General features: G+C 35.5%; 3 protein-coding genes and 1 non-coding gene across 13 annotated transcripts in view; 2 read left to right on the plus strand and 2 right to left on the minus strand.

The window, feature by feature from the left end:
* Window positions 1–3,184: 3,184 nt before the first annotated feature.
* On the plus strand, window positions 3,185–20,489 carry LOC112789682 (chromatin-remodeling ATPase INO80). Of its 10 annotated transcripts, none has more exons than XR_003196345.3 (26): window positions 3,185–3,685; window positions 3,908–3,998; window positions 4,231–4,630; window positions 4,731–5,163; window positions 5,261–5,461; window positions 5,589–5,699; window positions 7,412–7,833; window positions 8,008–8,116; window positions 8,203–8,283; window positions 8,352–8,524; window positions 10,388–10,513; window positions 10,744–10,905; window positions 10,987–11,044; window positions 11,791–12,021; window positions 12,162–12,308; window positions 13,002–13,547; window positions 13,813–14,073; window positions 14,201–14,308; window positions 14,618–14,712; window positions 14,811–14,967; window positions 15,286–15,483; window positions 15,640–15,798; window positions 16,823–17,115; window positions 18,312–18,386; window positions 19,217–19,353; window positions 20,210–20,489. XR_003196345.3 is itself a non-coding variant. In XM_025831689.3 (23 exons), the coding sequence occupies exons 1-23, from the start codon at window positions 3,626–3,628 to the stop codon at window positions 17,024–17,026; spliced, it is 4,533 nt and encodes a 1,510-aa protein (XP_025687474.1). In that variant the 5' UTR covers window positions 3,185–3,625; the 3' UTR covers window positions 17,027–17,260. The 10 variants fall into 10 exon arrangements, 1 of the variants encoding a protein (XP_025687474.1); XR_003196346.3 differs by having other exon boundaries at window positions 19,217–19,262; XR_003196347.3 differs by lacking the exon at window positions 19,217–19,353 and having other exon boundaries at window positions 18,125–18,386.
* Window positions 20,490–34,934: 14,445 nt separating this feature from the next.
* On the minus strand, window positions 34,935–44,643 carry LOC112773444 (chaperone protein dnaJ 15-like). The gene is made up of 10 exons (XM_072231293.1): window positions 44,561–44,643; window positions 44,376–44,448; window positions 37,773–37,901; window positions 37,109–37,191; window positions 36,957–37,029; window positions 36,785–36,889; window positions 36,627–36,677; window positions 36,309–36,398; window positions 36,112–36,220; window positions 34,935–36,012 (listed from the first exon to the last, which is right to left on the minus strand). The coding sequence occupies exons 1-10, from the start codon at window positions 44,641–44,643 to the stop codon at window positions 35,759–35,761; spliced, it is 1,050 nt and encodes a 349-aa protein (XP_072087394.1). The 3' UTR covers window positions 34,935–35,758.
* Window positions 44,644–63,017: 18,374 nt separating this feature from the next.
* LOC112793445 (small nucleolar RNA R71) lies at window positions 63,018–63,125 on the minus strand. The gene has a single exon (XR_003198135.1). It is a non-coding gene; the product is annotated as a small nucleolar RNA R71 (small nucleolar RNA).
* Window positions 63,126–71,886: 8,761 nt separating this feature from the next.
* LOC112789683 (glycerol-3-phosphate dehydrogenase [NAD(+)] GPDHC1, cytosolic) overlaps window positions 71,887–72,089 on the plus strand; it is a 5,234-nt gene continuing 5,031 nt past the window's right edge. Inside the window, exon 1 of the mRNA XM_072232471.1 lies at window positions 71,887–72,089. This exon is cut by the window's right edge and continues 1,047 nt beyond it. The gene's annotated coding sequence lies outside the window, so the exon portion shown is untranslated.

Here is a 72,089-nt window from a genome sequence, read left to right on the forward strand (position 1 = left end):
TATTATATAATAACAAAAATATAGCTTGAAATTATATATTGATTAATTAATTGTTGAGTAACATAGAATTTACAATAAAAAAACTGGTGATACAATTTATTCACATGTATATAATGATATTTTTTATTACTTCAAATTTTAATTTCTAGAATGCCAGCCATTTGTCGGAATTGTTATTACTGTTTTCTATAATTTCACTTGTAATTCCACATGATCAAAAGTATTAAAACACAAAATACAGTACTTATAATTTTGCTTCCACGACATGTAGTATCACACTCTAAAATTTAAAAACAAAAATTTAAAAGTATATACGCCGTTTTCCATTGCTGGCGTATATGCTTGCTTGCTAGGAGAGAGAAGACCCAAAAAGATTAAAAGAGGACTTTGGGTGCGGGTTGAAATTAATTGTATGAAATCCGGATATATTTTCTATCTGCCTAACTTGAAATTGGGATTAGTCTCCGTAGGCCCATGTTTTGTTAAGATGCAATGGGGGCAAGCAAACCAACATGGTGTGAGCCCTACTTTTTTATTCCCTTTTTATCACAATTCACAAGTTCTATGCTTTGTTTGATTATTGTATAAATCATGGATCCATATTGGGCCGCCTAAGAAATTAATTTATTTTGCTTACATTTTAGAATGAGTTTAATTAATAATTTGTTATATAAAATTATTTTATATTTTTAATAAATCAAATCTAATGATATTAGTTTATAATACATAGAATAATTACGTTTAAAATGAAGAAAGTTTTGCCTTATATTACTTTTGCTTACGGAAATATAAAACTTAAAACTTAACAATCCACGAAATATAAAAGGCTAAGAAAATAAGGTCATTTATAAATTATCTTTAATTTATATATAATATAATTAAATTTAATAAATTTAATTAGAATAAACAACAAATTATTTATTTTATTTTAGACTTTATAAATAAATAAACTAATTAACTAATATAAAGAATAACAATTAATGCAGTAAAATTAATCAAGTATTATATACTATAATAAATTACATTGATGTTTAAATATCTAATCAAATCAATTAGCTGGTATAATTAAGTCGTATCAAAACACTTAAAAATACACCGTTCTTAATTAAATACTATCTATATTATGTAAATCACATTTAAATCCATTTTTCCGTGCGTATATAATTTAAAGTAATTTACAATTTATTTGATTGAATATTATAATATAAAATAATTTATAAATTAACATTAATTCATATATAATATATAATTAAATTTAATAAATTTAATTAGAATAAACAATAAATTATTTATTTTATTTTAGACTTCATAAAGAAAAAAACCAATTCACTAATATAACGAATTACAATTAATGTAGTGTAATTAATTAAGTAATATAAATTATAATAAATTATATTAATATTTAAATATTTAATCAAATCAATTAGGTGAAATAATTAAGTCATTGCAATAAATTGTATTGAATGAATTAAAGTAATTAATTTGGAAAACACTCTTCGGAGCATGCCACGTCAGCTCCATCATTAAATGCAGACATCTGATTTTTATATAATAGAATAGATTACTCTTTCACTTCGTAAGTCAAGCAATTGAAAATGGGATTTATTTTTTGATATATTTTCCGCAGCTATTATGTAAATAGAAAATAATTTTGTTTTATTTTTTAGGCCTCTTGTGCGAAAATGCAACATTTCATTCATTTTTTTAGCGACGATACATATTAAACAAGTTTAAAAACTCAATCCAACCAGCTTATTTTTTAGCGTGCGCGTGGTCATGAATCCACCAAATTCTCATAATTTCTTCATGAATCTTTCATTTTGCATGTTTTTCTTTTCATTTCTTCCACCCAATCCTTGCATTTATAATCGTGAAACCACCTAACAAACATATCAAGGTATCGAATGAAATTAAAGTGAATTAAAATGAGCAATTTAAAGGCCTAAAAAATATGTTTTCACTCTTAAGCACAAATTAAAAGAAATTCACAAAACCATGCTATTTCATTGAATAAATTGAGGTTTATCACTTATCCTTCTTCTTCTTCTTCTTCTTCTCATTCTTTTTCATTATTTTTTTCTTAAGTTATCATGGTCACCAACACCACCACCTTCTCTTCCTCCTCTTCCTCCTTCTTTTTTATTGGACTTTTTTCTCTTCCATAATCTTCATCATCATGATCATCATTGTTATAATAATCGTCGTCGTCTTCTTATACTATCGTCGCTATCATTATCGTCGTTATTGTTATCGTTATCATAGAATTTTTACTATATTGATGACGTTGCTTGATCCAAAAGTTTCTCAAGTTTCTTCTTGTTTTACTCTTTTAATAAGAATAAAAACAAAAAATCAAACAAAAAAGAAGAAACACATAATGCTGCAAAATTACTTAGAAGAGGACGAACCTACATTCATTCAACTAAAAGAAAGAAAGAAATAACGAAAAAAGAAGGAAAAAAATGTAGTATTAAAGAAAACATTTTGGTGTTTATGTGTATCGTTAAGAATTTTTGGTGCATTTGTTCTAATAAATTCTGCATAGTTCAAAATTTCTCATCCTCCTCCTTAATCATTATCATCACCATCTTCTTCTTTTTTTATTCATCTTTTCGTTTTTGTTTTACCTTCTTAAGTTTCTTCTTATTTTACTCTCTTAACAAAAATAAAAACAAAAAAAGAAGAAATACATAATGCTGCAAAATTAATTGGAAAAGGATGCACCTACATTCATTCAACTAAAAAAAAGAAAGAAATAAGAAAAAGAAGAAGAAGAAAAAATGCAGTATTAAAAAAATATATTTATGTATTTGTAACAATTTTTTGGTGTAAAACTAAGATATTTATGTGTATAGTTAAGAATTTTCGATGTATTTATACTGATAAAAAGAAGAACAGCAGCAACAATGATAGTAAAAAAAGAACAATAAAAAGGATAAAATACGCGAAAAAAATGCGAAGAAAAATGAAAAAATATAAAAAAGATGAGAAGAAAGAGGAGAAATACAGGATACAAATGTTAGAAAAAGAACAATATAATTTTATACATACGTTATATAAATAAATTTTGTTTGATTAAAATTAATTTGTATGAACTTATTTGTCAAAAAAATTTGTACGTGTAGGGGACTATTGGCAATCATGGACATTTAGACACTTCTATCTAAAGAAATTTATAAAAAACATTGCATATTTGCATTCTTTCCCACTTTCTCCCTAGCAGCTCATTTATGCGCCATCTCCAAATCTCAAAACGTACGGCAAATTCCTCTTAGTTGTGAATTTGTGATCCTATGTTTCAACTGAGAAACTAAAAAAAAAAAAAAGCGCGAACGGAATACTCGGGTAGCGCACGTTAACAAAAGAATGGCACCTACACAGCGCACTTTAGCACACTCCCGTGCTCCACACACCCTCTGTGTCCACCATCTTTCTCTTTCCCCTCGCAGTCCACCTTATCCTACGCACCCTTTCCCTTCCATTCCCTTCATCCCTTTCTCTTCACTCGTCTTAGGTCTAACGCTTCTTCTTCTCTCTCCAAAAACTCTTCTTCCCCCGTACTTTTTGAAAAAATTAGGGTTTCTGCACTTGTCGCTACGCTCGCATTGTGGTCGCTTTATATCACATGGATCACAGAAACAATCCCAAGGACTCGCTCTCCTATTCCAATCTCTTCAATCTCGAGGTTCTCCGCATTGGTTCTTCCCCGTTTTCCAGTTTTTGTGATTACTGTATTTCCCGCCATTGTTTTATGTATGAATAGGGATTCTGCACGTTGTCTTTTAGTTTTAACGTGTTCGTCAGTTCCTTTATTTTTGTTGTTCGTTGGTTATGTTTTGCTTTGGAAGCCTCCAAACGAAAAAAAATCGACGAATTTAATGTTATTCTGATCGCGTTGTTTTTGTAGCCTTTGATGAACTTTCAACTTCCACAACGAGATGATGATTTTGGTTATTACGGGAATAGTAGTCAGGATGATGAGAGCAGAGATAGCCGAGGTAGGCATTACGCTTTTTGTGTGTTTTTGTTATGGTTCATGTTTTATTATGGATTGATGAGTTATTGTCTATTTGGATTTTATGCTTGTGAAATTTATGGTTCTTTTGTAATTTTGTGAAGATTAAAGATAGTATGGTTACTAATTTGTTCTTGGGTCAAGAGGTTTAACTTGTATGATAGAATAAACAATGACAATAATGACGTGTATCTTTGGGTGGGTTCCATGATCAGGTGGTGGGGCAATGGCAAGTCACAGTAATGGGAATGTGAATGCGAACGGAAGGGAGGTAAATTTGTTGAAGAGAGGATGGTCTCAAAACAGTGACGAGGAAGAAAGGAGTCGGTTTTATGGAACATGTATCACAGAGGAGCGATATAGATCGATGCTTGGAGAGCATGTCCAGAAATACAAGAGGAGGTTTAAGGACACCTCATCTACTCATGCCCAAAATCAGGTTGCTGTTCCACCTGTCCAAAGTAGCAGTGGCTCAAAAGCTCGAAAGTCTGGGAATGATCACTATGGAGGACTGCATGCTGCAGAGATTGCATCTGAATGGCTATATGATTCCAATTCTCAGAAACCAGGAAACTACCATGATGCTAATTTCCTGCAGCGATATGCCTCTGATAGGTTTGCCTTACTATTTTATTGCTTTTATTCTGCCATGGCTTTTGGATGGTAAATCATTATTCTATTGAAAGTCAGCTCAGCTTTTGTTGACTTGTTGCAGGACTATGTATGAACCTGCTTCTTTGGACATTACTGATGGTATCTCTTATAAGATTCCTCCAAAATATGATAAGCTAGCTTCAATGCTGAACCTGCCAAACTTCTCAGATATCCATGTAGATGAATTTTACTTAAAGGGTACCTTGGATTTGGGGTCCTTGGCTGCAATGGTGGCTACTGATAAAAGGTTCATGACTACAAACCGAGGAGGCATGGGGGAGCCTATGTCCCAATATGACTCACTTCAGGCACGCTTGAAGGCCATGTCCGCTTCTAATTCACCTCATAAGTTCAGTCTGAAAGTGTCCAATGTCGGTTTAAATTCCTTCATCCCAGAGGGGGCAGCTGGAAACATAAAGCGATCTATTTTGTCTGAGGGTGGTGTATTGCAGGTTTATTATGTTAAGGTTTTGGAAAAAGGTGATACTTATGAGGTATGTATCAGTTGGGCCTATAATTTTTTCCTCTCCTTATTTTTCTGTATTTTCTTCCTCTTTCCTTTACTTTAGTTCTGACATTTAACTGCTTTAGATAATTGAGCGAAGCCTACCTAAGAAGCAAAAGGTGAAAAAAGATCCTGCTTTGATTGAGAAGGAGGAAAGGGACAGAATTGGTAAGATTTGGGTAAACATTGTCAGAAGAGACGTTCCAAAACATCATAGGAATTTCACAATTTTTCATCGAAAGCAACTAATGGATGCCAAGAGGTTCTCAGAGAATTGTCAAAGAGAGGCATGTACTTTACACATTTGTGCTCTCTTTGTATTGTTCTACATTGATATTTGTTGTCTGTAGTTCTAATACGAAGCTTGTGATTTCATTTTTCTGCAAAATGACTGAAATTGATTTTTTTTTTCAGGTTAGAATGAAAGTTAGTAGATCACTTAGATGGACTCGGGGTGCCAGCATTCGCACCCGCAAACTAGCTAGAGACATGTTGTTTTTCTGGAAACGAGCTGATAAGGAGATGGTAATTTTTATTTTGTATTTGAAATTTTAAATTCGCTGACTTGATTCTGTATGCATTTATTCTTGATTTTTATAGTATTCAAGTGGTGTCAAATAGGTTCATCCATTGTGGGTAATGGATTGGGCAACTGTGAGCTCATTTCTTGGGTCTTGTACAATGAGGGTCAGCAATTTTGATGGCCTTGCCTGGTCCCATATGTGAGTTGCTGATGTGTGAGAGAATCACGAGCCTTGCACCAAATAGATGCCAAATGTTTAATCCTATTTCATAAAATTTGCTTGTTTGAAAATATGTTACCTCCCCAAGTCAACAAACTTAGTCAAGAGAAACTGACCTGAGGTTTTTTACCTCACCCCCAACACTCACCTAAGATGATTATTCCATACATTGCAAAAACAGATGTGGAGTTAGTTCTTAATTTTTGATACACAACTGTGGCCGTTGAACTTGTATTATGTCTTTGGTATTAATTTTGTTGAGCACAACCTTCCATATAAAGGATTTGACTTTAGAGGGAGCTATGACTTCCAAATGGGTTTATCTAAGTGGAAAGAGGTTGTATTTGAGGAATGAGTTGGGAACTGGAAATAGGATTTAAAAATAAATATACCATTTGAATCAAGAGAACCTTTTGCTGGGTAGGAAGACAAAGAAGCATTATCAAGGAGAGTTTCTAATTACCCTTGAATCAAGGTGGTAGGGATCGTATATGATGGAAGTTGTGAATTCAATAGTGATTGGGTTCTCGTTTTTCTCATTTTAGAGGATTGTTTTCTGTAATGGAAACACAAACATTGCAGGTCCCAATAAAAGGGAGAACCCTGTGTGTTCCTATCATTATAAGTTAGAGTCTGGCATTAATTTAAACAATTCATATGATTAGATTATATTTTATGGCATAAATTGATTTAGGTTTAATGCTTGGGAAGTTTCAAATTTACATCAATTTCTCATAAATTGATTTAGGTTTCATATGATTAGATTATATAACATTTGCCCCCTCCAGATTTTTGGTTGACACTTATCTCCCATAATTTATTTAAATTAAAAAGAGTGGCCTCCCTTAAAATTTTACATAGTAAGCTTTGTTCAGATCATGTCTTCTGTACATGACTTTTGAACATAGAATATTTTTTCTTTAATTTTAATTTAATTTTATTTTTTTATAAGAAAAGGAAAATTTCTCATATGGCCTCAATTGCCCTCTCGCTTTGTCCCACAACCATTCCCGTACTTATCACTCCATCTGCACTAGATACAACTTCATCCGCTCTTCATCTGTTGTAATCTTCATTCTTCACAGTTCATAGAGCTCTCGTTCTTGCATTTGTCCAAACTAAAATCTTCATTGACAACTGAAAAAATGCAGATCGTGCAAAAAGAGAAAAGCTTTCACTTCAGGAATTCAATTTTTCATTGGCTGAACCCATTTTGGCACCTAGTATTTTGCTCATATTAAAATCATAAGTTTAAATTATGTTGCAGAAGTTATTCAATAGCTGGCTTTTGGGACCCTGATGAGAAGAGTTGTGCTCCGTTTATTAGATGTACTGCATCTTATATTGTTTGAGAGTAACTGGGTGGTTTTCTTGGTAGACTTGAATTTCTTTTGGTGTGGGCTTTGATTTTCTTTGGATAGTGAAAATTATCTTGCTAGCATAAATTCATACATTACACTAGTGTGATATGATTTTTAATGCCATTCCTTGTAGATTGAATTGAGAAAAAGAGAGGAAAAAGAAGCTGCTGAAGCATTGAGGCGTGAACAGGAGCTTCGAGAAGCTAAGAGGCAACAGCAAAGGCTTAATTTTCTCATACAACAAACTGAGCTCTACAGTCACTTCATGCAGAACAAATCAAGCTTATTATCTTCAGAGGCTTTACCAATGGAAGATGAAAAAGCAGATGATCAAGATGCACTTTTTGACTCTTCAGATGCTGGCCCGATTGAGGATGATCCTGAAGAGGCTGAATTGAAAAAGGAAGCTCTGAAGGCTGCTCAAGAAGCTGTCTCCAAACAAAGAAAGTTGACAAGTGCTTTCGACAGTGAATGCCTGAGGCTGCGCCAGGCTGGTGAAGCTGATCCACTTTCACAGGAGGTAGCAGGAGCGAGTGACATTGATTTGCAAACTCCGTGAGTTCTCCCTCTTTCCTTAGCTTTTGTCACATGTATGTATAAATGTACACCATGAGGATATGTATAAATATATATTTGCATATTAATGGGTTAACTTTTGTCTATATGGTATTATGGGGGTGTTAGACTGTTGTTTATTTTTGTTAAATAGTTTTTCTCGTTGTTTTGCAGCTCAACTATGCCTGTGGCATCTACAGTTCAGACACCAGAATTATTTAAAGGTTGTCTAAAAGAATATCAGCTAAAAGGTCTTCAGTGGCTTGTTAATTGTTATGAGCAGGTATTTTAGCAATCCCAGAGAACTTACATGAATATATTTGCTCTCTCTTGGTTGCGATCTGAACAATTTTGGTTTGTGTCTTTCAGGGTTTAAATGGCATACTTGCTGATGAGATGGGACTTGGAAAGACAATTCAGGCTATGGTATTTTTGGCCCATTTAGCTGAGGTATCTATTGAACGTGGTCTGTTTGCTCATGTTTTAGACTTTATTTTAACATGCTTTAATTCTTGCAGGAGAAAAATATATGGGGGCCTTTTCTGGTTGTTGCACCTGCATCTGTTTTAAACAATTGGAATGAGGAACTTGAGCGCTTTTGCCCTGAACTCAAGAGACTTCCTTATTGGGGAGGTGTTGCCGAGCGATCAGTGCTTAGGAAAAGTATTAACCCAAAGGATCTATATCGTAGGTAATTTCGATTTCTCATGCATTCTATTTTCCTTAAAAGAGTTGATGGTAGTGAAAACATATATTAAAGAAGTCATTTTGTAGCCTGGTAGGAAAGAAAAGGGTTTGTTCTCATAGTTGATCATATCCCAAGTGGGGTCTTTGTTCTGCTATCTTTTTATGCTGATATCTACTTTAATTGTTTTTTATTGCTGGATACATGAGTCATATTTGTTAAAATTCAGATAAGAGAAGCCCTTTTGGAGTCACTTTGTTGTGTGGCTTGGGTAAATACAGCACTGAAATTTGGGTAGTCACAAAGATTTTGAGCCAAAGTTTTACTATCTGTGTTGTTGACATTACCACATTAGTAACTGATTTTGGTGTTTCTATACCGTATTGAAAGTTTGAAATTTCTTCGATCCAGACTGATGTTCATAATGGATATGGGATTGGGTGGATTCCCATTCTGTATTCCATAAGGGATACAAGGTCTCCACTTACCCACCAAAACTACTCTCCCATTTCAGACGCAGCTTAATTCTCCTCATCTCTTCCTAATTTAAACTTACTACTCTACCCACCTTGACTAAATTCTAAATAAAACTAAGGTGAAATTGTAAAACTTATAAATTTGAATTAATCTTTAATTTGTAATAAAATATAAAAACATGGATTGGCAAGTGCCTATTAATCCATTAGCTATTATAGTGGCTTTGTGTTCTAATGCCTGGTTGTGAAAAAATGCAAATCGATCATTATATGGCGGGTCAAGAAAGATTCTAGATGCTTGTAAAAGAGGAACAAAATCAGAAGTGTTATTGTAGTGTTTCCTTTGAAGTATAAGATGTGCCTGCTATTTGGGTATTACTATTGACAAGTCTCCTTAGGCTTGAAGTGGTCTTCTGCATTATACACACTAGAAGTCTGATAGGAAATGTTATGGCTATCAAACTGCCTTTTCAATTTTTGTAATTTCAATATATAAGTTTTGAAATTTTATGTAATTTCATTTAATTACTTCCTTATATTATCTTATATACTCTAGTATGCCTATGCTTATGATGGCTATGGTGGTTATGCAAGTGTTATTAAAGCTAAAGTCACATTTTCTTTTACATTTTGATAACACTTTTTTAGCAATACTTCTTAAAAAGCATTGTTAAATAATAAAAAGTGTTACTTTAATTTTGCAACCCTTTCACCATAGCTACTGTAGCATAGGCATACTAGAATGCACCTATATATATGAGGTAGAATCTTACACTGATGCAAGAGTTAGTAAACTTACCCCTTGAATAACTTTCTTATGTAAATTTTATCAATCCAACCGATGAATTGGAGCTACATATCATACAAGATCATGTAAAAAATAGACAACATTAATGAATGTGATCAAATAGTTCATTTTACATACATTTAAGAAGTATGTATTACGTTGATTTAAACGGTGTTAGATTAATGTGAAATTTTAGTTATGATCTATAACATGAACTTTCAATACAATGGTCAGTTTTACAAAAACTTTCTTCAAGAACGAGTATCGTTGAATAAAAACTTACAATCAAATGTGAAATTTTATCCTGTATACGGTTTCCTTGTAACTGAATTTTAGTAGTTTGATTCTTGGTCCTTCGCCTTGTTACAAAGTAAAATAACATCCAATGTAAGGCAAAGTTGATGTTTTTATAAATGTTTGGTGGGGATGGTATTGTTCATCTTCACAAAGTCATGCTCTAATGTTTGGAGTTTTGTTCCATTGGTCAAAAACATAATAAATGTTTTAGCCCTTGCCTGTCTTAATTTTATTTGTAGTTCATTCCGTCTTTTTGCATTCTCTCATCCTTGTGATAGCTATCATCAATACTTCTTTCTTGTTTATCAGGGACGCTAAATTCCACATTGTCATCACTAGCTATCAGCTGTTAGTACAAGACGAGAAGTTTTTTCGCCGTGTGAAATGGCAGTACATGGTTTTAGATGAGGCTCAAGCAATAAAAAATTCAACCAGGTATTATGTAATCTTTGTTTATGAGGTGCATAATATCATAAGTGAATGGAATATGTCTAGTCCTTACAGTTCGTGATCATGTGGTTTCTTATAAGAAAACTATGAGTAACTGTTTATATAGCTCATTTTTTCTTACAATGGAACTGTGTATACTTTTTAAATGTAGAAATTGTATAGTTGAACTTGTATCATTATACATTTGACTGCTAAAATTCTCTTCAATCTAACAGCATAAGATGGAAGACACTCCTTAGCTTTAATTGTCGGAATCGCCTTCTTCTTACTGGCACACCTATTCAGAATAATATGGCAGAGCTGTGGGCTCTTCTGCACTTCATTATGCCAACTTTATTTGATAGCCATGAGCAGTTTAATGAGTGGTTTTCAAAAGGGTAAGTTTTCTTCATTGTATTTCCATTGATTTTTTAGCCGTATAATTAGAGTCTAACATACTATGACCAATCACATGCCAGCATTGAGAACCACGCAGAACATGGTGGCACCTTGAATGAGCATCAACTGAATAGATTGGTATGTTCATCTTTCTGTCTTTCCAAATAGAATGGGCTGAGTTCAGACATGAATCATGATAGAGCATAGTTGTGTCATTCGATCCATGTAGCTGATCCCACATAATGGGACAAGGCATTGTTGTTGTTGTACTATATCATTTTGGATTTTCAATTTAAGAATATTATATGGGATTTGTTTATCAGGAGATTTTTTGGTTTGTAGTATTCGACTTCTGTTGTGTAATATTTATTGTGAAATGAAGAGAAAAATTCATCCAACTTTGCTTTTGGATAATGTGCTGGTAGGCTGGTAGCATTTGTCTTTTGAGAGTACTAAACACTTGTTTAACATGTTTGTGGGCATTTTTTATTTATTGCGTGGTTGTTTTAAGCTAAGCTGGTGTGCTTTGGGTTTTATCTTTTTTGCAGTATAAATATGTGCACTGCACATGCATTGGCTAGGGTTTTCAGAAAAGCTCTTGTTAACTACTCTAAATCCATATAATCATGTATGCATATCCCAATATAAACTAAATACATGTTTCAGGAATGTGTGACAACTGGAGTTGCGATTTCATGCATTATATTGTGCTCCATTATTCTTTTTTTACTACAACAACAACAACAACAAAGCTTTATCCCACTAGGTGGGGTCGCCTATTTTTTTACTACCTCTAATTATTTTTGCTGGTTTTGTATTAAACTATTGCAAATTTTGCATCTTTTTGAACTACTTGACTTAATATCTCTCCACGTGTATAACAGCACTCAATTCTGAAGCCTTTCATGTTGCGGCGCGTTAAAAAGGATGTAGTTTCTGAGCTGACTAAGAAAACTGAGGTTATGGTGCATTGCAAGCTGAGTTCTCGGCAGCAGGCTTTCTATCAAGCAATTAAGAACAAGATATCTCTTGCTGAACTTTTCGATAGTAATCGTGGGCAACTCAACGAGAAGAAAATCCTGAATCTAATGAATATTGTTATTCAACTAAGGAAGGTAGTGTCCATTTCCATGCTGCTTTTGGCAGACTAAAGTTGTTTTTATTGATTCATTTTGTGCTTGCTGTTTGCTTCATTGAAAATGAATCCCCCCAAGAAAGATCGGCCATGGTTATAACTGCTGTTGAATTATGATAGGTTTGCAACCATCCAGAGTTGTTTGAAAGGAGTGAGGGTAGCACATACTTCTATTTTGCAGAGATTCCAAATTCCCTTCCACCTCCCCCATTTGGGGAGTTGGAGGACATATACTATCCTGGAGGTCACAACCCCATATCATATGAGGTAATTTCTCAAACCTTGTCTACTGTATCAAGATTATAATATGGTGTTTGGTCAGGATAAAACCAAAATTCATAAATAATGGCATCTGGATCCCCTTGCTTGTTTCTGCTGGAAAGACTCTGAACTAGGTCAAATATCTGGCTATATCAGTACCATGGTGCTACTGTGTAGTGGAAATTTCGGAAAACACAATGAGTCAGTGATCTGTTGTTGATGACCTTGACTCCAACTACTATTGGAGTTAGAGTATAATTGGAAAAATTGTGTGCCTGTGTCCTATCTCTGCTGTTTCCACTTGTTGGGTACAGAAACTGTTTTCTTGGGACAATTTTTCTGTCTCTAAACCTGTCTCTCTAGCTAAACAATACCAAAGTGTTGAATTTCATTATTTTCTCTTTCTCCTTCCCTCATTCTTGTTCTGTCTTAATTAATCTCAAAGCCAAAGTAAACCACTGGCTTCATGTCTCCATGAACAAAGGATTTTGGATAATCTGACAATTCAAACTTAAACTGCATCAGCTCAATTCTTCTTTGGTCTTGTCATCCCAATTAAAAGTTAATTCAATCGAGGAATATTTGGCTAGTGTACAATCCCAGGTTCCCAACTATCTTTTAAGTTGAGGAAAGTCCATTCACGATCAATGTTTTTTTTTTTTATTATTAATTTTTTTTTTTAATTTTAAAATTTTTCAGATGCCAAAACTTGTCTACCAAGAGATTATGCAAAGATCTGAGACTTTCTGTTCGACTGTTGGTCATGGTGTCTGCAGAGAATCTTTTCAGAAACATTTCAACATTTTTACACCGGAAAATATTTATCGCTCTATGATCTCGGAAGGTGTGGTTGTTAATAGCGGAAACTTTGGTTTTACTCGTTTGGTGGATTTGTCTCCACAAGAGGTGACATTTCTGGCCAGTAGTTCTTTCTTGGAGAGACTATTGTTTTCTATGATGAGATGGGAACGTAAATTCCTTGATGAATTTATAGACTTTCTTATGGAGACCACAGTAAGTGATCCTGAATGTAGTTACCTGGAAAAAGGAACAGTGAGAGCTGTTACTAGAATGTTATTATTGCCATCAAGATCCGAGGCTCAGTTTCTTGAACGAAGGTTTGCAACCGGGCCCACCTGTGATCCTTTTGAGGCTTTGGTCATCTCCCATCAGCATAGACTTTTATCCAATGCAAGGCTTCTTCATGCAGCTTACACATATATCCCACCGACTAGAGCTCCACCAGTATGTTGTTCTTTCTCTGTTGTTGCTTTCATGTTTGTTTGAAATAGTGTTGACTACCTAGAGTAGGAGCAATTAGCTCTGTAGAGAACTACCAGTGATAGAAAAGGTCACCCATTCAATTAGAATTTACTTTGTATATGTGTCTTGTCCTACTACTAACATGAATATATGCAGTTTCTCATTCTCATATGGATATTTTTCTAAGTATTCTCAAGTATTTTTTCCTGATAATTGTCTATCATGCTGCCACTGTTATTCTTTACAGATTGCTGCTCATTGCCCAGATCGTAACTTCTCCTATAAAATGATTGAAGAATTGCACGATCCTTGGGTTAAGAGGTTGTTTGTAGGATTTGCGCGTACATCTGAATCTACTGGGCCTAGAAAGCCTGTTCGTTCTCCTCATCATTTAATTGAAGAGATTGATTCTGAACTACCTATTTCACACCCTGCACTTAAGTTCACACATGAAGTTTTTGGCTGTTCACCTCCGATGCATAATTTTGACCCAGCAAAGTTGCTCACTGTAAGGATTATTTTTCTGTTTGTGTGGTGTTTATTGAATGTGAATCCTCCCCATAGAATTAAAAGGAAAAAAATGGGACCAATTTTTTATTATTATATTGAACATTTCTTATGCTTATTATAATTAGGACTCTGGGAAGCTTCAAACACTTGATATACTATTGAAACGCTTGCGAGCAGGAAATCATCGTGTTCTTTTGTTTGCTCAGATGACTAAGATGCTGAATATTTTGGAGGTACCATTGAACTTGGCTCAATGTTAAATATATTGATAATGGTTATCTTTTGAAATAATTCTATAGGTTACAGTTCAGTTATTAAAAGGTGTGCATTTACCTCCAAAGTAATGGTCACATCAAATTGAATTCATTGAATACCTGGTCTGACCTGGATGTTGCATACTTTCCCGCTAAAGCAACTAAATGAGTTAAATGCATTTTTGATTTGAGAACTTTTGCTATTTAATTAAAGTTGAAGTAGCATGCTGAACATCTACTTTCTCCACATTGTTCTACAGTTGACTGATGGTTTTATCTTTCCTGCAGGATTATATGAACTATAGAAAATATAAGTATTTTCGACTTGACGGGTCATCTACTATTCAGGATCGCAGAGACATGGTCAAAGACTTCCAGGACAGGTGATGTCTTTTATTGTTATAACTATCATACTGTTATTTTGTCTGATTCCATTAAAAAACATCTAGAATTTTTATGTTCGTTTTTGATTTTATTACAGGAGTGATGTATTTGTGTTCTTACTGAGTACAAGAGCTGGTGGATTAGGTATCAACTTGACAGCTGCTGACACAGTCATATTTTATGAAAGTGACTGGAATCCAACGTTGGATCTGCAGGCAATGGATAGAGCTCATCGTTTGGGTCAGACAAAAGATGTTTGTTCTCACCCTCTTCCTCCCCCCCCTCCTTGTCCTATTTCTCCATTAAAAGAAAAAACGTCTTCACACATCTGTTATTATGTTAATAATCCTATGGATGCCATGTTGCCCAAATAGTTATGACCTCAAGCAAATGGTATCTTTGGATCTTCATTCCTTGTATAGTTGGATTACTTGGATATAGAAATTTCTTTCCTGATCTCCTTTCTCTATCAATCTCCAACATCATGTCTCTCACCAACACAATTTAGGGATAAAAAAATTGGATCACTATTGTTGTTCAAAGCTGATTTTATGTTAATTTGAAACTTGTAGGTTACTGTTTACCGACTTATATGTAAAGAGACAGTTGAAGAGAAGATACTTCTTAGAGCAAGTCAGAAAAGTACTGTGCAGAACCTTGTCATGACTGGTGGTTCTGTTGGAGGTGATCTTTTAGCTCCAGAGGATGTCGTATCTTTGCTTTTGGATGATGTCCAACTTGAACAGAAATTAAAGGAAATCCCGATTCAGGTTTGTGGTATTCTCGTCACATTAAATTTATTGTTACAATATGATAAATATTCCTTACACTGACAGTGTGAAAGAATAAGGAATATATAGGATCCATGATCCTGAAACAATATGCGAATTTTTTAGTTTATATTTCGACCTCACTTGTCCTTCTAGGTAAAGGATAAGGAAAAGAAAAAGAAACCAACTAAGGGTATCCGTGTAAATGAAGATGGTGATGCATCTCTGGAGGATCTAACAAACTCTACAGCCCAGGGTACTACAGATTTTGATCTTCCGATGGACCCAGAGGGATCAAACGCCAGTAATAAAAAGGTATTATCTTACATCCTTAGGCCATGCTGGCTTTTTTTTCCTTGAATCTCATTTGAACTGTTTACACCACAATAAATATTTTTATGTATGAAGTTTCATAATGCTTTTCCCAAGGGAATTGTTTTGTGGTTAGAATAACTTCTACGTGCTTTTGATTCATTTCTGCTAGAGAAATTTGAGTAAAAGGAATAACTACCTTAACTGCATTAGTCAGATGTCTATCTATTTATGCTGAAGAATAAAGTACATTACAAGAGCAGTGTAAGTCTTAGCTCTTATGGTAGGGTTTATTTCTATAGAGTCCATGGCTGGTAGGAGAGTTTGAATTCCTAATGGAGGAATATCTTGACAGTCTCTTACATTTCTCCTGTGAAATTCTCAATCTTGAATTTTGTTTTGAGGAATATCTTATAGCATTGCCGCATTTTTCTCTTTTGGTTCATGAAAGTTCCATTCAAGAGAAAAAGCTATAGTGAGAGAAGGTTTGTATAATCATGACCCAAAAGTTAAGGCATTATCGGAGGAGATATTCCATCATCCTCCATGGAGCAAAAGTTTCTCACTCCATAGAGTGATTGGCTATTTGTTTTGAATAAATAAAGAGAGTGAGAAGAAAAATGAGAGAAAAAAAGGGGATTTTTGTGCAGTCCAATGCGAGATGCGAGCTATTACACTTTTATTTTGTACGCCGCTGTTGTTTCAAACATTTTTCTGCTCTCGATTTGGGTCGAGGATTATCAAATTTTCGAAAAGAAAGGGATAGAGAGTTGGACGTATATCAAATTTTCGAAAAGAAAGGGATAGAGAGTTTCAAATTTTATCTATTACTCTGGATCAATGGTACATCCGCTACCTTATGAAATTCATGTATCCCTGTTTGCAAACTTAATAATCTAGGGGCCTGGACTATTTTGTTGGTTTGATCTTATAAAATTTCAGGTCTACTAATATTCAAGGAAGTAAATTTCCAAGTTTATTTGTGATGTTATCTATGGATTGGATTAACTTTGAGTCTTATTTGCAGAGAAAAGCTGCTTCCAGACCAAGGAATTCTCAAAAGCCAAGTGAATCTGGCATTATGGCTATAGATTATGAATTGGATGATAACCACCTAACTACTGAACCAGTGAGCCACAAACCAAAGAGACCCAAACGGATGAAGAATGTAAATGAAAAGTTTGAAGAGTCTTTTACTGCATCGGCTACCATATTCCCAGAGAAGACTTAACTTCCACCAGCATAAGATTTCTGTTCTCGAGGTTCTAAAGCAGAAGCAGGCTAAGACGCTTGCCAACCACGTAGTAAATCCTCACAGTTGTACGCTCCTTTACTTGAACTAAGTTTACGCTCCATGAATTATTATTATGTTACTAGATATACAATCATAGGTTATGAATTGACCTATTCTATCCTAAACAAAGAGAGACATAGATATTTCAATTTAAGAGTTAATTTTTTCTAATCCAACTTGCAATCTGAGGAAATTAATTGTTCTAGGGGAAATTAATCTGAGTATTGTGATGATGATAGTTTGAGGTAGAGGACGGTGTGTCATTGCATGTATAGCAGGCACTTGGAAATGAAGACACTGCATTTAATATGATTACTGTGGAAATCATGCTTTGCTTTGCTTGCTTGCCAATTTTATATTTAAGCTCCCATCTGAAGGATGAAGCAGAGCTATATTGGAAAGGAAAAGAATTCGAGTGATAGGAATTAGGAACCAGTCCAGAGAGGATGGAAGCAGCAACTTCCATTATCATCAATACCATCTAATGCTAATTGGCCCTTTCTTCTCTCTTAACTTTTTATGCATGTCACTATTGTCTTCTTCCTTGTCTTTCTAGGTCCTCTCTTTTCTCTGTATACACCACTTTGAAATGCAAATGACCTTAAAAACACACCTAAAGCCAAATGGGGACTTCATTCCTACATCACTATCTTTGCATTGTCAACACAAACTTGTACTACTCTATCCCCTTCGTTTCTGTTTGCTTTCTTAGGTAGCATAGTTCTCCATCTTTATTATTCTCTTTGGCCTTCATATAATGCATTATTACATTTATTATTTTCAGAACCTCGTACACATTTCATATACTCTACATTATTTTTTAAGACCAAACCTGACAATTGAACTATAAGTCTGTATTCTATACATAGAAAACAAAAAAGAAAATAAACATTATCCAGATATGTTTGGCTAGGAATTTAAAGAAAAATGAGAACTTTGATAAATGAGTTTTCTGTACTTATGGCATTTGTGTAAAAAGGGGGGATTGGGGAAACTGAAACTATCAAATCTGAAATAAATTCTCGCCAAAAATAGGGGAAAAAATATCTGAAGGAGAAACAAGGGTTGTGACGTGTGTCTGTGAAGGCTTCTTGTTTCCAGCACTGAAATTTGGGGTGGTTAATTTGTGGTCAATCATCGCTGTCTTGGACCACCTTCCTCTCCCAGTTCGTTTACCACTCTGTTCTGTGTTCTTTAATTCCATCTATGCTTGACGTCGTAGGTTGCTGCCCCTTGGTCGTTCTGCCGACCTGCCACCACACCTTCGACACTGTCACTCTCGCCTTGAATCCTGGAGGTATGTTTGTTCATTGCCTTTGTGTGGTCTGAAACTCTGAAAAGTTTGCCTGTTGCCTCTGGTTGGGTTGAATCTGTTTTGGACTGTTTCACTGTGATACTTCATTGTTCTTATTCTTTTTATTTTTTTAGCAAAAAAATCACTACAGTTGAATATAATTTAAATCTAGTAGGATAGATGATGGCCTAAGTCAGATACATCTTATGTTCTTTTTTTGGTGCACTTTCTGTGTATATGCTTTAAAAAAAAATTGATATCATCATTGATAAAGTACAAGCATAAGTTGCTGGTAAAAATGTAATATGCAAGTGATAGCACAATTATATTTTTTATCATGATTTTCTTTTAAAGCATCAAGTAATTAATCCATTTGATTGGCCAAGCAGTTGGTTCAATGTTTACGTGCCTAATATATTTTTGGAACGTAGAACTTAAATAGTTGGTCATAATTAATAGAACTAAGATTTTTGGGTTCTGTTTGCAGCAGTATCACCATAGGAAGGTTAATAACTTGATCAGGGATGTGAAGGGAATTACTACTTTAGAAGCTCATGTTAAGAAATTATTTATGGTTAACAATATGTCTATGAATGAAGTTTGGTTGCTTTCATCATCATTGATCATAGCTTATATGTTGGTTTTGCATTTTTTGTGGTTCATTTTTGTCGATGCCTGAATATCTGAAATTAAGGTCAAACGTTGATATTAGTATGGTGTTATTTACCTTATATGTTGATGTTAGCTCATATTCTAGAGGTTGGTTGTTATTTAGGTTGCTTACTACTAGTATTATGGTTATACCTGAGTTTGTTCTTGTATGTATGTTTCAGTGAAAATCATCTCTTTGAGAAATTGATAGTATGTTGCAAGGATAAGGTGTGTACATATCTTCAATCACTTAGTGTCATATGGTTCATTGAGGTGTATATGAAATAAGAAGGGCATTCGAGATTGATGATGACTATGGGTACGGGATTAACCGGATTAATATTTTCTGGCGCAATTCTATTTAAAGTTATTTCAATATTGTAAAAATAAAAAGAAAGAAAGGTCCATTTTGTCTTTATTTTGCTTTTCTTTACCTTAAGAAGATGCCAGTAGATAATTCTATATTTGTCTTTTAGGTTTTTTCCATAAAGGTGTTCATTTTGTTAGATAATTATTATGAGACTCATCTTAATGGTAAAAGAATGAAGCACTAAATGTTCGGTTAAACAATTATCATTTTCTTGATATGCAGTGTCATAAGCTTATAAATGAGAATTACATGTTTGGTTGGCTTCCTTATTTACTGTCATTGATAAGGTGTTCGCTTTAGGCTATAGTTAATTTAAAATGCTCGAGTTACAGGCAATGGTAATTAGAGGCTGAACTATAATTCGTGTTGGTTGTTATACTGTTTCATACATCGAACCTGAAAAATAAGAGAAACACTATTAGGCTGCGTGTGCTTAGAAATTTTATTAAAAAGAAATGATTAGAGAGATAAATGAGTCTTCTTTTTATTTTGTTTCCTTTTTACATGTAAATTTACAAATTTATCGGAAGAATTTATCTTTAATATTGCCCTCCCGTGAGTTGCAGCAATCGCTGCCCCTGACCCACAAGTATTGATTGTTCTTCGGTGTTAGGTATGATAATATTGGGGATTAGGTTTGATCATGGTACAATTTATGAGACAAGATACTATTGGAAGTTTAAAATTATTTGATTGTCAATGCTGTCGAATCAAAAATTTTGTACCTAAATTGGTTACTTAATTTTGTAAATTAAATAGTATCAGATAGTTTATATATTAAAATCATTATATCTAATATGTCCAGGGTGAACAATTGCTATTTGGAAGCAATAACAGATGAAGTTTGAAGATTATTGGAGTGAGGGTGAGTGCAGCAGCTTTTTAACAGCTGTAGTTGCACTGTAGCAGCAACGATGCAGGGAGTGATGAATATGATCTGGGAATGTAGGGACATAAACTTTTTCTGATTAGGAGACTAGTCTACAGAGCGCACAATTGGTAATGGCAATATCTGCTATAAATAGCAACCCTTGATCGAATGTAAAAGATTATTCCATATTGAATACAATTGAGGAAATTCAGTATTTGCTTCCCTTTCTTCTATCATAAATTCATAATCATCTTCAATTACCTAGACATATGACATCTTCAAGTGAAGGCAGTTTTGGACATCTTACTGTAGCATGCACTTATGTTTTAAAGTAGTAGTATTTAATTTGTATATCCAATTAAGCGTCTGTTTGACGCACACAGTTAAATTCAAAGATAGAGAAACCAGAATAAGTAGAAGTGATCATAGTCTAATAATCTAATGAATCATTGTAAACTAATTGTGTAGAAATGTGAGTAAAAGGCATTATAATATGTTTTAACCCCTCCTTCAATAATTTCAATGTCCACTTAAAAAACAAAAAGTTAGCAGAGACGATAGCTTTTTATTCGAATGCAGCAGAGGCAATAGTTGTGAATTGTGAGTGTCAACAATAATATCCATGGCTTCAGGTAGCTAGCAACCAAAAAAGCGTTCTCCTCCGCCAACATTGATTCGTTTCTTTACCATTATTCTCAAAGCCTTCAACATGGAAATCTTGTAAGCTGCTTCTTTCATACACCTCCTCTTCTCAATGTGTCTTAAGTCTTAGTGCATAACAATCTGCAAATGATGTAACTGAACCATAAACATTCATGCATTCTTTTTTTCCCACCATAATAACACAAACTTACATATTGGATTTCATTAAGCTTTATCTACAAGTTGATCAAAAGATATACTAATTATTTACACAGCCAATACGGTCTGCGTTGCATGGTCAGACTAATTACTTTTGTAACCATGTGATTAGCCAATTTTAACGTTATACCAACCAATTGTTAATACATTTTACCAAAATATTCTTGTTCCGGGCCTGGTGTCTGGAGCCCCAAATGGCCCAACGATGACCCAGCCCAAGATGACTATACGGCTTGAACTGACCAGAACTCAGTAACTAACATTCAAACTCTTAGCCAACAACATAAGATAAGATAATAAACAAACACAAACTATATAAAGGGAGCTAGGGCCTCCTTTAAGTATGTTACACACTCATAACCCTCATCTATACCTCTTAGATCCATTCTGACTTGAGCATCAGAGTGTCTTTGTAGGTACTACCCCCTGCCGCTTTAGAAGTTCCGATCACGTCATCATCGAGACCGGAGAGTCCCCGATCCATCCTTCAACATGTACCAGCGAAGTCTTGTTGTACATTGGCGCCGTCTGTGGAGACTTGCTAAGCCTTGGCAGAATGACGGATGAACACGAGGAGCGATTCTCAGACCATCACCACGAACTAGACCTACCAAATTCTCCCCAGCACACGAACAACGAAACGATGGTTCCCCCCACCCACAGGAGGATAACCAGCGTCGTCCAAGCGCAACCTCAACAACCACAAATGGACGAGCGCCGCTCTGGTAATCGATGGCCTGAGAGAACAAGCGAACTGGATTATTCAAGAACTACACCGGCGAGTACAGACTTTGGAAGGCTAGTACTATCCTCATCATTCTTCCGCCAGACAAGGGATCTCTCAGTTGCTTAGACAAAAAATACAGATAAAAAAAACATAGATAAAATGCAATTAAAACAGGTAGAGCATATAACAAATAAGCATAGATAATCAAATAGGCAAACCTAAATAGTGCACACTCAAACAAAATAGACAAATGCATATGATGTATGCCTGCTTTATGGCTAATGAATCTCATCTGTCGGTTATATACTCAAACCGACATGTCTGGTAGCTAACCCTGCACAGTCCATTCGTGCGTGCATATATATATACATATCATCAAATTCCATTCCATTGAGGAAATTTCCGGGGTGTTGAAGTGCCCGGCCACATCTTGCGACTTAGGGTCAACAGAGTATCGATTCTCAACCTGGAGAAAGTGGTGGCTAGCCATTGTATCTACCCAGGAAAACTCGTATCTAAGATAAGTGGAAGTGCATAAGCAAAGTAATAATTCAATATGATTCATTCATTATTAATTCATTCATCATTCATAACATTATCAACTTTTCTGTACTTTCTCAACCATAAATCATTACTTCGAAATCTTTCTTCATTACCAAATTAACTCTTTTTCTAAGTTCACCCCTCTCCCTATATTTAGGAACTAAATTTGAGACTTTAGGAGGTAATTATATAGGTTTGGAAGTTAGAAAATAGGTTGAAATCACGAAGAATACATTTTCTCCAAAAGTAGGGGTTCCGCGTATGCATGCCATGTTTCGTGTACGTGGGGGTGTCTTTTACCCATCTCGCATACGCGACCCTTGTCCTCATATGCGAGCCCCTTGGACAGGGAAGCCGTCCTGTATCTAGTGGTATTGCCCGCATACGCGAGATTGTAAATCTCCCATTTTTGAGTATGCATGCACACTCCCACGTATGCGGAACGTCTGGGTAGAGCCCAGGGTTTGCGTTGCGTGTGTGTTTGCGTATGCATGTCCCTCGGAATGGTAGAAAGCTTTTAAGTTCTGCAGAAATTATTTTTGCATACCAAACTTCCGACATGCATAATTTTTTCGATAAAAATTATTTTCAGTCCGTTCTTCGAACGACATAAACTTCATGGACCCAATTTTCATTTGAAAAAGTTTAAGAAGATTTGAGGGTCTGAAAGCCGAGTTATGGCCTGCCAAAGTTTAGTCAAAAATGAGATTTTTACCAAAATCACCAAACCTCTATTTTTACCAAAAACCTCACTCAACCCTAAGTTTTACACTTCAAAACAACATCAATTATGGCAAAAAAGAATCCCATATCCATTTTATCACTTCCACAACATACCAATACTCCATTATATCAATTTCATTTCAAGCATTCCACATTTCAAACAAAATAACACATATATGTATATATCAACATCACAACTCATAATCATCATCCTTATCAATCATAACAAACTCAAGATTTTATCAAAACTACTAACATTAGCAAGTTCACAATATTCAACCTATCTTACGGTCAACTAGCCTAAGTTTTCACGTTACATTATATGTTATCTATGAGAAACCAAAACCATACTTTGGCCGATTCCTCCCTAATGTCTGAAACACCTCAAAATATCTACCGTTCCTCAAGCCCCGAAGTTTAAACTCCTCTCCAAGCGAAATCCCAACCTCAAGGTTCAATTTCAAGCTTCTAATATCACCAATGGACTTCAACTCAACATAATTCAATCTATTTTCACAACATATCACTATAATCAACATTAAAGCTTACTAACTCAATAATCCACAAAGGGTTTAAGGGTTCATACCTTACTCATGTATCAATTGAACAAAACCCAATAATTTTCTCAAACTAGTTTGCTCTTAAACACCAAAACATCACAAATCTCAATACCCAAAAGTCCAAATTTTTGCAATTAGGGAAAAAGAGGCTGAGTGTAAAATTGAAGTTTTCTTACCAAATTGGTTGGATGATTTTGTAGAGGTCGATGTGGTGGTCGTGTGGCCGCAAACGATGTGGCAATCAGAGCTCCAAATTGAAAGTTGTGGTGGGTTGAAATTGAATCAAGCGTTTGCTATTCTTTCTTGCTCCCTTTTTTGGTTCCCAGCGTGTTTCATTTGGGGAAGGGGAAGGAAGAGATGAAGCTCTTAGTATTAGGTAAATTGGGTTGGGCCTTGGGCCCAATGTGGGTCTAGTTCGGCCTGTTGGTCTGATTTTGAGTCAAAATCTTTAAAATTAGTGTTAAAAAATTTATATTTTAATTATTTCTAATTTATTAAAGTATAAAATTTAATTTTCTAATTTTTTATTAATAATTAATTTATTGACTAATTATTTACTAATCTCACAGAATTTACATGTAAAGTGACTTTAATTTTGTTAACAACTTAGTTATATTCTTCTGCATATCAATATTAGGCATGCTAATGATATTGCTTCAATACAAAATGTGTAGTCGAAATCATTAGATTGCAAGGCAACGTTAGCGGAGACGTTCAAGTACACCCAGACACTGAAGGAGAACAAAGAGACATTTGCTGATCAGCGATCTTAGGACCATTATGTGAGTAAACATACATCTAATTATCTTTTGCTATAAAACTATTGGAGATTAATTGTATATATGTCGGCATACTAATCACAATAACTTGTGTTGATTACACATGAGTCTTACACACAAAGACTAGAGGTCGCTAGTTAGCAGTCTCAGCAAGGTGGAGAGGATGCTGCCGATGGATCTATAGTTGCAATCATTGATCCCGATGCGGTTTGGCGTGAAACTGTCTCATCACCGTACAAGAACCGCGTATACAGGATCCGGCCGTTCTTCGTTACCAACCTCCGCACATCTACATTGAGGCCGTCATCAGGCTTCACCACCAGTCGAGCCGTCGAACCCCAGGAAGGCGTGGATTTGAGACTGCAGGTACAGGAGCTCCAACGCAGCCTTCAACAGCAAACTTAGGAGCTTAACGATTATCAAGAGAGGTATCAGGAGATTCTCAACCACATAATGTTTACTGATGAGCTCAGGCTGGAGTTTTGGGAGTCGGTGGAGCGGATGCAATGTATGGAGGCTCAGATAGAGGTGTACCAGGTTCAGATGCGCACCACTAGCATTAACCTTGCTGGTGGCAGCAGTCCTGCTGATGGCATATGGACATCACAGCCTTCTGCGCCGCCGACTTAGGGTCACGGGACTGACGACGACGACTACCTAGATCTGTAATTATTTATTTTTCGTTTTATTATTTCATTATACATATTTGATGTAGTTGACTTTTGATATATTTGAACGTATTAGTTATTTTAATTAAATAATAGTTTTTTATTATTTATGAATTGACCACTAATTGTGTGAAAAAAGATTAAATTCAAAATTAAAATTGACTATTTATTTTAAATTAAAAAATAAAAAATTGAGATTACCGTCGAAATTACTGTAGGAATAATCCAACGGTAACAGTGCACGAAACAACATTTTTTGGCGTCAACAACACTATCGAAAGAATCCACCAGTAACCAATTAGTTTTTCGAGCCAATAATCTGTCGCAACTTTCGACGGTAATAATCGGACTAAAAAATCTAACAATAAATATTTAACGGCAAAATTTATACCATCTGATTGATTCCAATAATAAATCAGACAGTTTTTAGATTATCATAAGATTTTATTCATTTTTCCGATAATACTCACTATTTTTCTTGTAATGTGTGTCGCCATCATGATCATTGCCACCGGCTACATCATCTCTCCTTTCCAAAATTCTCTTCTGCTACTCCTTCCCCCACCTCTAATCACCAAAATTTCTCCTGGCCATTAATACTTTTAACAACCACTATAAGAACAACATTTAATTTATTTAATTCAAAATATCCAAAAAAAAGCAGAGAAAGAGAGAGACATGAGTAAGAGAGAGTGTAATTCTTTTTTCTTGTTATGATAAATTTATCTTTCTATTAAGGAAAGGATGATTAAAAAATAATTTTAATATTAAGAACAATCTTAAAAAAGCAAACGTTAAAAACAAATTCAATTTTTATTCTAAATCATAAAAAATAAAACAATACTTATTCCTTAAATAATTTTATAAAATTATACCTTTGTTATAAAATAAATAAGGAAGATGTACTAAATATAAAATAAAGATGTGTAAATAGAAGACTCTAATATTATAACTAACTCAATAAGAATGATTCATATATATATATATATATATATATATATATATATATATATATATATATAAAATTAATATATTCTAGAAGCCCGATGAAGGATTAAAGCTCAAAGTCACATTATGCGGAATTACATACGTGAAGCGTTCGCACACGGTAACTAAACGCATAAGGTACAAGGTATAGGTATAAAAGAATAAAACATATATAAATATAAGAATATAATAATCATAGAGAACTAGCCGTAGCTTGCAGAATTTAAGCCGACTAGTTACAAATAGAAAGATACAGAGTTTTAGAATTAAAACAGCTTAAACAACCTATCTCTCAAATGGGCCTCTAAGGCCATAAAGATAAATATACAAAAGGTGAGAGAATACTATGACGAAAGTAAAACAGAAATAAACAAGGTATGAACCATACTCCGCTTTGTCACCATATCCGCAATCTCACCGAAGTAGATTACGACCTGCATCTGAAAAGCAACAACAAAGTATGGAATGAAAACCGAAGGTTCTCAGTAAATATAGAACTTAATAAATATAGAACCTAATAAATATGGAATGAGAACCGAAGGTTCACATACGGATATTCAAGCTTAACATCAATAAATATAGAACCTAATCCATAAATTGGGTTGTCTAACTTAAGGGAGTTCTAACTAATACTAGTCACCTCGTTGTATCCCACAACCTTCGCCAACCTTACCTCCGTGCAATCCCATCGCCACCACCTACCTAACCTCCTCAACACTAGACAAACATAGATAAAGCAAGCAAATAATACACAGGTAAATATTCATATATAGCAAGTAATTCAAGAAGCAAGTATGCATATTATACAATTAGGCAAACTCAAGTAAGCAAAGCAAACAAGCATATAGAAGATGCACATGATGAATGTCTGTCCTATTGGCTGTGATATCACATTTTCGGTTCAACTGCCAACCCGACACATCTCCATGGAGATGTCGCCCTTCGGATTCATGGTGTGGGAATCCCCGAGATATAGTGTTCGGATCACTATCCAGGATTTTGCGCCTGTACGCTCTGATGATCTGAAGGGATGTGAGCGGGATCTATTGCCACCGACCTCACATATAAGTGCAAGCGGGACGAACCACCGCCCTTACGCTGCCGCCGCCGCCGCTACCTCGACAGGCGGGATCCAACCTCGGTCCCTGCCGGGCGCATAGCATCTCATAATCTCAATGAAAAAGTGGTACAGTGGTTTTCAAAACATTTTTAGTACAAGAAAGATCCATCACTTCATTTAGAGTCCTTGACTCTTTTCAACCATTGTTCTTTCACATTTCAGTTCCTTGCTTTCTCATCTCATTCATCAACCATTCATCACACACCATCAAACCTTCCCCCGTACAACAGAAACCTAGTACTCCGTTTGCTAACCTTTTCCAAATAACAGTGTCTAAAGCCCTTAAACTATTTTGCAGGTTTGGACACCCAAAAATATGCCCAAAAGTCTTAAAATGGTGTTGTAGAAGCTTACAACCTTGTTGGGAATGTGAAATAGTTGAAAACAAAGTTTAAAATGATGAAACAGGTAGTGTGCGTCCGCACAGGGGTGTGCGTGCGCACACGGAAAGATTTTGAAAGTGTGCGTACGCACAGGTACTAAAATTTACAAGCTTGTTCACTCGCACAAGCTGTGCAAGTGCCCCCAACAGACGACCCTTCCCGACTTGTGCGTGTGCACAAGTCTGTGCGTCCGTACAGGTCGTAATGCTTCTTTGATGTGCGCGTGCACAACCTGTGCCAGCACTGCTACCAAAGCCTTTTCCCCTGCCTGTGCGTACGCACAAGTTTGTGCATCAGCACAAAATAGAATTTTTGCAGGGTTGTGCGTGCGCACCAGGCTGTGCGTGCGCACCAGGCTGTGCGTCCGCACATATCAGAAAATCCTGAAATTCTGCAACTTTGCAAAATTTTAGATTTTTAACACCAACTTTGAATGATCATAACTTCCTCTACAAAATTCCAAATTTCACAAACTTTATATCGATTTAAAGGATTTTCAAAGATCTTTAACTCTAGATGAGTTTCATCAGAATTTGAAAATCGAGACAAAAGTTATGATCGGACAAAGTTCACCAAAAATCTATTTTTACCAAAGGCCTCAAGACTCCTTTTTTTCCAAAACTCACAATTCAAAACCAAACCAACCCCAACCCAAACATTACCAAAACAACATAAAAGCCCATACCCTTCCTTTTTCAACTCACCCATCCATAATCCCAATCACACTACTCAATACCATCAAATTCCTTACGCATCAACATTCAAAACCATCATAGATAGTCTTTAACCAACATCAAACATCAACAACTACTTCAAATCCGCATCACTTAACCTCAACATTATCAACCATTATCCACACTCAACATACACACTCACCAACATCAACCAATGTCACAATTTATAATTAGCACCAACAACATCAATATTCCTCATCAACCTTTATAATCATTAAATACCAACAACATCATTATTCATCATCAATCCTTAAATACCAACAACCTCATCAATAACACTAATAATCAATACTCATCAACACCACAATTCCCAATAATCATCCTCAACCACAATAATCTAATGCAACCCACAATTATCATCAATTCACATGTAAATATTTATACACCAACAACATTCAATCCTATCTTAGGGTCAACTAGCCTAAGTGTCCATAAACATTACAGATTACATAAAGGAAACCAAAATCATACCTTGGCCGATTCCCAAAATGATCCAAACATCAACACAAAGCTACCAAGCTTTGCTCTAAATCCTTAATCAACTCCAACAAACACCAAAACTCAATCTAACATCACATATACAAACCAACATCAAAACCTAAGATACCCAAAACAACTAAATACAAGAGTTTAGTGAAACCTTATCTTACCCAATATGATTAGGAGTAAAATCTAAGATTTACCCGCTACTAGAGCTCATCTAAACAAGCAAAATCACAAAATCTACTCATAAACTATACATGAAATCGTGCAGAATATAGGGCTGAAAACTGGGACATGAAGAGAGAGATCTTACCAGATTTCTTTAGATAGAAAGGAAGAACTTGTCAAGGGCTTCGCGTGGCTGCAAACGGCTCGTTAATCGGAGCTCCGGATCAAAAGTTATGGCTCCCGAAAGGTGGAGGTGAATAGTAACAACTCCCCTCTTCTCCTCTCATCTCAAAACCGCGCCTCTCGTCCCTCTTAGGACTGGAAAATGAGCTCAAAGCTCATTAAATGAGCTTATATATATTGGGTCTTGGACTTGGTTTGGGCCCAGTCCAATCCGTTGGCATTTTTGGTCCGTTTGGTCCACTTTGGGCCAAAACCTTTAAGATTAGTGTCCAGTTTTCGATTCTAAATTATTTTTATCCTTTCAAAACAATAAATCACTTTTCAAAATATTATTTTCCAAAATACGCAGTACTGGATAGACCAGAGCCGGTACTGCCGGCTTAAGCGCCAGTACGCATTTTTACAAAAACTTTTCGAAAGAGATACATTTTCCAACTCAGAAAAATTCATTGAAATCAAATTTCACATTTATATTTTCAAATTAAAACTTCTAAATTTTGAATCTATTTCGGGCACTAAAATTACTTTATTAAAACGGTTTTATGTGAAAACGCGGGTTCTTACAAAAAACCTTGTCAAGAAAAACCCAATGGGAAAAAACCTGACCAAGGAAAAAAGAGTACAGTCTCCCCCTCTTCTCGACATCATTTAATGTCTCGAAATCAGTGCATCCCAATCTCATGTACCAATCTTTCAAAAGAGGATTTTGGGAGTGACTTTGTGAACAAATTTGCCAGATTGTCACTTGAGCGAATCTATTGGACATCAATTGTCCCTTGATTTTGAAGATCATGAGTGAAAAAGAATTTAAGAAAAATATGCTTTGTTCTATTACCTTTGATGTATCTGCCTTTGAGTTGAGCAATACATGTTATATTATCTTCAAACAGGACAGTTAGAGCTATCTTATGATCAATCAGTCCACATGATGACATAATATATTGGATCAAACTCCTGAGCCAAAAACACTCGCGACTTGCTTCATGTATCGATAGTATTTTAGCATGATTAGAGGATGTTGCTGCTATCATCTATTTCGTAGACCTCCATGATATAATTGTACCATCATATATGAACATGTATTCTATTTGAGATCTCCCTTTGTGTGGATCAGACAAATATCCAGCATCTGTATAGCCAACTAGTTGTGACTTGGATCCATATGGATAAAACAATCCCATATCAACCATTCCATGAAGATATCGAAAGATTTGTTTGATTCCACTCCAATGTCTTTTGGTTGGAGAGGAACTATATCTTGTTAGTAAATTCACAGCAAATGACATATCAGGTCGTGTATTATTAGCAATATATATTAGTGCTCCAATGACACTAAGATATGGTACTTCAGGACCAAGGATATCTTCATTCTCTTTTTTAGGACGGAATTGATCCTTTTCCACATCCAAAGATCTTACGATCATTGGGGTACTCAAGGGATGCGACTTATCCATATAAAATCTTTTCAAGATCTTTTCTGTGAATGTCGTTTGATGAATAAAGATCCCATTTTTCGTATGCTCGATCTGTAGGCCGAGGCAAAATTTAGTCTTTCCAAGATCTTTCATATCAAACTCTTCTTTTAGAGTTTTTATAATTATTAGAATCTCTTCAGGAGTTTCAATGATATTTAAATCATCAATGTATAAAGCAATTATAATGAATCCAGATGCAGATTTCTTTATGAAAACACACGGACAGATATCATCATTCTTGAATCTATTTTTGGCCAGATAATCAGTAAGACGATTATACCCCATTTGTCCAGATTGCTTTAGACCGTATAAAGATATTTGCAATTTGACTGAGTATAACCCTTGCGAATATTCATTGGATGGTTTAGATATCTTTAGTCCTTTAGGGACTTTCATATAGATATCACGATCTAATGAGCCGTATAAGTAGGCTGTTACCACATCCATTAAATGCATATGCAGTTTATGATATGCAGATAAACTAACTAAATAACACAATGTTATAGCATCTACTACAGGAAAATACGTTTCTTGATAATCTATATCGGGCCTTTGTGAAAAACCTTGTGCCACAAGTCGGGCTTTGTAGCGCACAACTTTATTTTTCTCATTTCGTTTTCTCACAAATACCCACATGTATTCAACAGGTTTTACATCTTCTGGTGTACGGACTACAGGTCCAAAGACTTCACGTTTTGCAAGTGAGTCTAATTCAGCCTTCATGGCTTCTTCCCATTTTGGCCAATCATTTCTTTGTCGATATTCTTCGACTGATCTTGGCTCAAGATCCTTACTTTCATGCATGATATTTAATGCCACATTATATGCAAATATTTCATTAACAATTGTCTTATTCCGGTCCCATTTCTCTCCTGTAAAGACATAATTTATCGAGATCTTGTCATTTTCGCAATATTCAGGTACTTGAACGTCTTCTGGCATTAAAACTATATCAGAATTTTGGACAACTGCAGGTTTCTTTACTATGTATTTTTCAACAGGGATAGTATTTACCTCTTTTTCCTTTTGAGAATTTTTGTCTTTGGAACCGACAGGCCTGCCACACTTCTGGCGTGAATTTGTTTCAATGGCTATTTGTCCTACTGGGACATCAATTCAAATTGGGGCATTTTCCGCTCGTATATACGATTTAATTATCCTCTTTTTGTCGAAAAATGCATTAGGCAATTCATTTGCTATTCTTTGCAAATGTATAATCTTTTGAACTTCTAGTTCACATTGCCCTGATCGAGGATCTAAATGCATCAATGATGATGCATTCCAATTTAGTTTCTTTTCAGGAAACTTATTCTCTCCCCTAATGTTGGAAATTTTGATTCATCAAAATGACAATCTACACACCAGGCTTTAAATACATCTCCAGTTTGTATCTCAAGATACCTCACTATAGAGGGAGAATTATATCCAACATATATCCCCAATTTTCTTTGGGGTCCCATTTTGGTGCGATTAGGTGGTACAATGAGAACATATATCGCACACCCAAATATTCTTAAATGGGAAACATTTGGCTGCTGGCCAAAAGCTAATTGCATAGGAGAGAACTGATGGTAAATCGTTGGACTCAAACGAATAAGTGTTGCAGCATGTAAAATAGCATGCCCCCAAACCGAGGTTGGGAGATTTGTTCTCATAAGTAAGGGTCTAGCATTTAATTGGAGGCGTTTAATAAGTGATTTTGCTAACCCATTTTGTGTGTGAACATAAGCTATTGGATGTTCAACACTTATTCCATTAGCCATACAATAAGCATCAAAAGTTTAGGAAGTAAATTCACCAGCATTATCAAGACGAATTACTTTGATTGGATTTTCTGGAAATTATGCTTTTAATCAAATAATTTGAGTCAGTAATCTCGCAAACGCCAGATTGCGAGAAGATAATAAGCACACGTGTGACCATCTCGAAGATGCGTCTATTAGGACCATAAAATATCTAAAAGATCCACATGGTGAATGAATAGGTCCACATATATCACCTTGAATTCTTTCTAGGAATTCAGGGGACTCAAATTCAATCTTTACTGGTGATGGCCTTAAAATTAACTTCCCTTGAGAACATGCAGCACAACAAAATTCACTAGTTTTAAGAATCTTCTAGTTCTTTAGTGAATGTCCATGGGATTTTTTAATCATTCTCCTCATCATGGTTGTTCCCGGATGACTCAATCTATCATGCCAAGTTATGAATTCATTTGGGTTAGTAAACTTCTGGTTTACATTGGCATGTGATTCAATTGCACTAATCTTGGTATAATACAACCCAGATGAAATTGAAGATAATTTTTCTAATATAACTTTCTTATTTGAATAATGAGTTGTGATACATAAATACTCATGATTTCCTTCATTCATTATCTCAACATGATATCCATTTCGGTGAATATCTTTGAAACTCAACAAGTTTCTCAGGGACTTGGTAGATAATAGTGCATTATTTATTATAAATTTTGTTCCTCTAGAAAACAAAATTATAGCTCTTCCGGAGCCTTCTATCACATTGCCTGAGCCAATAATAGTATTAACATATTCCTCTTTTGGCACAAGATGGGTAAAATATATATTACTTTTGAGAATGGTGTGTGAACTTGCACTATCCGCAAGGCATACATCTTCATTATATATCCTTGCCATTTTCTTTAAAGACAAATAATAATAATAAAATGAGTAGTATGCACAGTTAAATTGAATACTTGATAAGGATTATTTTTCTAAAAAACATGTATATAAAAATAATGTCATATACTAAAATTTTATGTTAAAACTTCGACACATTTAATGATTTCAAAATATATAAACATTAATATTTCATTATTTATATAAATCACATTTGAAACTTAAATACATAGAAAATAAAACTTAACAATAAGTTCTTTACATTATTTATTTACATGGATACTTAACAATTTTACATATTAAACTATTCCATCATTAATCAAATGACCAATATTTCCTTCAGGGTTCTCAAAGAAATCAAATACATCATAATAAGTGGTGAAATTTTCAGCATCATTTGAAACAAAATTTTTTTCCTTTCCTTTGTCATCCTTTTTCAAAGATGCTTGGTAAAGATCGACTAGGTGCCTTGGGGTATGACAGGTACATGACCAATGACCCTTTCCACCACAACGAAAACACTTATCCTCTGTTGATTTATTTTGCCCAATATTTCTTTCTTTATCCCACTTCTGGTGAGATCCTCTCTTTTGTATATAATTCCTTTTCCTTCCATAATTTTTTCAAAGCCTTGCCATTTACCTCTTTTGGGGTAATTTGCCGCATTTACTTCAGAAAATAGGGCGGCGCCAGCTGTGCGCACTTCATGATTTTTTAAAAGCAATTCATTATTGCGTTCAGCAAGAAGAAGGCAAGAAATTAACTTAAAATATTTTTTAAATCCTTTTTCTCGATACTGCTGTTGCAGGAGCACATTCGAGGCATGGAAGGTCAAGAAAGTTTTCTCCAATATATCATGATCAGTTATCTTTTCCCCATATAATTTTATTTGTGAGGTGATTCGAAACATTGCAGAATTATATTCATTTATGGATTTAAAATCCTGTAGATGCAAATGCGTCCATTCATATCGGGCTTGAGGAAGTATCACCGTTTTTTTATGATTATACCTTTCTTCAAGGTCTTTCCAAAGATCCGCAAGATCTTTTAATATGAGATATTCATTTTTCAATCCTTCGTCAAGATGACAACGAAGAAAAATCATGGCTTTGGCTTTATCCTTTTGGGATGCATTATTTTCAGCCTTAATGGTATCTCCAAGATCCATTGAATCAAGATGGATTTCAGCATCTAGTATCCATGATAAATAATTGTTCCCCGATATATCAAGAGCATTGAATTCAAGATGAGAGAGTTTCGACATAATAAAAATTTGTTACCTTAGTCTTCCTAAAAGTTTGACCAGAGTCTCGTGTTGATAACATGTTGTAAAATAAATAAGGAAGATGTACTAAATATAAAATAAAGATGTGTAAATAGAAGACTCTAATATTATAACTAACTCAATAAGAATGATTCATATATATATATGTAATAACGTAAATAGAGAGAGATATTAATAGTGTAGAAAGAAGGAAGAGAATGTTTATTATTGTGTGGAAGTATAAAGAGAGGAAGAATTGTTATTGATTTTGTGTGTACGTATTATCACAAATTCATGCCCTATTTATACTTGTCCAAGATTTTCCTTTTCAAACTTCATTAATATAAAGTCTATCCTAGAGAAACAAAGCACCGCTCATAGTTAATATTACATAGCCCAGAGTTAACTTGATTGGAGAGATGGACATTCATACTTATTATAACAACCTTGTTTTAGTCATGATCATTTTTTAGTTTTATTTTTGTATCAAACTAATTATTATTTTTAAATTTTGATAATTTATCAATTAGTTTATATTTATTATATTCTTTAAATATTTATTGAAAACATAATCATATAAAAGATATATTGTAATCAATAAAAAGAAGGTCTTGTGTTAATTCCACTTATTTCATCTGCAAAATTCACTTTACTTGCTATTTCTGTTGCTGCTTCTTCTTCTTTATCATCACTGCTTTCTTCACAAGAAAACTTTGCCTTCTTGTTCCTCCTCTTATCCTTCTTCAGATATATTTTGTAGCCAATCCATGATGACTTTATCTGTTTCAAAAACCACGTTATGAAATACCATATAATGTTTTAATGAAATATATACCAAAATAATTATTCAGATAAGATAATGTGGCATACAAAAGTATTAAAAAAAACAAAGAAAAGATTTGATTATTATTTAGATAAGGTAATCTGTTGTTGATCCTGCTGCTGTAATTGTATGATTTCAGATGGTAGCAACTGAGTTACCTTTTTCATCTCTTTGTTCTTTCCCCATAGAACCATGTATAGTCCACACACTATCGGATAGATGATCTTTTCAACTTTTAACTAATTTAGGTAAGGGAAACATTATAATTAAAAATTATGCTAGTGTGAGCATTTCCAGAAATGCAGTTGTCACTACAGCACATATTGAAAGAATATACAGATTGTTTTTCTTTTACATATCTCTCTGTCACTTCCTGGTAGTGAGCCAATGCCTGAAAATCATTAAGATACAAAACACTGTAAGGATCTCGAGATAAACCATAAGCCACGATTGAGTAAAGCAAATAGTAAGCTTTCTATATTCTGCTTCAAATTGGCGTAGCTCATTCCTCTTTCTTAAAATCTGAGCCTCGCTGTGCTTAAGTTTCTGGGTGGTATCTTCATATGATTTTTCACATACTACCTCAATTGTATAGCTAGCAGTCTTAAAAAAGTTATCACCTAAATGAAAACAAGTTGAATTAGTGTTAATATATTTTTGTGTAACAAAAATAACCCTAGAAAGCAAAGAATGATAAAGCAAAAATAAATTATTCAGACCATAAATAGCAAATATATGAGTGCCAGGCTTTAGTTCCGAGACTTCACAAGGTTGAAGACCTTCCAACCTTTTAAAGAAAGCCCTTTCAGGATCCTTGGCCATCGCTAACTGTACCATAGCACTAAAAGTAACCGTCACTTTCAAAAGATCACTTAAAACACAGGAAAAAGGAACGCAATGAAACCTAACTTCATACCACATTCATGGTTGAATCCATTTTGTGCACTTGAAAATGTAAGAAATACATTCCGATAGATGTCACCTTGCCAGTTTTCTCACTATCTTCCTATACAGAAAAAAAAAATGTATGCACTATTTACTAAATATACATTCAATTGTAATTGCACATGCACTGCTTCTATGACTAATTGCAGTATATGTAATGTACAAATCAACTATGAAAACCTTAGTACCATGCTTATCGTAATTTCAATTTAGAATCACTTAGTTTGGTAAAACCAGTCTAACAAGAAAGGGAGACTAAATGTAGAAGCATTAAAACAACAAAGTTTACCTGCAGTGCTAAACCATAGCCACCATTTGCATCTTGTTCAAAGTAAAGTAACTAAAAAATCAACCTCAAGCATTAAAATCCACATCAACCAATACCAAAAACCGCACCAGATGGACTAACAAAGTTAGAGGGTACTATAAACAAAGGTACAATGGTACCTTGAATTTGCTTTGTGCAGTTGAAGTAACTATTATTACAATCCCTGACTCAGCTTGCTCCTCATTTATTGTCACACCAAAAAAGTGAGCACATTGCTTCTCTACCTGCAACTTGCGACATAATTAGAACAAATACAATACCAAGGGACTAATAAGGTGGAAGCGATCTGACTGTAACTGTCCCATTCAGAGCTTCCTCAAGAACATTAGCTGAAATGGTTGTCTTGATAGGGACATCCAGCTTGCTATAATCAAATAGAATAAGAAGCAAAGTGAAGTTAAGTAATTTTCAAAATCAAGCAGCAGCCTTGTACCAAATCACACCTGAATAAAGCTAAAAATATTGTCTTGACTGTCCCTAGATTAGACAAGTCAATTTCCATGTCCATGCTATCAACATCAAGTGCCTGACATATTTTTGGAAAAATAGCTTAGATAATAAAAGATATATAGTGCATAAAAGCAAAACAATTTCACTTCCAACAAGAAGTATATGCCGCTGAAATGTACATTTTTAAGAATTAACATGCAAATAAAAATTATGAATTTATGATCCATAAACAGAATTAACATGAAATTAATGGCAAAGATAATAATCTACTACCCAAAGGATGCAAGTCAGGAAAACAAAAGCAGAACATATGCACATTAACTTTATATGAAAACAAATGGCTTGGACTTCATATTATCCTACATGCATGACACGTATAACTGTAGTCAAATAAATCAAGTATAGATATGTAGTACACGTTGCAGGCAAGCAGCTTTTACATTAAATATAGAAGTACATAAATACTAGTATTAGTATTAGAATAGTTACAAAGTAAGAGATTTGAGACTATTTAGTGTCCATCATATAGAGTCCTTCTTTAATCTTCTGTTCCTGAAATATTACATTAAAAAATTAGGAGGCAAGAACTAAAAACAATAGGGTGGCTTTCTATCCCATAAATATTTGGAAAGAAAGGTATGTTAAATATTTTTATGCCACAGAGGCCTTCAGAGAGAAATCAGTGTCATAGAAGCCTGATAGAGGAAGGGTTATGCGTTCAGTGTTGGAATTTATATCAGACTGTTGAGCAATGAATATCATAAACGAATCGACGATTTGTTGGAGCTGCAGAACACAAAAGATTAGATTAATGGAGTATTATTTAACAATACAGATATCAAATTGAAAGACAGAAAGCAAGAAGATTATAGAGAGTATAAGTTAAAAAATGAAGTGGATCTAGGAGGGATAAGGAGAAAAAGTGAAGATGAAATTAATGTTTATTATTTATATGAATGTAGATGCAAAGACAGGAATTAAATATGAAGTTAGATGCAGCGTTGCACGCATATACAAGTTAATATAAAGTTAGATGTGGCGGTAGTCCGCACACATATGCAAATTCAGAAGCTTTATAAAGGAAATACGAAAATGAAGAAGTGAAAACTCTTTATTGAATTAATTTTGGAGAAAGAAAAGATGAGAGGAAAAGACTTACAAAGGATTCTCAGAGCTTCTCTCTCTTATTTCTCTCTCTATACTCGTGTGTCTAAAAAATTCTACCTCAGAATGTTGCTAAGGTTTTCTTTTATAGACCTAGATTCTACTATTTCTGCAGTACAGGTTATGTCAATCGGTACTATTTCTATAATACAAGTTGATACAATTTTGGTTTTTTGGAATTACATAATTATATTTCAAATGCTTATCTAATCTTCTCCTAAATTGATCTCGAAGCAATCATCTTCGTTTTGATTATAATCACTTGAGAATTCTGCTGAAGAACTAGGGTCTTCTTTGTCTTCTTTATCTTCTTCGATCATCTGCATGATTTACTGGAGGTGTTTTGCTAGTGTTTCTTTTGATTGGGCTCCTGCTAGAGCTACAGCAATTTGGGCTTTTTGATTGAGAAATATTGACTTTTCATGATCAAATGGCTTAACGTACTTAGGGTGTTCGTTGAACCATTTTCTGACTATATCTGGGTGAGCCATGATTGCATCGAATTGAGACCACCATTTAACATAGGCATTTCTTTGAAGTATCGGTGGTGCCTTCGGGTGTTCATGAAGAGAATTGAAGATTGATGGTTTAGAAGTTATAGTAAACTCTCGTTGAAAGTATAGTTACTAAACCAAGCAATCAACCTTTCTTACAAACGTTTGGTTGTCACAAGTAACAAACCCTTTTAAAATTGATAACCGAGTATTCAAACCTCGGGTCGTCTTCTCAAAGAATTGCAGGGAGGTATGTCTTTATTATTGGTTATGGGTTTTTGTAAATTAGGGTTTTGAAAGTGAGGAACAAGTAAATTAAATGACAAATAAAATAAATAATTAACTATAAAATAAACTCTTGGCAAGATATGAAAATTCAGAAGTCCTATCCTAGTTACTCCTATAAGAATGGAAGTTAATCCCACTTAGTTAACCTTTGCGTAAGCAAGGAAAAGTCAAGTGAACTAATTGGATAGATTTCCCAAGTCCTAGCCAAATCCTAAGGAAAGACTAGAGTCAATGGAATTCCAGTTAATTAGCTGACATAACAATCAATCATGAATAGTTGATAACTCAAGAGCTTCCAGTTAATCAATTAAAGCCAATAATATAAAAAGCTAAATATGAAGCTTAGATCTGAAGTACCTCAAATAACATACATTCAAAGCAATAAAATCTAACATGGATAATATTCATAAGCCAATTGGGCAACATAAATCAAATACAAATAAAATCATTAAAGTATCCCAAAGTGGAAGAGAAGTCAAAATAAAGGAATATTGAACCTGATGTGAAGGTGAGATAAATCCCTAATTTCTAAAAATCCTAATCCTAAATCCTAAGAGAGAGGAGAGAGCCTCTTCCTCTAAAAACTACATCTAAAACCTAAAAATTATGAATTATGAGAGCCTCCTCATGAATGGATGCATTCTCCCACTTTATAGCCTCTAATATGTGTTCTCCGGGCCGAAAACTGAGTTAGAAACAGCCCAGAAATCGCTGATTATGAAATCTGGTCCGTACAGGTCGCGGCAAGGTGACGTGGAGGCTTCGTCCGCGCGTCTGCGTGGATTGAAGTTCGCAGATGCGACGCGTCCGCGTGGAGCGCGCGTTCGTGTCGTCTATCTGTATGGCTACTATGGCGAATTATATATCAAATCGAAGCCCCAAATGTTAGCTTTCCAATGCAAGTGAAACCGCATCATTTGGACCTCTGTAGCTCAAGTTATGATCGTTTTAGTGCGAGAGGGTCAGGTTGACAGCTTTGCAGTTCCTTCAACTTCTTGTATTCCTTCCACTTTTGCATGCTTCATTTCCATCCTCTAAGTCATTCCTGCCCTGTAATTCCTGAAATCACTTAACACACATATCAAGGCATCTAATGGTAATAAGAGAGGATTAAATAAAAGGAAATAAAAGCCAAAGAAGCATGTTTTCAATCATAGCACAAAATCGGGAAGGAGAATGTAAAACCATGCAAATAGTATGAATAAGTGGGTAAAAAGTTGATAAAAACCACTCAGTTGAGCACAAGATAAACCATAAAATAGTGGTTTATCAGTTCCTGTTTGCCATATCTGTATTGCCATGAGAATACCCAGGCCAGTGCAAATGTAGAAAAAAATTTAAGATCTGCAGGGATGCTTGTTTTCCGTTGGTCAAACTTTTTGGTGAAAATTTTGAACCCCTCATCGGCAGATGGGGGCAGGATCTCTCGTAATGGGCCAAAATAGTCCCTCCATTGGGTAAACCAATTTGAAAAATGATAATTGGTATTTTTCTTGAAGTAAATGAGCCAGGAAAGTCTATTCTGGTTATTTTGTAACTAAAATAGTCTTGTCCAGATGTCCACATATTCCCAATAAGAATATCCTATTGGGTCAAAAGGTTGAGAAAATTTTTTTGTATTATTTGAATTTTTTTCAAATGGGTAGGGGTGAGCACTTTTAATATTTAAATGGTTGAATGGGTTATGTTGGTGGCATCTTTAGGGTCTTTGTAGTGTTTTACCGAGAATGAATCTGAATCCACTAGTATGAATTCATAAAACTGTCTGGTTCTGTTAGTCTAAAATGCAATCCTTGTGGGAAAACTTTAGGGATTACCTTAAAAGGTAATTTTTCCCAGAATTCGGGTTCCATTAAGAGGACAGATGAGAATTTATTTTTTGAAATGTATGTGGATTGTGGTTTTGGTTGGATGTTTGGGGGTTGGGTTTGAATCGATTGGGGTTATTTTGTTTGGGTAATTGCTTTACCTTTTGGGTCATTACAAATAGTCTTTTGGGCTGCTTCTTGTGACAAAAGTTTTGTCAAGTCAATTTCATTATCATCTGAACTGTCACATGTATCAGTCTAGGATTTTTTGTGAAGTTTCGAGAGACCTACATCTTGTAAGACCAACAAGGTTTGGAATGGAAGAGCATAGTCCACCTTTGTTTGCTTGGTTGTTTGGCTACTTAGAGGTTGAGTAAATGATTCAGCTATATTTTTTGTGATCTGAGTAGATGACTCAGTTGGCTCTTGGGTTATTGAGGTAGGTTGTTGGGTGGATGACCCAGTTGGGGTGCTTGACCCTGAGTTTTTTACTTGGCCTCATAGGGCTAGGCGGATGCCTCTGCCTCTTACAGAGGCTAATGTTGCCTTTTTAGGCATGTGGCGGCTTTCCCTACAAGTATTCACGGGTAAGGTAATCAGGGAGAGAGTTTGAGATTCCTTGAATGTATTCAATTTCGAAATAAAAAATGCTTAAAACTGCTTGCCAGCGAGCAAAAAAGTGTTTGGATGCAAGATTTTTTACATCTTTTTGTAAAATGTCTTTGGCAGACTTACAATCCACCCTGACCAGAATTTTTTGATTTAATAAATCAGATTGGAATTTCAAAATACATAAAACAATCGCTAAAACTTCTTTCTGTATAGTCGAATAATTTTGTTGGAAGTATTCTAATGCTTAGATGTAAATGCAATGATGGACTCTTTATTATTAAGTTTTTGTTTTAGGATGCCCCATAAGCTAGATTTAAAGCATTAGTCTCAACAATTTTGAAAGCTTGTGGAATAGGAAGGTAAAGACAAGGGAGTTCTTTGACACTAAGTTTGAGTTGTTTGACAATCGTTGTATGAGTATCTGTCCAAGGAGAGAGTTTTTTCTTTGGACGGTCATAAAGAGGTTTGATACGGGTGCTTAAATTTGGAATAAAATTTGCTATATAATTTATACAGCCAAAGAACCTTTGGAGTTGATTCTTTTCCAAAACGTGATCAGGGAATTTATTCACAAATTGGATAACCATGTCTATGAGTGTAATTGTTCCCTGGTGAATCATGTGACCAAGGAAATGGATTTTAGTTTAGAATAAACTAATCATTGATTTAGAAATTGCTAGACCATTATGCCTGATAGTGTACATAAAAGTTTTCACATGTTTAAAATGATCAAGCAAGGATTGTGAAAAAATGAGCACGTCGTCTATGTAGACGATGGCAAAGTCGGAGAAGGGATTGAAAATATCATTCATCATTTTTTGGAATTCCGACGGTGCATTTTTTAGGCCAAAAGGCATCACATTCCATTCATAATGTCCAAAAGGCATTGTGAATGCCGTTTTGTATCTATCAGCCTTATTAATCTGGATTTGGCAGTACCCATAATTCATGTCAAATTTTGAGAAAATGCTAGCTGAGTTTAGTCTATTAAACAAATCTTTTTTGTTTGGGATAGGATACCTGATGAGTCCATATTTGATGATAGATTTTGACTTGATTTGAGTGAATTTCATCACATAAACCTACACTTAAACACTAAAATAGCATACTTTTGTGTTATTTCTCTAAATTAGACTTAAATATGAAAACATGCATATTGTGCTAAAATTAGTGAATTTAATTTCACTTTTATGCCATTTAATGCCGTGATATATTTTGTGAGTGATTTCAGGTTATTTAGGCATGATTGGCTAGGAAAAAGTGGAAGAAAGCATGTACAAGGGAGAACACATGAAGAAAACAAGGAAAATCACACACAGTCATGTGTGCGTGCGCACGAGCATCTGTGCGTGCGCACAACCCATTGTGCGTACGCACAGGTCCCTGCACATGGTTTTATTAATGAAACACGTGATTCGCGATTTTGGGGGCCTTTGGCCTAGTTTTGGAGGACTCTATGCTGAATGGGAAGTGCTATATCAACGGAAATTAAAGCCATATGAAGGCATTAGGTTTTATTAGGTAGCATGATGACTTAGAACATTTTTTTTTACATTTTTTAGGAGTAGGAGTAGTGTAGATAGTCATTGCTTTCTTAGGATTTACTTCAATTTCCATTGTAGCATTTTATAGCAAACTTTGATCTTGGATTTTGCTTCTTTAATTGTAAGTACTCTTAATTTCTCTTTAATTACATCATCTTTATTTTCATTTCTTCTTGGTTCTTTTGTTCATATTTTCAATTTTGAGTTCTTGAAGTTTTGATTGATGCATTTAATGTTTTATGCTTTTTTATGTTTGTTTGGATATTTATTGTTGATTTTGTGAATAGTTGGTTATAATTTTCCATTTTCCTTTACAATTTCTCATGTTTTGGGTTTATGCACACAAGGTGTTTGTGAAAATGCCAACTCTAGATTTTGAGTAGATTTTTCCACCTTGGCTTGGGATTTGAGTTCCTAGGAGATTAGAGTCATGATGTCCAACATTTTGTGGTAATTCTTGGGTAGTTAGTTGACTCTTGTGTCCATTGAAGCTAGCTTTTTACCAATTAATTTGGTTAGTTAGCTATGACTTTTGAATCAAGGTCAATTATGCTTGCTCAACTTGCTCCTCGATGATAGGGGTTAACTAAGCGAGATTGACTCATCATAATTACCATAGTTTTGGTTATGGAAATGATAGGATTCCTTGGATCTTCATTCCCAAGTCAAGGCTCTTTTTGCATTAATAGCATTTTCATTAAGTTTTGATCTTGTTTCACTTTTACTTGCATCAATTCCAATTCTGATCATTTCTTGGTTCTTTTATCTCTTAGTTCATTTAATCTTTCGTTTCTTGCTTGAAAACCCCCCTTTTTTCCTAACAACCGAAAGTGTGACATCTCAATTGCATCCTAGGAAGAACGACCCGAAGTTTCATTACTCTCGGTTTTGTATGTTTTGTATTTGAAAATCTAAACTTTGATTGATGGTTGATTGTTGGGTTGGGACTATACTTGCAACGCCAATCTTATTTTGAGATAAAATTCCTAACCCGCTTTAGGTCATTCGTCATGTTTTTGGTGCCGTTGCCGGGGATACAATTGGTGTTATATATTAGGTTGTTGTAAATATGTCCATAGTGTAAATAGCTTACTTTTTTGTTATTTGGTTGTTTTTGCTAATATTTAGGTGTTTGTTTTCTTGTTTATTGATGTCTTTTCCTTTTATTTTCTACTTTCTTTATGAGCTATCACCCTTGTTGTTTGGAGCTTGGTTGTGACTATTTTATAGGGTATGATGAATTCAAATTGGGATTGGTTCATGGAATGGGAGAAGCAATGGAGGGAGGAGCAATCTTCCCCATACTACAATGAGGCAAATCCTCCCCCAAATCCTCCCCAATGTGCATACCAAATCCAAAGATATCAAAGATATCCCATACACAACCCCCAACCACAAAACCTTCAAGCACCACACCATCCACCTACATGGAATCAAGATGTCTATACACCTTGCTACCAACCTTATGAACCACCACATTCTTATACCCCACCTCAATACCCTCACCTACATGACACAACTTCTAACCATACAACCTTTTTTCCAACCATTGAACCTTCTTCACCTTAATATGAAGTTCTCCAATCCCTGCCCCAAGAACAACAAGACCTTCAAGCATTCTTACAAGATCAAAAAGGGTTCCAAAAGAAGCAAGGAGAGTTCATTGCTACTATAGCCAAAGCGGTGAACCGCTTGGCCTTACTACACTCAAGCACTCAAGACATCCCCTTGAGGAAGGTGGAGGGTCAACTAAGGAGTGTAGTGAGAAGAAGAATATGGAGCCGCAAGGGAAAGAAGAAGAGCTATGACAAGAATGTGCACAAGAGGAGAAAGGTAGAACTAGTGAACCGAAAAAGGTAAATGGAGAATTGAGGGAGTTTGATCAAGAAGTGGATTGCATCATCAATAATTTTTTGTCCACCTTGTTCAATCCCCTCAATGATCTTGAGGAACCTTCCTCTCTTGAGTTTGAGAGAGATAGGGAAGAGCTTGAAAAGGGTGGTGAGGAAGATGTGACCACCCAAGAAGTGGAGGCATTCATGCAAGATTCCAATAGAGTGATTCAATCCAAGGGCAATTTGAATGGGTGACAATTTCCTCCATGAGCTTCATAGGCCCATACCAATATGCTCTCTTGGAAACGGATCATGAACTTAAGATCCTTCTTGGGGTGTTCAACAAGAAAGAAATGGGTGTTGGTCGCCAAAGGAGTTCAAAGCATAAGTGGTACAAGGTCCAATTGGGAGGATTTAAAAATTCAAGTGGGTGCTCCAAAGGAAATTTGGAAGGTTGTTCATCCAAGTACGAGAAAGAAAGTCAACAAGAAGATGATAGAGAAATCAAAGTGTGGGGTCCGGGCATACAACTCTACAACCAACAATTTTGGATCCTAATTTTTTGTTTGAGGTTGCTTGAGAGTTTAATGTACTTCGTTTGGGATCCCAGAGGATCTTGGAAGAGCAAGCATGGTTGGAAACTCAAGGATGGATGGAAGCACAAGCCTCCTTGATGTGAGCTCCAACCTAAAAGTTCAACTTGAGGACTTAAAACCAAAGTGTATGGTAATATCCCTCTAACTTTATCTCTTTTAGCTTTTTTCTTGAATAATTGGGTATGTGGCTTGGTTAGTTTGGTTGCATTTTGATATTTGTTAGGTAATTTTAGTGGAATAATGTGTTTTTGGAGTTTTGACATGTTTTGGGACTTAAAAACCTATTTTGGATGCCATGGTTGATGCCTTAGAGGCATCATTTTTGTTGCAGGAATAGAGTCCTGTTCGCACGCACCCCTCTTATGTGCGCGCACACTTCCCTTGTTTTCACCATCTGTGCGCACGCACAGACCTGTGCGAGCGCACACTTTTAAACACCTATTCTGTTCAGAGCACTCGCACCAACTGTACATGTGCACCTTACCCTCTTTTTTTTCTGTGCGGTTGCGCACCATTTGTGTGCACGCACTCTTCACCTTCATTTCAAAAAAAAAAGAAAAAAAATCTTTATGCATGCGCATAGCCTTGTGCGCACGCACACCATTTAGCAACCCCTCTGTCGCAACATAGGCGCCCAGTGTGCGTGGGAACATCCCCCCTCTTTTCCCTTCGTATGCACACGCACACCCCATGTGCGCCCGCATAGACCATAACGCCTATTCTGTTTACAGCGCCCGTACGCTTCTGTGCTGCTGCGACCACCACGACTCCGCCTACTCCATTCTTCTTCTTCCTTCCCTCATTAGCGCAGGTTCCATTCCCTTTCCCCTCCCCTGTTTTTGTTTCTTTATTTTTTTATTTCCATTACTTTTTAATTCTGTTTTCGTATTAGGAGGTGTTAGGATAGATGATTTTCTATTTTTCTTGACTGAATTTGTTGCTGTTTATATTTCTGGGCTGATTAAATGGTTACATTGAACTGGATATGCTGTCTTTTAAACTCTACACACCACATGCTTGATGAATTTCTTGAATGAATATTTTTGGGTTCCATTAGGCATTTTGTTTCACAGTGTGCAGTTGTATGCAATTTCTGATGAAGATCAAGATTGAAATTTTGAATATGCACTTGAATGAATTTTGCTTGAAACACCAAATTGGCTTTAAATTTTCAGCTTGATCCATTGCTTGGTGTAACTTTAGCTATGCATATCATAATTTAACTTGATCAATTGTTGGGTTATGCACTTAGTTGCTATTTTTGCTTAATACGCCAAATAGAACTGAAATTTTAGACTTAATTCATTGTTTGGCGTTATAAGTTAAGTGCATACAAAGTTAACAAGTGAATTGATGATATTGCTTATTCATGTGGTTTTAAACAGAAATGATAAAAAGCATAGCCAATTGTTCCTTAAGGTTTTTGAGCAATTCAAATTGATTTTCATCAAGTATTGCTTTATGAACAAAAGGGTTGTGTTGGTTGATTACTTTCCACTTTTTGGTATTGAATAGGCAGGTTCTTCAAATACTGAATTGTTTATTGCCAATGTGCCAAATTCTTGTAAAACTTATACTTTCAAAGCACAATTGCAATAACCAAGTTTTGATTCAATTCACTTCCAATAATATACCTAAATCATGTATACCTTAATTGTCATTCATTTCCTGTAATTGTTACTTAGGTTCCTTGGTTGTGAAAAACTACATTTGCCTTTGAACATTTCACCTCTTCTGATTATGTTTTCCTCAATTGAGTGTCTGTTTACTTTATTGGCTCAAAGTTGCACTCTTTGACTATACCCTCTTTGCTTCTGTGATTTTTACTTGTTTCTCTTAAGTTGTATTCTGTTTTTTGTTCTTTTTCAAGATACCTCGCAAAGGAAAGGAGAAAGCCAACCCTTTGGCTCCTCCTCCTGCACGTTCGAGCACTCAGCCGGATACTTTTATCAATGAAGAAGCCCAAGAGAAGTATAGAAAATTGGAAAAGAAAGCCTTCCACTATGAGAGGAAGCTCAACGTACCAGAGAAATATGCGGAAGTCATACATAACCGACTCGATTTCTACCAGTGGAGGTTCGTAGAATTCGACCCTGTGGAGATTAATGAACACATGGTCAAGGAATTCTACGGAAATCTACTGAAGAAAGAGGCCACAACCATTTTTCTGAGAGGTGTCACACTAGACACCTCTGACCATGTTTTGGAGGCCCTCTTACAGATTCCTCATATACCTCCGGCCTGTGATGCTTACCCAAAGATAATGAAGGACATGACTGCGGGCAACCTTTCCTTAGATGTAGTTTTGAAGAGGATTGGGCTACCTGAGGTCCACTGAAAATACAGCAGAGGGGAGAATACGGTCCCACAAAGTATTGCATGCTCTGACCTAACTCTTGAGGCAAGGATCTGACAACAGATCATCGTCGACTACATCTTGCCGAGCACGCATGCCACTCATATTCGGGTCCGTGTCGCAGTACTACTTTGGGCGATTTTGGAGGGGAAGAGGATCTCTTTTCTTCTCCTTATCAGAGACTCGATGTGGAAGATAAACCAGCAGCAGAAGTACAACATCACCTTCCCATTGATGATCACTCGCATGGCTACTCTATCTGGGGTGGAGAGGCGTCCGACAGACCAGACGTCTGTCTATATCAGCACCCAGCCATTCCTGCCATATGAAGAGTATGATGGGCTGCCACAAAGGAAGATGAAGACTATAGAGCCACCATCATCTATAGAGCTTACAGCACCTCCAGCACCTTCCGCGCCTGTGCCTAGACTTCGGACACCTTATGAGCTAGGCCAGGATATTCTTCAGGCTATCCACCGTTATGAGCACTGCAATGCTCACCGCTTTCAGTAGATTGTGGCAAAGTTTGAGGGTAGAGACCCTGTGCCACCCCTTCCGGATACACCAGAGCCAGAGACTAAGACTGGGGAGGTAGTAGTGGATAAGCCAGAAGTTGAGAGAGCTGAGGAGAGGGAAGAGACAGCAACAGAGCCAACTGACCAGGCCGTTCAGAAGCCAGCAGCTGAGACCATTCCAGAGCCTTCTCGTGCCATCGTTATTTATTAGCGACATCCACACCCACCATTGCCAGACAGTGGAGCTTCTCAGAGCTGACCACCCCCAGTTTGATTTTTTGGCACGGAGGACCATGCATGATTTAAGTGTGAGGGAGGATCTACGATATTTTGAGTGCAAATATTCTCTCCCAAACACTCTTTATTTAGTTTATTTTTGACTTTATTATGGTCTTGTGGATATTTTTAGTACTTTATCTTATGCTATATATTAGTATTTTGATCATTTGTGTATATAGTAGTTGCTTTTAGTTATCTTTAGTATCGCATTTTCATTTCAGTATATATACGTATATTGCACTTTATTTTGCTTGGTATATAGTATAAATTTTGGTTGTGATTGGATGATGTGAATAGCATATGCCTAGTTCAATTTTGATCCTAATTGTTCATGTTAATTGTTGGTTGTTGAAAATTAGGAATGAACTAGGAAATTTTGAACTTTGCATCCATCACAACATCATACATACATATAGGAAATAATTTTGGTGAAAAACAACAAAAATTTTCAAGAATTTTGTTTTAAGGGCTTTCTATTGAATTGATTTGAAAACTTGTTTTTGAACTTGCTTGAAGTGTTTTTATGGAACATAGAAGAGAGAAAGAACAAAATACCTTGTGAGATTTGAGCTTATAATGAGTAGTTATACATTTTAACCACCAAATTTTGTTCATTGTGTGCTATATCTCTTCTATGATTGTGATCTTGGTTTTGCTTGAATCTTTATTTCAAATGATTGAGGTTTTGATTGTATTTAGCATGATTGAGACCATTTTTTGTAAAGATTCACTACCCTTATAGCCTTACCCTTGAATCTACCATTGTTAACCCCTTTGAGCCTTATTTGCCCCATTGTTTTCTATATCACCACATCACAACCTTAAGCGGAAAACTAGGAGTTACCTTGGATTGTATCCTTGATTAGCTTAGGTTGAGAGGTGTGTTGCATTTAAGTGTGGGGGAATTCGGGGAAGCATTGGTAGAGAAAATTCTTATTTTGAATCTTCATTGAAAATTTTGGAAAATGGGTGCATTCATGAATAAACTATTAAACGATATGCATTCATCTTTACTTTAAAAAAAAATCATCAAAAGGGGATAAAAGTTACCCCAAAGAGAAAAGGAATGATTAAGGAATGCATATGTGATGTGAATGAAAAAGCATACATGAATGTTTGTGAAAAAAAGAAATGATGGGAAGTTAGGATTGCATATTTTTGTTATGGATTGATAAAGGTTGAGTTTTGATACTTAAACTAATCAAGGATTCAATTGAATTAGTCCACTTGGCCATGTTTATCCTACCTTAGCCCTAACTCCATTACAACCATATGAAGTCCTCATAATAATTGCATTCATGCATCTCTTGGTTGTTGGTTATTAGATGAAAAGCAAATCCTTGAAAACATGATTAGAGGAGACTTGAGAGATTAACCCCAAATACCGAGTGATTAGAGTGTGTACACGCCTAGTGAGGGTTCAATTACTCAACTCTATGTTTCCATACCTCTTATCATGTATTCTTGTAAGTTGCTTCATTTTGATGAGTTGAATCAATTCTTTAGATTTTGATTGTATTGAATTAATTCTTTACTTAGCCCTATATGTCTATATTTTTGCTTAGAATTTGATTGTTTGTTTTCACCAAATCAATAGGATACTATATATATATAGACAGTATATAGTATACCTTGCATGCATATAAATAGTTGCATTTAATAAGTTGATTACCCCTTTGATTATTCTCCTTGTTTGGTTTAGCATGAGGACATGCTATTGTTTAAGTGTGGGAGAATTGATGAGTCCATATTTGATGATGACTTGATTGTATATTTGAAATATTAAATAGTTCGCTATAATTTGAATTATCTATTTTGAATTGATTTGGGAGACTCGTATTAGAAAATCATAGTTAATGACAGTAATGACGCTAATCTAGATGCATCTGCCTTAGACCTCAGCTAGTAGGGGCATTGTTAGCCTAAGGTGTAGGCCACACGTTGGATTTGTTATTATGTATAGACATATGAGAGATAAAGTCTACCCTTAGAAGTGGAGCCACTCAAGTATAGACTATTTCATTTAATTTGTGGATTGAAAACTTCTTTATTGTTTTACTTATTTATATAAATTATTATTTTTTTAATAAAATATACTATTGATAACACTATTTATATAATCTTATATAGATTATAGATATATTGTCTAATTTTGAATTGCAAAATTCATTCTATTTTTCTAAAAAAAAAATTAGGAACATTTACCTGAATATATGGGTCTTTATTTTTCAAAAAGGAATGGCCTGTAATAAGTTCTCATTCTTTGTTGAATTTTTCGACGTTATATACTTTATATATGACAGATAGAATTCAATTATATTTATCTATTTTATGTTTTTATTAAAATAATATATAATTTATTCATTTTAGTATGTGTAAATTCATTAGAAATAATTGTAACTTCCTTATTTGATTTGGATTTGAATTTGTTAAACTTGTTATAAGACCATGTTTCTAGACGTTAGTCATGTCTCATGATCATGACATCCCTATAATATGATCACGATAACTAACCTTGAAAAAAGAGAGGAGTGGTTTGAAACTCCAGAATTGTTGTAGGAGGCACATTGTTTGAAGTCGTTCTTCGCCATTGCTGCAAGGGAGCTTCACCAGTTTTTAAGAAGAACAATCAGGCATGGATCGACGCTTAGAAGTGGAGGGCACCTTGCCTCCACTGAAATTTTATTTTATTTTTTTTTAAAAAATTTATATATAATATATTCCCACTTTAAATTTTAAATGATCTCGTTACAAATAACTAATCCCAATTGCTCAAAGATAAAAGCTCTAAACCCATTTTTTTATTTTTTATCTCTCTAACATTTTGACTATTAATTAACCTAATCAAATTAGTCTTCTTCCATTTTTAAGTCTTAGCCGTCATTCTCTTGTTTCTTTAAATCCTCTTATTAGTTTCTTTTCAAATTATTATCAATATTAAAGTCTCAATCTTCTTTTTTTATTCCTTATCTAGTGGTCATTTTCTCTTCATCAAAAGATAAATTTTAAATTTTTTTATTTTTTTATATAGCTCTCTATAGCTCTATCTATCTTCCAATTTTATTATTCCACTTTTCGATGTTTTCAATTACAATTTTTAATTCAGTCAATTATAGGTATTAATCTAATTTTTAATTCTTTTCATCACTTTATATATTTTATTTTATTCTCAATTTATTGATTCTTATTATTTGCTTTTTTTAACTTTCATTCTATTATATGCAATAATTATGTTGCATATAAATTTCTAAAGTGATAGTCACAATATTCATATTCTAAATATGAATGACATATTTGTAACACAAGGAAGATTAAGACGCAAAATTCAAAAGGTCTCAAACTTATAATATTTTTAAATTGAATTATTTTATCAAGTGATAGATAGACAACTTTAAGAGCTTGACAATCGTTCTACAGAAGTAAATACTGAGTTACTTTTTTTGTATATCTTACTTAAATCCAAGTGACTCGTTTTTTGCATTTAACAAGAAAAAATTAGCTAAATTTTATCCATATTAATTTCTTTTACTCAACTTTTAACATTTAATAGTCAACTTAAAAATTTTATATTGAATATATATATGTCTTAATTATCAATTCTTAAATATAAATAGAATTAGTGGACTATCTCAAAAGTTAGTTGACAAAAAACATATTATTTATCTATTGATATTTTTCTTGTTGAAATTAATTTTGATTCTACTTGTGACAACGGCATCAGTTGAAAGAATATGTTTTATTATGAATATCATAAAAAGTCGATTTTATAATCGAATGACATACCACTGATTAAATGATTATTTGGTTAAATATATATATAAATATTTACTCAAGTTAATAATAAAGTAATTATTTAATATTTTTAAAATATAAAAACAAAAAAATATTTTTAAAATTTGAAGAGAAAAAAAAATTAGTGATTAACATAATTTTTTGAGTCCTTGACTGAGAATGATGCTTTTTCGAAACGCGTGATTTCTTGGGTCAACCTACCCAACGATCCTCATCTCCCTTGATGACATTCAATTCAATTATAGAAATATACCTATATTTACACAGAAATAGATCCTCTTATAAAAAAAAAAAAAAGATGATATCTAATATTTAATCTCATTTTTTATTATTTTTTTATTTATTTTTTGTTCCACTTATAAAATTAAAAGCTAAAAAGCACCGATACAATACGCGATACGGACACGATACGATACGGATACGCGGATACGTTTTTTTTATAAAAAAGTGGATACGACACGTTTAAGATACTTTGTGAATTAAAATTTAAAAAATATGTTAAATTAATAAAATATCGTATTGTAAATATAAGAGTAAATATAGTTGCATAAAAAGTCTTAAAATTATGCAATTATTAAAAAAATAAAAAACTTTAATCTACTCTTCATCTCGCTAACAAAAAATGTATCAATTTCTTCTCCTCCAAGTCCATCATCTGCAAACACCACAGTTTCAAATCCATCATTTTCTGTATCTTCTATTCTTCTTCTTCTTCAATATAATACAGAGAACCAAGAACCGCTAAGTTAGTGAATAAATAAGCCATAAAAAACAAACGGTAAGTAGATTTAGGTTTTGATTTATTAATTATTTTATTTTTAAATTTTGATTTGTTTTAATTTTTAAAATTAAAAAGGAAAAATCGGGTAATCGAACCATAAAATCACAAAATCAATTGCAAATTTGTAGCTAGCAAAAAGATTCGTCTCATGAACATCTGAATCGGGTTGGATTCGTTCAGTTCGTGACCGCTTCACAAAAATTCTGCACCGCAAAAAGACACGCTGCCGATATGCTCATTTGACGTGTCCACCGCGTGTCGGCGTCGGATTCGCATCCGACACGGATACGCTGGCACCATGAACGAATCTATGCTTCATAAATTAAAGATGAGAGATCACACTTTATTCTTTCAAGTATTAAAAAAATGAAAAGGATCCATTTTCTATTTACACAACTTATAATTCACATATTTTACAAACATGAATCATTTACATTTTACGATAACAATTTAAATAATAATAATAATAATAATAATAATAATAATAATAATAATAATAATAATAATAATAATAATAATTACAACTCTTGTCGCTTTTAAAAGAAACAAATTCTAAATGATAAAAGAGTAGAAAAATTGCTAAAAACAAAACTCGATCAATCCGCATGGGAGCTGCTGTTTATCCGTAACTCGGTGTCCTAATAATCTCAGAAAAAATGTAAGATATATCTTCAAAGACAATGTAAGTGCCATAAAAATAATAGAATAAATAACAAATGAATAATGCATATCTTAGAAATGATTGACAGATGAAATCCTAACCCTCTTATATTGATTTTTAATATATTATATTAATATTTTTTAAATATATTAATATTTTTTATAATAAATCTAAACTAATTATTAAATTATTTAAATTTAAAAATATTATTTATTATGATACTAAACAAATAATTATTAGTGTAAATTTTAAATATATAAATAATAAAAAATTAAAACATAATAAATAAATTAATAATATAATTTTTAAAAAATAATAACACTAGAAAATATTATTAGTATTATAATATAAATAAGGACAAGTTATTCAAATAAAATAATTAGAATCTAAAATTATCTGATTGCAACTTTTTTATAAATTGAAGATACAATTGCAATTTTTTTATATCTATACAAATTGCTGCTAGTAGCAGCGGATTCAAAAATTAACATAAACTGCTACTATCAGCCGCGGCTGAAGCTAAAGTTCTGAAGGAATAATAGAAAAAGCATAAACCGTTATAGGCAATAGCGGTTTATGTAAAAACGAGGGCTAGTGTAAGCCGTTGAAGACAGTAGCGGTTTACATGTTGTTGCATACTCTAACCTTATGGAGAATGCTCCTTTATTCTTGAACTTTTATGACCAAAACCCTGTTAAGTCTCCTTTATTATGGATTTTTGAATGTAGTTAATGAATGAAGACTTAGTATATGTTTGGTTTAGCGTTCAGAAGCATGAACTCACGGTCAAAAATAGTGAATGTTTGGACCAAATTTGTTTGGATAATTTATTTTAATATGATTTTTACTCTCGAACTTACGTTCAAAAGTTGATTGTAAAATTTATTCTCTCAATTACCCTTCACCTTCTTATTTTTATACATACACAGTTATCTTTATTTTGTTTATCAACTATCTTTCTTCACTTTTCTTATCAAGATCATTTTCATTTTATTTCTTAACTATTCTTTTTTATCTTCTATTTTAATTTTATTTCATTTTACTATTTTTATTTAATTTTTGCAAAATCAAACACACACTACGAGACCTTACTTTATATAAGAAATCACGTGAAAAGACAGTTTAAGTGGCAGCTTGATTTCTGATTGACTTATTCAGGAAGGTAATTATCCTCTTTGCTCCTTTCTTTTTGTACATGTCAGTAAGGTAAGACCAAAAGCATATGGAGAAATTAGTGTTGTAATTAATGTTCCTAGTGCAGGGTTGTTGCATGTTGTACACAATGATTATGATCAGGAGAGTGGTGATTCTGATTATTCTGTAGACAATGACTTTGATAATGACCAGAAAAATAATATGATGAGTCTCTACGATGATGATGAGATAAGTTCTTATTCCAAGACTGATGAGAGTAGTGAGTATGACACATAAATCACTACTACTTATGCTTTGTTTTATTATTTTTTCAGAAACCACAGCTGCATATTATGATTTCTACTTCAGCCTCTTTTCACGTAAATTGCGACTGATAGTAGTTATTTATGTTGATTTTGAATTTGCTGTTAGCAGTAGCAGTTTGAATAAATATAAAAAAATTGTAATTATGCCTTTAGTTTGAAAAAATTATAATTTGATAATTTTAGATTCTAACTTTTTTATTTAAGTAACTTATCCTCTAAATAATGTATATAATATAGCAGAAACTAAGTGACTTGATAATTATTTTTTATATGATCTTAAATGTGGTATAATTCTAGTATATTGGTTAATAGGTATGTAATATACACACACGTTAGGTTAAAAAAGTGGTCAAATAAAAATTGTGCACATATAAATCGTAATTGACAATTTGAAAACGTGCAGTTAGGAATGTGTAGAATTTTGTCCTCTCCAAAATCGTGGGTTACGATTTTCTTCATTTTTGAGCTTATATGAAATGGAAGTGCACTAGAGCTAAAGAGTTAATTGTTGGGGGTATTCAATGATCCAATCCGTGAGCCAAGAGCTTGTAAAGCAGAGGTCAAGTCATTTAAGGTAGAGTTTAGTGTGTTCTCTATGGTCTTTTTTCTTTGGTGAATAACACTAAGAGTGTTGCTATCCAATGGAGGTTGGGGTGGATAGGAGGGTTTATTTAGAGGTGTTTGGTGGTAAGGGGTTTGTGAGTATGGTGGTTCAAAATTATGTTGAGGAGGGGGTTCATAGGCATATCTTAGTGCTTGTTGGTAACTACAAGGGGATCCACCATATCTATCGTCTTGGTACTCACCCTGGAATGGCTCTTGACCATAGTAATTTGGTGGAGGTTGGTTGTCACAAGAAGGTCCACCGTAACTATTGTCTTGGTATGCATCACAAAATGGTTGTTGCTTGTAGTACTTTGGAGGGGGTTGTTGCTAAGAGGGTTGGTCAAATCCTTGTGGCTCCTCCCATCTTTGATTGTTCCAACCATGATGCATGTTGTCATTATAATCTCCTCTTCCTGCAACATAATTATAACCACGCTCATACCCAAAGGGGTGAGAATTCATAGTAGAAAAGAAAAACAAAAACTAATAAAAATAGACAACTAAGTCCTAAAACTAATAAAAACTAATAACAGGTAAAAAAACAAATATTTACAATAACCAATAATAAGGCACACGTTTGCAATTCCCCGGCAACGGGGCCATTTTGATGAACAGACTTTTGACGGTTTAGAATTTCACAAATAAATTCTCGTTGAAAGTATAGTTTCTAAACCAACAAGAATCCTTTCGTACAAAAGATTGTTTGTCACAAGTAACAAACCTTACAAATAATAACCGAAGTATTCAAACCTCGGGTCATCTCTCAAGGAATTGCAAGGAGGTGTATTTATTATTGGTTATGAGTTTTCTCGGAAATTTGGGGTTTGGGCAATGGGCACATAAATGATTATAAATTGAAGCAATGAAAATTAACAACAGGTTTTATGCAATTGAAATGAAAAGCCTTGGCTAGGAAAAGATTAATCGGAAGTTCTATCCTTGTTGGATTTTTCAATATTAATAATAATAGGCTGTTGTTTCTACTTAGTTGTCCCTCAACGAATGAAGAAAAGTCAAGTTGAGAGCCTACTTCTATTCACAAGTCCCAATCATCTCCCTTGGAAAGGATTAGCGTTAGCAACTAGAGAGCTAGCCAACAATTTCCAATTATTTTTTAACTCTTGAGTCTTCCAACTCAAGGGTCTTCAAATATTAATCTAACTCCAAAGTCAAGTTGGAAGCCTACTCCATTGACATGGATGCCAATTTTACAATCATGTAAAAGGAGTAGAAAGAAGACATAATAATCAAATTAATTGGAAGTAAGCAAACAGATAATGAAATTAAATGGAAAATTATTCTTTGCATTAACAAATTAATAATAGAAGAAGATAAACTAAAGTAATAGAATAAATAAAAGTAGAAGAACACTAAATTAAAGGAACATTGAACCTGGAATTGGGAAAAATAAACCTAGAAGTCCTAAATCCTAAAACATAGAGAGAGGAGAGAGCCTCTCTCTCTCTAGAAACTACATCTAAAACCTAAAATTATGTGAATGAGAAGTGTATCTTGATTCCTTCACTCTGCATCCTCTAATCTGTGTTTTTCGGGCTTGAAATTGGGCCAGAAACAGCCCAGAAATTGCTGGCACGTCTGAAATTTCGCAGATGCACGCGTGCGCGTCGCCTAGCTGTACGGCCACTATGACAAATTGCATATCTTTTCGAAGGCCCGGATGTTTGGATCTTGTTACCTTTGAATTTTGTTAATGCATTGAGTTATTTTCATATCCATTGTTATTGCTTGTTTTGCTATTGTTGATTATTGTTAGTGGTAATTTGAATTGAGTTATTTTTCTAGTTGTTATCATGTCTTTTATCTTTGTTCACCAAGTGTTTGAGGAAATATCATCCATGATAATGGAGTAGATTTCCTTGCTTCGTTTGGGGTTGAGTAATTGGAGCCTCTTTAATTGTCATAACCAAGTGTTGATTGGTAATTGAAGGTTGCTAATTAGCTTGAACCTCACCAACTTTTGTTCTTCCCTACGAAGTGACTAGGACTTGTGAGCTAAAGTTAGTGGTGTTCACTTGACTTTCCTTCACTTGTTAGAGGATAACTAAGTGAGAGCAATGAGCCTTTACCATCACACTTGGGGAAGATAATAAGGATAGAAATTTCTATTCTCACCCCGAACCAAGGCCTTTTATATTGATTAATTACCAACTCCTGCTAGTTATCTATTGCTCTAATTTCTAGTTATTTATTTTTCTTGTTCTCAACTCCGAAAAGCTCCAGGAAATCCTAACCAATAATTTGCATCTTGCGTCAACTCTTAGGGAAAACGACCCGGGATTCTACTCCCGATATTTGATTTTATTTGTGACACTCATTTTAACTCTGCTAGCAAAAATCTTGTCGGTTAAGACTATACTTGCGACGTTAATTTGGAAAAATACTTTTGGTAATTCTTGATCGACATTTATCCGCTCGTCACCTGCACATGAAACTTAACACAGATTAATTGTGGATACTATAGCGCCAAGCTCATTCAAGAAAGGTTGGCCAAGGATCAAATTGTAAGGGCTAAAACAGTCTACAACTAAGTATTGAACATTTGAAGTTTTTGATAAAGGACTCTCACCGAGTGTGGTTTGCAACCACACTGATCCTAAAATTGGGACCCTTTCACCTGAAAATCTGACCAGGTCTCCAGGGGAATGTTGCAGCATGTTGTTACTTAGTTTCATTTTCTGAAATGTTGAATAGAAAAGAACATCAACATTGCTTCCCGGGTCTAGTAGTACTTTTTTAACTAAAAGATCTCCTAACTTGATGGAGATTACAATAGGGTCATCTAGATTTGTTGGAGTTGTATTGAAGTCGGAGGCTTGAAATGTCATCTGAGAAAAATATGAAGGCGTTTTAGGATTGATTGGACTGGCTTCTATGGATAGCATAGCTCAATAAGAGCATTTTTATACCAATCTTGTAGCGCCTCCACCTACAAAACCTCCAAAAATACAATTAATAACTCCTCTCAGTTGTTCAGGATGACTTGTATTCGTCCTTTCTTTGTCTCGGTTGTGCTGTCCTGGCGAGTTATGGTCGCCAGTGGGAGGGGCACGCCGTTGTATATGGCCACCGATGTATTTATCAAGATGGCTGATGAGCGGATAATTTGTATACTTTTTGGCATTGTTTTTAGTATATTTTTGTTATGATCTAGTTAGTTTTTAGTATATTTTTATTAGTTTTTAGTTAAAATTCACTTTTCTGGACTTTACTATGAGTTTGTGTGTTTTTCTGTGATTTCAGGTATTTTCTGGCTGAAATTGAGGGACCTGAGCAAAAATCTGATTCAGAGACTAAAAAGGACTGCAGATGCTGTTGGATTCTGACCTCCCTGCACTCGAAGTGGATTTTCTGGAGCTACAGAAGCCCAATTGGCGCGCTCTCAACGGCGTTGGAAAGTAGACATCCTGGGCTTTCCAGCAATATATGATAGTCCATACTTTGCCCAAGATTTGATGGCCTAAACCGGCGTTCAAAGTCACCTCAAGAAATCCCAGCGTTAAACGCTGGAACTGGCACCCAAATGGGAGTTAAACGCCCAAACTGGCACCAAAGCTGGCGTTTAACTCCAAGAAGAGTCTCTGCACGAAATTTGCTTCATTGCTCAGCCCAAGCACACACCAAGTGGGCCCGGAAGAGGATTTTTATGTCATTTACTCATTTCTGTACACCTTAGGCTACTAGTTTTCTATAAGTAGGACCTTTGACTATTGTATTAAAAATCTTTGGATCTTTGGAACCTTTTTCTTTAGATCTTTTGATCACTTTGGGAGGCTGGCCATTCGGCCATGCCTAGACCTTATGCTTATGTATTTTCAACGGTGGAGTTTCTACACACCATAGATTAAGGTGTGGAGCTCTGCTGTACCTCGAGTATTAATGCAATTACTATTGTTCTTCCATTCAATTCCGCTTGTTCTTTATCTAAGATATCACTTGTTCTTCAACTTGATGAATGTGATGATCCGTGACACTCATCATCATTCTCACCCATGAACAAGGTGACTGACAACCACTCTTGTTCTACAAGCGATCAAGGCTCTAGTGAATATCTCTTGGATTCCTGATTGCACGATGCATGGTTGATCGCCTGACAACCGAGTGCTCGTCTGACAAACGATCCAACCATTCCGTGAGATCAGAGTCTTCGTGGTATAGGCGAGAACTGATGGCGGCATTCAAGAGAATCCGGAAGGTCTAACCTTGTCTGTGGTATTCTGAGTAGGATTCAATGACTGAATGACTGTGACGTGCTTCAAACTCCTGAGGGCGGGGCGTTAGTGACAGACGCAAAAGAATCACTGGATTCTATTCCGGCCTGATTGAGAACCGACAGATAAATTCCGCTATGCTGTGACAGAGCATATGCAATCGCTTTCACTGAGAGGATGGGAGGTAGCCACTGACAACGGTGAAACCCTTGCTTAAGCTTGCCATGGAAGGGAGTAAGAAGGATTGGATGAAGACAGTAGGAAAGCAGAGAGACGGAAGGGAAGGCATCTTCATGCGCTTATCTGAAGTTCCTACCAATGAAATACATAAGTATCTCTATCTTTACCTTCGTGTTATTTTCGTTCATCATCATATACATTTGAGTTTGCCTGACTAAGATTTACAAGATGACCATAGCTTGCTTCAATACTAACAATCTCCGTGGGATCGACCCTTACTCGCGTAAGGTTTATTACTTGGACGACCCAGTGCACTTGCTGGTTAGTTGTGCGAAGTTGTGTAATGCCATGGTATTGAACTACCAAGTTTTTGGGGTTCATGACCGGGGATTATGAGAGTTGTGAAAAAGTATAGTTCACAATTTCGCGCACCAAGTTTTTGGCGCCGTTGCCGGGGATTGTTCAAGTTTTGAGCAAGCTTTTGGTAACATCAGTGCCAAGATCTAGCAGCAACATCAAGTTTTTGGTGTTATTGCCCGGGATTGTTCAGGCTGGACAACTGACGGTTCATCTTGTTGCTTAGATTAGGTATTTATTTTTTTCGAAATTCTTGAAGAGGAATTCTAGAGTTTCATGATGATTTGTTGAAATCTGGCTGGCTGAGAAGCCATGTCTAATCTCATTGGACCGAGGTTTCAACTTATCACCACAAGAGCTTGTTGATTTTCTTATCAATCTTGCTTTTGGAGCAGTGATCTGCTAAGGCTTGGCTGGCCTCTGGCCATATCTAGTGTTTTGGACCGAAGCTTTCTTTGAAAGCTTGGCTGGCTGTGAAGCCATGTCTAATTCCTGGACCAGAGTCTTAGACTAACATTGCCCTGATTCCTGGAATTCTCATTGAGAATTTTGATATCTTTTTCCATTTAATTTTCGAAAAACACAAAAAAAAAAAAATTTACAAAATCATAAAATCCAAAAATATTTCTTGTTTGAGTCTAGTGTCTCATCATAAGTTTGGTGTCAATTGCATGCATTCATGTGTCTAAGTGATCTTCAAGATGTTCTTGATGATTTACTTGCTCTGATCTTTGAATTCAATTTGACTTGATAGTTTTGTGTGTCTCATATGCATTTTCATCCTGTTAGTGTCAGTAGTATACAAACTGCTAAGTTTGGTGTCTTGCATGCATTGTTATTTGATTCTTGTTGCATTTTGATTTTTCCTTATTATTAAAAATCCAAAAATATTTTTAATTTGTGTCTTTTCAAGTCAATAATACAGAGAATTGAAGATTCAGAACATACAGCAGAGGAATTGCACAGAAAACGCTGGGCGTTCAAAACGCCCAGTGAAGAAGGACAGACTGGCGTTTAAACGTCAGCCAGGGTACCTGGTTGGGCGTTTAACGCCCAAAAGGGTAGCATTTTGGGCGTTAAACGCCAGAATGGATACCATTCTGGGCGTTTAACGCCAGGATGGCTAGAAGGGAAGATTTTGTTTTCAAATCAATTTTTTTTCTAAGTTTTCAAAATCTTTTCAAAGTGAAATCTTTTTCAAATCAATTTTTCAATCAAATCTTCTTCAAAACCAATTTCTTTCCATTTTTAAAGATACTTACTATCAATTAATGATTTGATTCAACATTTCAAGTATGTTGCCTTTTCTGTTGAGAAAGGTTTAATGTTTGAATCATATCTTTTCTTGTTAGTCAAGTTTTTAATTTTCAAATCAAATCTTTTAAAATGTTTTTCAAATCATATCTTCTCAATCACAAATTTTTTTTTTTATCAATCATATCTTCTTAACCACATCTCTTTCAGAATAGTTTTCAACCAAATCTTTTTGATTTCTAATTTCAAAATCTTTTTCAAAAATCACTTGATTTCTTTTTCCATTTTCATTTTCGAAAATTAAGTAATGTTTTTCAAAAATGTTTTCAAAATTTTTCACTTAATTTTCGAAAATAACTTCCCTCCTTCTCACATCCTTCTATTTATGGACTAACACTATCCTTTAATGCAAAATTTGAACTCCATTCTCTCTGATAAGTTCGAATTTTCCACTTCTGTCTTCTACTCTTCTTTTCCTCTGACACCTAAAGGAATCTCTATACTGTGACATAGAGGATTCCACATTTTCTTGTTCTCTTCTCTTTTTTATGAGCAGGAGCAAAGACAAAGGCATTCTTGTTGAGGCTGATCCCGAACCTGAAAGGACCTTGAAGAGAAAGCTAAGAGAAGCCAAAGCACAACTCCCTTTAGAGCACCTGAACGAATTCTTCAAGGAAGAAGAACTCATGGCAGCCGAAAACAACAACAATGCCAACAATGCAAGGAAGGTGCTGGGTGACTTTACTGCACCTACTCCCGACTTCTATGGGAGAAGCATCTCTATCCCTGCCATTGGAGCAAACAACTTTGAGCTTAAGCCTCAATTAGTTTCTCTAATGCAACAGAATTGCAAGTTCCATGGACTTCCATTGGAAGATCCTCATCAGTTCTTAGCTGAGTTCTTGCAAATCTGTGACACAGTCAAGACTAATGGGGTTGACCCTGAGGTCTACAGACTGATGCTATTCCCTTTTGCTGTAAGAGACAGAGCTAGAACATGGTTGGATTCTCAACCTAAAGAAAGCCTGGACTCTTGGGAAAAGCTAGTCAATGCCTTCTTGGCAAAGTTCTTTCCACCTCAAAAATTGAGTAAGCTTAGAGTGGAAGTCCAAACCTTCAGACAGAAGGAAGGAGAATCCCTCTATGAAGCTTGGGAAAGATACAAACAATTGATCAGAAAGTGTCCCACTGATATGCTTTCTGAATGGAGCATCATAGGTATTTTCTATGATGGTCTCTCTGAACTGTCCAAGATGTCTTTGGATAGCTCTTCTGGAGGATCTCTTCATCTGAAGAAGACGCCTACTGAAGCTCAAGAACTGATTGAAATGGTTGCAAATAACCAATTCATGTACACTTCTGAAAGAAATCCTGTGAACAATGGGACTAGTCAGAAGAAAGGAGTTCTTGAGATTGACACTCTGAATGCCATATTGGCTCAGAATAAAATATTGACCCAACAAGTCAATATGATTTCTCAAAGTCTGTCTGGAATGCAAAATGCACCAAGCAGTACTAAGGAGGCTTCATCTGAGGAAGAAGCTTATGATCCTGAGAACCCTTCAATAGAAGAGGTGAATTACATGGGAGAACCCTATGGAAACACCTACAATCCTTCATGGAGGAATCATCCAAATCTTTCATGGAAGGATCAACAGAGACCTCAACAAGGTTTCAATAACAATAATGGTGGAAGAAACAGGTTTAGCAATAGCAAACCTTTTCCATCATCTTCTCAGCAACAGACAGAGAGCTCTAAGCAGAATACCTCTGACTTAGCAACAATGGTCTCTGATCTAATCAAAACCACTCAAAGTTTCATGACTGAAACTAGATCCTCCATTAGGAATTTGGAAGGACAAGTGGGTCAGCTGAGCAAGAAAATTACTGAACTCCCTCCAAGCACTCTCCCAAGCAATACTGAAGAAAATCCAAAAGGAGAGTGCAAAGCCATCAACTTGGCCGAATCCTGGGAGGAAGGAGAGGCAGTGAACGCCACTGAGGAAGGCCTCACTGGACGTCCACTGACCTCCAATGAGTTTCCCAATAAGGAAACATGGGAATCTGAGGCTCAAACTGAGACCATGGAGATTCCATTGGACTTACTTCTGCCATTCATGAGCTCTGATGAGTATTCCTCCTCTGCAGAGGATGAGTATGTCACTGAGGAGCAAGTTGCTAAATACCTTAGAGCAATCATGAAGTTAAATGACAAGTTATTTGGAAATGAGACTTGGGAGGATGAACCCCCTTTGCTCACCAAAGAACTGGGTGACTTGTCTAGGCAGAAACTGCCTCAAAAGAGGCAGGATCCTGGGAAGTTTTCTATACCTTGTACCATAGGCACCATGACCTTCAAGAAGGCCTTGTGTGACTTAGGGTCAAGTGTAAACCTCATGCCCCTCTCTGTAATGGAGAAATTAGGGATCTTAGAGGTGCAAGCTGCAAAAATCTCACTAGAGATGGCAGACAACTCAAGAAAACAAGCCTATGGACTTGTAGAGGATGTTCTAGTTAAAGTTGAAGACCATTACATCCCTACTGATTTCATAGTCCTAGAGACTGGGAAGAGCATGGATGAATCCATCATCCTTGGCAGACCCTTCCTAGCCACAGCAAGGGCTGTGATTGATGTTGATAGAGGAGAGTTGATCATTCAAGTGAATGAAGAATCATTGGTGTTTAAGGCCCAAGGATATCCCTCTGTCATCATGGAGAGGAAGCATGAAGAGCTTCTCTCCAAACAAAGCCAAACAGAGCCCCCACAGTCAAACTCTAAGTTTGGTGTTGGGAGGCCACAGCCAAACTCTAAGTTTGGTGTTGAACCCCCACATTCAAACTCTAAGTTTGGTGTTGGGAGGTTCCAACACAGTTCTAAGTATCTGTGAGGCTCCATGAGAGTCCTCTGTCAAGCTAATGACAGTAAAGAAGCGCTTGTTGGGAGGCAACCCAATGTCTTATATTTAATTATTTTCTTTTGTTATTTTATCTTTTTTGTAGGTTGATGATCATAAGAAGTCACAAAAACAATGAAAAAAGCAAAAACAGAATGAAAAACAGGAAGAAAAACAGCACACCCTGGAGGAAGATGCTGCTGGCGTTTAAACGCCAGTAAGCCTAGCAGTTGGGCGTTTAACGCCCAGTCTGGCACCATTCTGGGCGTTTAACGCCAGAAAGGGGCACCAGACTGGCGTTAAACGCCAGGAAAGGGCAAGAACCTGGCGTTAAACGCCAGGAATGGGCACCAGCCCGGCGTTTAACGCCAGAAATGACTCAAAACGTGGATTTTGATGCCATTTGGTGCAAGGATGCCTTTTCCTTGACACCACAGGATCTGTGGACCCCACAGGACCCTACCATCACTCTCTCTCTTCTTCCCCCATTCACCAATCACCTCAACACCTCTTCCCCAAAAACCCTTCACCTATCAAATCCCATCTTTCTCTTCACCACTCACATCCATCCTTCATAAATCCCCACCAACCTCACCCTTCAAATTCAAACCACTTTCCCTCCCAAACCCACCCATAATGGCCGAACCATTACCCCCCCTCTCTCCTATATATACCCTTCTTCAACCCTTCATTTTAACACAACCTAAACACCACTTCTCCCCCTCTTTGGCCGAACACACCACCATCTCCCCCTTCCTCATTTCTTCTTCTTCTACTCTCTTCTTTCTTCTTTTGCTCGAGGACGAGCAAACATTTTAAGTTTGGTGTGGTAAAAGCGTTGCTTTTTCGTTTTTCCATAACCATTATGGCATCCAAGGCCGGAGAAACCTCTAGAAAGAGGAAAGGGAAGGCAAAAGCTTCCACCTCCGAGTCATGGGAGATGGATAGGTTCATCTCAAGGGTGCATCAAGACCACTTCTATGAAGTTGTGGCCTTGAAGAAGGTGATCCCCGAGGTCCCCTTTTCACTCAAAAAGGGTGAATATCCGGAGATCCGACATGAGATCCGAAGAAGAGGTTGGGAAGTTCTTACCAACCCCATTCAACAAGTCGGAATCTTGATGGTTCAAGAGTTCTATGCCAATGCATGGATCACCAAGAACCATGACCAAAGTGTGAACCCGAATCCAAAGAATTATCTTACTATGGTTCGGGGGAAATACTTGGATTTTAGTCCGGAAAGTGTGAGGGTGGCGTTCAACTTGCCTATGATGCAAGGAGATGAACATCCTTACACTAGAAGGGTCAACTTTGATCAAAGGTTGGACCAAGTCCTCACAGTCATATGTGAAGAGGGCGCCCAATGGAAGAGAGATTCAAGAGGAAAGCCAGTTCAATTGAGAAGGCATGACCTCAAGCCCGTGGCTAGAGGATGGTTAGAGTTTATACAACGCTCAATCATCCCCACTAGCAACCGGTCCGAAGTTACCATAGACCGGGCTATCATGATCCATAGCATCATGATTGGAGAAGAAATAGAGGTTCATGAGGTTATAGCCCAAGAACTCTATAAGGTGGCGGACAAGTCCTCTACCTTGGCAAGGTTAGCCTTTCCTCATCTCATTTGTCACCTCTGTTATTCAGTTGGAGTTGACATAGAGGGAGACACCCCCATTGAGGAGGACAAGCCCATCACTAAGAAGAGGATGGAGCACACAAGAGATCCCACTCATCATGAGATCCCTGAGATTCCTCAAGGGATGCACTTTCCTCCACAAAACTATTGGGAGCAACTAAACACCTCCCTAGGAGAATTGAGTTCCAACATGGGACAACTAAGGGTGGAGCATCAAGAACACTCCATCATCCTTCATGAGATTAGAGAAGATCAAAGAATCATGAGGGAGGAGCAACAAAGACAAGGAAGAGACATTGAGGAGCTCAAGCACTCCATAGGATCTTCAAGAGCAAGAAAGAGCCGCCATCACTAAGGTGGACCCGTTCTTTGATTTCCTTGTTCTTTATTCTTCTGTTTTTCGAATTTTTAGTGCTTATGTTTATCCATGTTTGTGTCTTGTGATCATTAGTGTCTTAGTATCTATGCCTTAAAGTTATGAATGTCCTATGAATCCATCACCTTTCTTAAATAAAAATGTGCTTAATTGAAAAAGGAAGAATTGCATGAATTTTGAATTTTATAACAGTTTAATTATTTTGATGTGGTGGCAATATTTTTGTTCTCTGAATGTATGCTTAAACAGTGCATATGTATCTTGAATTTGTGGTTCATGAATGTTGGCTCTTGAAAGAATGATGAAAAAGGAGACATGTTACTGAGGATCTGAAAAATCATTAAAATGATTCTTGAAGCAAGAAAAAGCTATTCAAAAAAAAAATTTTAGAAAAAAAAAAACGAAAAAAATGGAAAAATAAGAGTTGTGATCCAAGGCAAATAAGAGTGTGCTTAAGAACCCTGAACACCTCTAATTGGGGACTTTAGCAAAGCTGAGTCACAATCTGAAAAGGTTCACCCAATTATGTGTCTGTGGCATGTATGTATCCGGTGGTAATACTGGAAGACAGAGTGCTTTGGGCCACAGCCAAGACTCAATAAATAGCTATGTTCAAGAATCATCATACTTTACTAAGAGAATCATTAACACTATCTGGACTCTGAGTTCCTAAAGAAGCCAATCATTCTGAATTTCAAAGGATAGAGTGAGATGCCAAAACTGTTCAGAAGCAAAAAGTTAAAAGCCCCGCTCATCTAATTAATACTGATCTTCATAGATGTTTTTGGGATTCATTGCATATTCTCTTCTTTTTATCTTATTTGATTCTCAGTTGCTTGGGGACAAGCAACAATTTAAGTTTGGTGTTGTGATGAGCGGATAATTTGTATACTTTTTGGCATTGTTTTTAGTATATTTTTGTTATGATCTAGTTAGTTTTTAGTATATTTTTATTAGTTTTTAGTTAAAATTTACTTTTCTGGACTTTACTATGAGTTTGTGTGTTTTTCTATGATTTCAGGTATTTTCTGGCTGAAATTGAGGGACCTGAGCAAAAATCTGATTCAGAGACTAAAAAGGACTGCAGATGCTGTTGGATTCTGACCTCCCTGCACTCGAAGTGGATTTTCTGGAGCTACAGAAGCCCAATTGGCGCGCTCTCAACGGCGTTGGAAAGTAGACATCCTGGGCTTTCCAGAAATATATGATAGTTCATACTTTTTTCAAGATTTGATGGCCCAAACCAGCGTTCAAAGTCACCTCAAGAAATCCCAGCGTTAAACGCTGGAACTGGCACCCAAATGGGAGTTAAACGCCCAAACTGGCACCAAAGCTGGCGTTTAACTCCAAGAAGAGTCTCTGCACGAAATTTGCTTCATTGCTCAGCCCAAGCACACACCAAGTGGGCCCGGAAGAGGATTTTTATGTCATTTACTCATTTCTGTACACCTTAGGCTACTAGTTTTCTATAAGTAGGACCTTTGACTATTGTATTAAAAATCTTTGGATCTTTGGAACCTTTTTCTTTAGATCTTTTGATCACTTTGGGAGGCTGGCCATTCGGCCATGCCTAGACCTTATGCTTATGTATTTTCAACGGTGGAGTTTCTACACACCATAGATTAAGGTGTGGAGCTCTGCTGTACCTCGAGTATTAATGCAATTACTATTGTTCTTCCATTCAATTCCGCTTGTTCTTTATCTAAGATATCACTTGTTCTTCAACTTGATGAATGTGATGATCCGTGACACTCATCATCATTCTCACCCATGAACAAGGTGACTGACAACCACTCTTGTTCTACAAGCGATCAAGGCTCTAGTGAATATCTCTTGGATTCCTGATTGCACGATGCATGGTTGATCGCCTGACAACCGAGTGCTCGTCTGACAAACGAGCCAACCATTCCGTGAGATCAGAGTCTTCGTGGTATAGGCGAGAACTGATGGCGGCATTCAAGAGAATCCGGAAGGTCTAACCTTGTCTGTGGTATTCTGAGTAGGATTCAATGACTGAATGACTGTGACGTGCTTCAAACTCCTGAGGGCGGGGCGTTAGTGACAGACGCAAAAGAATCACTGGATTCTATTCCGGCCTGATTGAGAACCGACAGATGAATTCCGCTATGCTGTGACAGAGCATATGCAATCACTTTCACTGAGAGGATGGGAGGTAGCCACTGACAACGGTGAAACCCTTGCTTAAGCTTGCCATGGAAGGGAGTAAGAAGGATTGGATGAAGACAGTAGGAAAGCAGAGAGACGGAAGGGAAGGCATCTTCATGCGCTTATCTTCCTACCAATGAAATACATAAGTATCTCTATCTTTACCTTCGTGTTATTTTCGTTCATCATCATATACATTTGAGTTTGCCTGACTAAGATTTACAAGATGACCATAGCTTGCTTCAATACTAACAATCTCCGTGGGATCGACCCTTACTCGCGTAAGGTTTATTACTTGGACGACCCAGTGCACTTGCTGGTTAGTTGTGCGAAGTTGTGTAATGCCATGGTATTGAACTACCAAGTTTTTGGGGTTCATGACCGGGGATTATGAGAGTTGTGAAAAAGTATAGTTCACAATTTCGCGCACCAATGGCCTTGCCGAACTAGTCACTCCAAAAGGTCTTTGGCGATGACACACTCGTCAGTAGTATGTCCATGCTTCTGGTGAAAAGTGCATTACTTTGAGTTGTCTGCACCCTTCGAATCTGGATAGTTGCCGGCCTTCCGTGGTGGTTTGATCAATTTGGAATTTAGGATCTCTTTGATGATGTCGTCGCGCTTGGTATTGAACTGAGTATAGGATTCATAATGGGGAGTAAGTTTAAAATTTTTCTTACTCTCTCGTGGTTTTTCTTCTTCTTTGTACTAGGGTTTATCTTCTTTCTGGTCTTGTCAGAGTTCCTTGATATCAATCTGACCTTTCGCTTTCAATCTGACCTTATTTGATTGTGTTCAGGTAATCCGAATCATGCAGGTAGATGGTCAAGCCAGCAAAATGCTCCTCGAAAAGGTTCGCAAGTTCCTGAAAACGAGAAATAGAATCTGCAGGTAAAGAGCAAAACCAATCAAGTGCAAGACCGTCTAAATAAGATGGAAAACAACGTTATAAAACTTTATCTAATGCACCGTTTACTATCATTATGGATTTGAACTTCTTGATATATTTCTTCGAATCTCCTAACCCATCATAGGGGATTAATGTAGTCGGTAAGGTGAACCTTTTGGGAAGCTCAAAATTCATCACCTCGGCTGTGAATGGTCCAGTAGAATTGTCGGGCTTAGCATTTTCATTTTCTGGCCGAGCTTCTTCATTTTGTTGAGGTCGACCTTCTTCATTCTGAGCAGTTTCGGATACGTGTGTTGGGCCAGATTGGTGTTCTTCTGTTCGTTCTTGACGAGCATCATTGTTTTTATCCGAGCATTAGTTAGCTCGGCAATTTGATTTGGCATTCTTAGGCGGAGGGAGATCAGCCATGGGCAAATGAGAAGCAGTGAGGCCGATAAACAAGAAAAGAATTATGTTTTCGGCCACATGGTGGGCGCCAATTATTCTTGTGTACGTAACCTGGACGTAATTCGGTATCTGAGAGTCAACGTCGAATTGTTTCCTTCAACACCGAGCTATAGACTTGAAAGATCCGAGCTTGTGTCCAGAGAGATATCACGTCTTGGGAGAGTATGAACAAAGGGGGAGTGTACCTACAAAAGGCACTCCGATGTTTAAGTTAATATTGTGAATTCAATATATATCTTGAGGATAAGATGCCTTTATAGGTGAGGTAAAAAATGTTGGTTACATTTCTGTTGATCGTCTGAATTGAAGAATAGTTATTAAGTTTTAATAAGAGATATTGTCTAGTCGGACGTTTTTATTTTAGGATGTAGTCCCGTTAAGTATGATTGTAACGTATAACGTCGAGTTATGGTATATAATGCCAAATTATTATATATAATGCCGAGTTATGACATCAAATTTATAACGGTTCTATTAGCAATTAATTCAAAATGAAATTTCTAAAATATGGAGCTCTTATCATCATCCGACGAGACTAAGGTCCGTCCACACTAGGACATCGTGATCGGCAATACCAACGGGCAACGGATATAGTGGTATTGAAGATGTCAGGCAAAAGTCATCCAATATTTAATGACCACGTAAGAAAGTTGGTAAGAGCTTCTAGCTAACCCTTCAATGCCTTCAACAAGATTTAACCAAACTGCCCCATTACTCATTAGTATTTTGCAATTTCATTTTGGAAAAATAAAAAAGAATGGTAAATTCTTAAAACAATATTTAATACGTGTTGTAGAAAAGTAATTATACTTATAGACTTTCTTTCATAACAATTACTCCATTGAACTTTTGAATAGCTACACAAATTAAGAAAAATAATAAAGAAGTATTGAATTTACAAAACCTTAAAAGCGTTTTATAATAGGGTTTTGTTAAAAACACTATTATTTATGTTGAAAAGTTTAGTAATTTTATACAATAAATATATTAAAACAAATTTGTTAGTCTTGTGATATAAAATTTTGATTTATTTATCTTATATTTTAAGAACACATGTTAAATTTATAAATTAAAAAATTATTAAAAATATAAATTTTTAATATATTTATTTTATATTTATTAAATAAAATTATTTAAATTTTTTTACTCATTGTAAGTTTATCGGTGCATGCTAGCTAAACCTATAAAATTTTTATATTTAACACCCTAAATTTATTTATAAAACACCCTTTTCTCTTTTATCTTTGGCATGGTAAATTGTTGTAAACAAGCATATTTTGGTTTCAACCTTGAAAAATTTTCAGTTTGTATCGTCCTCCACTTCATGCACCTTTCATTACTTTGTTTCCTCAACCATCTAAATGAATAAACACAGCTTTGTAGCTTCCAACACAAAAAGTTTCTTTCTCCTTTTTAAAAAAAATAAAAAAACTAGCAGCGTCTTTACAGTTTGGCAGATGAACAACCTCAAGACGGAGAAAACAAAGTTTCATTTGGTTTTGAAGTTTGATGTTTTTGTATTTTCCCTTCTTGGCTTCTAGCATCTTCTCCCCTTCTTAGAAACCCAAATAACTCCACTCACATTTCTATTCTGAATGAGAAATTCTGGAAACTGAAGATCCCAAATATTGTTTAGTTCTTTTTATTTTTTACTTAACTGTGGACCAGGTGACTAATGGTTTTCATTAGTTTATTATAAGGGAGCTACTCAAATGAAGATGTAAAAAACATCTTT

This window comes from Arachis hypogaea, chromosome 3, assembly GCF_003086295.3.
Source record: "Arachis hypogaea cultivar Tifrunner chromosome 3, arahy.Tifrunner.gnm2.J5K5, whole genome shotgun sequence".
Lineage (NCBI taxonomy): Eukaryota > Viridiplantae > Streptophyta > Magnoliopsida > Fabales > Fabaceae > Arachis > Arachis hypogaea.

What these genes read in the sequence shown, in the direction of transcription:
- LOC112789682 (XM_025831689.3), top strand. Translation starts at nt 3,626, where the DNA reads ATGGATCACAGAAACAATCCCAAGGACTCGCTCTCCTATTCCAATCTC. An exon ending in GACATTGATTTGCAAACTCC is followed by an intron (nt 7,834 to 8,007) that starts GTGAGTTCTCCC and finishes GTTGTTTTGCAG; the next exon opens with CTCAACTATGCCTGTGGCAT. An exon ending in CCAAAGGATCTATATCGTAG is followed by an intron (nt 8,525 to 10,387) that starts GTAATTTCGATT and finishes CTTGTTTATCAG; the next exon opens with GGACGCTAAATTCCACATTG.
- LOC112773444 (XM_072231293.1), bottom strand. Translation starts at nt 44,643, where the DNA reads ATGCTTGAAGGTCTTGTTGTTCTTGGGGCAGGGATTGGAGAACTTCAT. An exon ending in GTTCAATGGTTGGAAAAAAG is followed by an intron (nt 44,449 to 44,560) that starts GTTGTATGGTTA and finishes GATTCCATGTAG; the next exon opens with GTGGATGGTGTGGTGCTTGA. An exon ending in ATATTTTTAGCTTTATTCAG is followed by an intron (nt 37,030 to 37,108) that starts GTGTGATTTGGT and finishes ATTTGATTATAG; the next exon opens with CAAGCTGGATGTCCCTATCA.